We start from the raw sequence: 72089 nt of genomic DNA, 5'->3' as shown, positions 1-72089 counted from the left end.
AAAAACATGAAGGAAGAATCAAAACGCAGTCCTTGAAGTTTCACTGAAGTAAATGGAAGAAAATCTATTATAAAGGGTCACCACTTCTTACATTCTACATTGGTCCCATATAATGCAGAAGGGTAGGTTCTCATTTAGGAAATAACAGATCTTTTTACTCATGAAGTAAGTTGCCTGCAACCTTGGGGACAAGAACAGTTGAAAGAAGAGAATAAAAATCAAAAACTTTGTCTGGGGCAGACTGAAGGCTGGAGATCCACTGCTTTTTAAAGCGTTTCCAGCAGAATATTAAATTAAACAACCTGAAATGCCCAAGGTAGGGAATCAAACATAGAATGCCAAAGCGTACGCTGACCAGAACTACTTCCAGACCTGGCGGATCAAAGCAAGATTTACACAGGTCCATTTTCAGAGTTTGGCCTTGCATCTTGTCATTTGGCTAGAGGGTTAGGTAGACTTTGGGGTGCCAAAGGTCTCTCAGAAATTTTGGGTTTGTGAGGGAAGACTGAGTGATGTGGCATTATTCTTAACATGCTCCACTGCACACACCTCCGTAGCTCTGCGGTGCCAGAAGGCATCCTGGACTCATCACTTGTGCTCAAGTGATGCTACAGAGAAAGATTCCTCCCTTCCTGGGATAGGTGAGTTATGGGACTTTTTCATCCTTTACATTTCCCCTCAAGTAGTTTGATAACAGCTGGTAGATTTGTTAGACAAATATACATGAGATCTACTCATTTGTATCTGCTTTAGTAGTTTAGCAGATTACCTGCTAACAGTACTGGAAGGTAAGACTGCCACCTTTTCCCTTTTTTCTAACAGTATTGAAAAGCAGCTGAACCAGGCTGACAAAAGCAAAGGACAAATGTTGCATTTTAAACCTGTCAGTGAAAAGGCATCTGAAGTACTGCCTCTCACAGAGCATACACATGTCTGTTTTTTTCAATAACACGGCAATTTTACCTGACAGTTTCCCTCCCCACCCGCTTCACTGAAAGCAGATCTAAAGGTACCTTTGCAGAGGTAGATGGCACTTGAAAGCATATCTGCCAGAATGAAGAGCGTGGCTGGACAAACAAGCCACGACCAAGACATCATAAATCAAGCGTGTCAAATAAACAGGAGAACTACCAACATGGGCATCAAGACAGTGCAGACCCAGCAGAATGCCACTGTTAGTCTTCTTAGACAGCCTCTGCCTCTGCCTGAATGTCCAGAGGATAGAGTAGAAAATGTAAGGAGTGTTTGGTAGGTAGAAAATCCCTGGAGACCCCCAACTGCACAGACCAGCAGCTCTTTTACCTTCATACCTTGTGCTGTGCTTTTTGTCTCGTCTTCCAGCCCTACCACCCAACCAGGCAGACTGTCATAATGTTGAAGAAAGAATTCCCTGGTTCAAATAGCCCTGAAAATGGACTTTTAGTAACATAAAAACCACTCCAGCTAAGATGGCATGGTTTATAGTTATTCTCCCTTACCGAAACCTCAGGAAATTCATTATTCTCACGTGGAGCTGAAAGATAAAGTCTTTATGCCCACATTACTGCATTTTTTAAAAAATTCCTTTCCACTCCAAAATAAATTAAGTTCTGCTTAATTTAAATTCTGTGGTCTTTTCAATATTCTCACCTCATTCTTTAATTAATGGAAACCCTTTTAATATTAACCTTATTAGTGAGTGATGAAAACAAAGACTCTTGGAAACTTTATTGCCACTGTGACATTATACTCATAGAGATGCACATACTGAGAACTTCATATTCTTTTTCTGCCAATCCTTTGGTGAGGGCTAGAATCACCCACTTTTCTGCTAGAAGAGCACACCACGTGTTTACACTTACGTCCATGAGAAGGGCTGCAACCACCCAGGTTCCTGGCACTGCTCATGAGCCAAGGTCCTCATATCTGAGCTCCAGCATCCCAACCTCCCTCTGGAGCAAAGTTCAAGCACAAGCGTTAGACCTTGCAGAGAGGACATCTGAGGATTCGTAACCTCTCTGCTTTCCCTGGGGCTCAGTGACAAGGCTATAACTTGGGAGAGTGTTTTCTGATCACTGTTCTGCCTGAATCAAAGCAAGGAGTTGGGCATACAGCTGCCCAGGATACCCTCCATGCCTTCAAGTTGTTAATTCAATGTGATATACTGCTGGAGTTTTCTCTAATCCCAAGCAATAAACACTATAAAAGATGCCTGTGCTTCCTCAAGGTTCTTCTTGTCTTTCTTTGAATGTCATCAGAGAGAGCAAGGGAGGTACAAGCCAACTTTTTGCAGATATGACCATATTCAGGATAGAAAAAAAATAAATTAACAAACATTAATAACTTACATTCAAATCAGAAAGAAAATATATTTTCATAGTAATTTGAAAGAACTGACAGATTCTTATGCATAATTTGAAAGTAATTATTTTAAAACTCTCATTTAAATTATTTATGAAGATATATATATTTACATCTCAACTTCCTTATTATCAATAAGCAGGGAAAAGGTTACTCTTTCTATTAAAAGATGCTTATTTTTGGGGAAAGACTTCTGCCATTTTTGTGACATAATTTATTTCTCATAAATTCCTTTTATCTACTGTATTTCCCAAATCTGTTTGAAGTTCAGACAGCTCTAGACAGATGAAGTCACTGGTATGTATTTAAAAAAAAACACCTTTGAAATATAATCAATACTTTCTGCATGATTCAACAAGGGAGTTTCTAAAGAGAAATACAATTCCTTTGCGTTCTCCTGAATTATGCTTTTATCTGGCTTTGTGACCAGTTGCAAAGTTTGCACCTTTGACTTTGGGCAACTGAAATAATATGGCTCTTATTGCTCAATAAATCTTCTTTGTGAAATGTAAACAACAAACCTACTTTAGAAAAAAGATGCCTTTATAGGTGATGTCCAGGTTTCTGGAAACATTTAGGTCATACTTAATATTTTTGGAGGTTGTATAGGTCTTTACTATACGTTCTAACAAAGTGTTACCTCATTATCATAATGAATGGTATACCTGTTTAATGGAGCCTATCCTGTATTGCAGCATCTTGTGAAGCTTCATGTACAAATTATTAACAATGTTTCCCCTTGTATTGTACATAGAAAGTATTTTTTAATTTTGTTCTTGTAGTTATTTGTATTAAAGTGGGTTATTATTAGAAGACTTTTCAAACAGGAGGCAGTTATTTGAAGGTAATTAAAGATAACAGATTCTTGGGATGCAATCCTGCTTCAGCGGTGTCGGTGGTAAAGCTGTCAGACACTTTATGGCAGCAGGACTCAGCTGTGACAAGCTAAAGAAACTCTAGAGAAAGGGCACTCTGGACTTATATGAACAGACAGTGCAGTATATGGCCTTTTGTGTTTAAATAATGACATTACTGTCACAGTAAGAGCCTTCACAGTTATTATTTCTAAGTTCACAGAACTATGGCTTGTTGCCTACATGCACTATGTAAACATTTTTAAAAAACACTGAATCTACCCACAACAAACAGTTTGCAGCTTAGCGCTCTATATCACACTGGTTTCTTCTTCCAGTGAAGGATATCAGCCTGCATTCCTACCAACTAAGTGAAGAGTGAACACAGTGGGTTAGGACACAGGGAAGCAGGGGAGATGCTGCTTTCCTCAGTACATGGTGCTCCAAGAGAAGCTGTGTAATTTATGGCAGAGGTAACCACAGAAGTAGTGTGATTTCCTACTGGCTGACAAAACTGACTCAAGCCTTCAAAACCCCACAGTAAATCGTTTCCTCACATAAGTTTTCTGAAAAAACATTGACACACCATGATCCTCCTTCACTCAGAGAGTCTACTCATTGCTGTTGATGTCGAACTTCCTGACCCCCTTTCAGGATTGTCAGCCTCACCCCAAGCTGCGTATGCTGACTCCTCACTTGATGCTCCTGTTCTCCTCTGCCAGCATCAGTGCTCTTCTGCAGCTTCTGCTGTGTTTTCTTTAGATGCATAATTGCAATTTGTACACCTGTAATAGGGCTTTTGTGTGTTTTCTGACTTTTTGAAAGGCAGAATATACCCCTGAAGCGTTTGCACTCCTTTATTTGTGTAAGGAAACAAAACTTAAGTAGTGGGCTGCAAGCACAAATTGAGCAGATGCAGCAACCAAGCTTTCTTCTGTATTAAATCAGTAATCTTGCACTGGAAATGTTTCTCTTCATAAGCATGCTCTGATCAGAGAAAGCAGTTTGACCGCATGCACTGAGAATGTTGCTGAAGTTCTAGAATTCCTGAGTTAACATTCTAGCTTACCCTACTGCCTAGAAGAAACCATAATAATGCTTAGTTCAGGAGAAAGGGTATGCTTAAAGAATTTATGTATGTTTATGTGCTTGAAGCATTTATAGCTTTTTTCTTTGTCATTGAAAACCAAGGAGACAAAAATACTATATACATCTGTTTTATTTTTCCTGAATGTAATGTGGGTAATTATAATTAGTAAGCTTTTGCTTTTTATGTAGCAGTGTAATATACTGTTTAAAATGAGTGTTCAGATCAAATACAAAGTATGAATAAGCTGAACTGTGTCAACATACACACATACTATCACAGGCAGTTTCCAGAAATGTATTTGCCATACAAAAAATTTCCCTTTACTTCAAAAGAGTCGGGTAGTCTTCTACAGACAAGACACTGAATATTTCTCTTGTTTCTAAATGGTGTACTTTCAAGGGCATGATGCAACATAGAGCATTTGATATCTTAAAAGATGAATGTGATTACAGTATGAACCAAAATAAAAGAAAACCTATAGGTTCGTATGAGTTTGTAAATTTGGAGTTCAGCCAGTTTCATTAAAAAGATCTTTAAAGTTCATAAGCCTACACATCCTTTCAGATGAGTTAGGGATGATATGTAGTAATGCATCAGAACTCATCTTAATATTTTAACACAAAATATTACAAACAATATTATTGTTTTGCATTCATTGAAAGCCGACAAATATTTTTTGACAAAAACTAGTAAGTTTTGTCTCTTTTCAGCTGAAACCTTTATAAAAATTGTTATTAAAAATATCTATTCTCCTAAGTTATTTATAGAATACTTTTTGTAAGTGATTATTATCTTGTAAATGGTTCATAAAACATGCTATGTGTTTGACATAAAAAATCAGAGGTGTTTTGATTATGTTCTTTTGAACATGAATGAATATGATTCTTACAATTATATCTGTACTTTGCATACTCATTGTTTTGAAATCAAAACTATTCTTCACAAGTATTTATTAGTTTTTATTTTATGTCTTAGTGTTTTCTTTAAAATAAACTAGAATAACCTTCCAATAATTGTTTATGCTTAAATTAAAAAAAAAAAAAAAAAAAAAAGCTAGGAAAAATCAAGTATGTAGAATGAATTCCTGGTAAAAATCCAATGGACACAGGTTTGCTTAAACATCCCTCCCATAACTTAGATGCTACTGCAATTTCATGTGAAATGAAACCAAAGAAAATATTCATATGAGCTTTTAAGAAGTGAAAGTACTGTATTTCTTATACTTCTGTATTAGGTGACATCCAAATGGTTTAAAAGGTTGTTTCTAATGTTAATCCAAACAGTCTAGGAGTCAGCTATTGACTGTCGATTTTTCTCAAAATTTCCTCGTTTCCTCTAGGCTAGAGATATCATTAGATTAGCTTTCCATATGGTAATTTTGCTAACACATCTTCCTGGATCAAATTAAGCTTGAAAGTATGAAGGTAAACAAAGAAAGTATATACAGCCAACAAACGCACGTAAAAGGATGAACAATTTCTCACACAAATATTATGATGATATAGGCATGCAAATAGGAAAAGAATGTAAAAGGTGTTCTGTATGTGAGGCTGATTGTGAAATAATGATCAGAGAGAGAAACAGTTATGAAAGTGCAGATGAGGTATTGGTGTTTTCCCTGGTTAACATATATTTTGTAAAGAATTTCTTAAAAAATTACTTTATTCTATTAAACAAAATGGGCAACACCTTTAACATGGCTTTTTGATATATTTTAAGTAAAGAAACAAATATCTGCCCAGAAGGAGTAGTAAACACAATACAAAGAGTCTAAAAATCAAGACTCCCTTTGCACTGAGCAATCTTTATTAATTTGATATGTTTATTGATGGTGCCGAGTAAAAAAGAATCATCTCTGAACCCAATTTCTACAGATCTGACATCATGTTCAAACCAAAAGATGTTGTTCTTATACCTTTGGGACTACTCACAGCGAAGGTTTTTGTTTCAGCGCCTTTCTAATATTTATGTAGTCTATACTGTAAACATGCCAAACTCTTAGGAATAGACCACTTTGTGCATCTTAATTTTTTCAGAGAAGCAGAAAGACACATTCAAGTTCCTTTGAATGAACTGTTATTCTGTAAATTACCAACATGAATATTTGTGTAGTTCTACTTTATATTGAATTGACAAGACACCATTAAAAAAGAATCATTTTAACTCTTGAAGATGTTAATTTATAATATTTGAAGTTTTCATGAAGTTTGTACTTTATAAAATAATTTTTTATCATTCATGTTACTATAGCAATGTTGGTTTTTCTTTTTTTTATTTTTTATTTTTTTTATTTCTAACCTAGTTTTCAAAAAAAATATGAATAGCTTTATGTAATTTGGGGTACCACACATCGTTACTCTAAACAAAGGTTTTAGATGAATAAAAAAAAAGGAAGATAATTATGAATTCTGTCAAGAAGTCAGAAAATTGGAGAGCAATAGAACATTAGGGTTTTTAACTTTAGTTTCTGGGACCCAGTGAAAGGATCTGAAGAAGAAGATATTGCAGTAACATAGATTAGGACTAATTAATGGACTCAGACATAAAGAAGATCCATCAAAATGAAGTAGGAGTAGGAGCACAGACATATTAAGTTAGAAACACCCAATGTTAGAAGTGAAAGATGTGATTGTGCAAAACATCAAGTCTTTCAGGTTCAAAGCAAATCCCAAATCAAACAACCAAGACAGCATGCTACAACTGAAGACAGTTCCAAAACATCATCTGCACCAGAACACAGGCATACACATGTGAATTGGGGGTACCTCGCCAGGGGACACTGGACCCCTTCAGACCTTCCCTTCCTGCCCAGCCTCATGGCCAGAAGCCACGAGTGGACCTGGGTGTGGTTCAAGACCCAGCTGGTGGGGAGACCTTCTTCCTCATGTGGCACTGCCAAACTGAGACCCCCTGAGGTCTGGTGCTGGGACTCATGTGGACTTCATCTAGCCCATCTTCCAAAACAATGGGAGGCTGGCTGCCATGGGACCTAGAAGGGAGCAGTCTTGATTTTGGAAACTGTTCCCAACGTGCATAAGAGTCATATCCTGCTGTCCTCTGTGATAGTGTGTGATAGTTCCTAAGGTATATATTCATTTGGTGAAAGGAGCAGATTAAATAAATTTAGTGCACGTGACAGTAATGGGCTACGTTGGACAGATTAGACTATACCACAGTATAAAGCTTTTGTTGGTTTGGATGTAGGATTTACAGTCAATGAGAGGCACATTTTCCTACAGCACAAATAGGCAAACAACAAATAAATGGAGTTAATTTTGAAAATATGCTTAATACTAAATCTGAACAGTAATTTTTATAGGAGAGTCACTTCATTAGGAGCTATAAGATGTTGATAGATTTTTTCACTTGATCATGCAAGAATATTTAAATCTCAAATATATAATATATTTTGAATCAAATATCACTTCCAAGTCACATGTCAATACATCTTAACAGAAGTCTAAAAAACACCACACACTGGAACAGTGAAATTCCACTAGGTAAGCTGCAAATACCAAATTGAAACAGAGCAAGATCTTAACAATTTGTTTACACTTGGCTGAAACCTCCACTGGAGTGTTAGTGCACTTGTCAAGTAAACAAATGCTAGCTGACAGGGTTTTAAAGTAAACCTGCTTCATAATGATCACTGTCTCACCAGAGAGTAAGAATGAAGTAATTTCTTGCTTTAATTTTCTGTCAGAATATGTAAAGGATCAAATCTCTTCCATCCTTTTCAAACAAAATTTGCTTTCAATTTAAACTTATTTTTACATTACTGCATTTCTTACAGCAGTGCAGAACTTTGTTTGCTTAGAATGTAGCATATGGAAAATGCTTTGCTAATGGCACTATCTTCCTTAAACCAGTCTAGTGCAGCTGTACATTTAAAAGGCCTGAACAGTCACAGCAAAGCTAGGTTTGTGTTTAGATAATAGATTTGGTGTTAACACTTGTTTTTCAATACTAAAACCAATAATGTTACCCCAAGTTTAAGACCTGTGTGGCTGAAGTTAGAATGCTTGATCAGGAGTCAGGATTTTTACTTCAGCCTTGAAGATTTTGATCAAAACTATTGTTTATAACCAAGAATCATAGTTGTCATGAGAAAATTTCTATTTGTGAAAAGTTAGCCAACAGATCATGATAGATATGTGCTGCAATATTAAATTCTTGAGACTAACCTGAAAACTTACCAATCTTATACTAAGAACATTGGAACATTGCATGTTTCAAGCAAGATGAAGGTAACACGTATGGATCCTGATATTTGCATTTTGTAGAGAGAACTGGAATGTTGTTATTAAACTATAACATCCATCTTTGGAATGATCTTCTAAAAGTATGGAGGTTCATATGATTACCTATATTTAAAATAAAACTGAAAATTATTAAGGATTATAATAGACCGTAATTGAATAAACTGATAATACCTGGCAGATTTCATTGTGCATACATTTATATACGTGACCACATATACATACGTATGTCCATATAGATACAAAATATGATGGCCGGGGAGACTCCTACAGATCAGTTTTGCATTGGTGAGTCCAATTAGCAGCATCATTGTCTATATTCACAGCAGCTTTGGCTTTAATTTACTGATATCTCCAAATTTACTCCCTAAGATGGGGGCCATGGCTAGTGAAACTAAAAAAACAAATGAAGGTAGGCCATAATTGTATGTATGCCCCCAACAGAGTCTTTCTAATGCAGTAAGTTACCCCAGCAACCCAGTTTATGGTGTTTTCAAGTTGAGTGGTTACTCTGCGTGGTGCCTGGGGGAAGACGCTGCACAAGCAGAGAAGGTTCTCAGCGGTAGCTCTGCGTCTTTGCTTGCAAGGGGGGAGCATGGCCAGTTCCTGGTCCCTATCCATTGCTACACTTTTACCTGCTGAGGTTAGTTCAGTATTGCCTGTCGATACTTAAAATACCTTAGAGGCTTCATCTGACTAAAATGCTTGGTGAAAAGGAAAAACAAGGTTATTGTAATTTACATTTCATGCAAGTTTTGTACACAGAGAGCAGCAAAGGAACCAAGGGAAGTAAAACAAAACCAGAACAGGAAAAGTATTATGAATGTAAGTGTAAGTAGTATTACCTTTTGCCTTATGGAAGAAATCTTCAGTGACTGGCAAGAAAATCAGTGAAGCTGAAAAGTAACTGAATGTCTGTTATCTTCCAGGGTGTCAGAGGCAGTGACTTGGGATGTGCACATACCATATAGCACTTACTTAAAGCCTGGAGGATAGAAGATGGGGTATAGAATGCTAACGAGGAAAGTTTTTAAAAATATTCCACGTCAAGCAAATTTAACCCCTCCATTAAACCTTCCACATTTTCTCTGAAATTTTGCATAAAGTGTAATTACAATATTTAAGGACAGTGATTAAGTAAAAACCTGTTTCTTAGAATATAAATTTAACATAAAAAAACCCAAGAAAAATATCTACAAGATCACCTAGTCATTGAATGAAGTTAAACCATATCAACAACCATTTTTGCAAGAATGGAAAAGTGATATAATTCAGCTGAGAGGAAACAACAGGCAATGCAACACCAGAAATCATGTCAGATAAGTATCATAGAATCATAGCATCATAGAATGGTTAGAGTTGGAAGGGACCTTAAAGATCATCGAGTTCCAAGCCCCCTGCCATGGGCAGGGACACCTCCACTAAAGCAGGTTGCTCAAAGCCCCATCCAGGCTGGCCTTAAACACTTCCAGGGATGGGGCAGCCACAACTTCTCTGGGCAACCTGTTCCAGTGCCTCACCACCCTCACAGTAAAGAATTTCCTCCTAATATCTAATCTAAATCTCCCCTCTTCCAATTTAAAACCATTACCCCTTGTCCTGTCACTACATTTCCTGACAAAGACTCCCTCTCCGGCTCTCCTGTAGGCTCCCTTCAGATATTGGAAGGCTCCTATGAGGTCTCCCTGGAGCCTTCTCTTCTCCAGGCTGAACAACCCCAGCTCTCTCAGCCTGTCTTCATAGGTGAGGTGCTCCATCCCTCTGATCATCTTCGTGGCCTTCCGCTGGACCTGTTCCTACAGGTCCATGTCCTTCCTGTGTTGAGGACTCCAAAGCTGGACACAGTATTCCAAGTGGGGTCTCACGAGCGCAGAGTAGAGGGGTAGAATCACCTCCCGCGACCTGCTGGCCACACTTCTCTTGATGCAGCCCAGGATGTGGTTGGCTTTCTGGGCTGCCAGTGCACATTGCCAGCTCATGTTGAGCTTCTCATCCACCAACACCCTCAAGTCCTTCTCCTCAGGGCTGCTCTCCAGCCATTCTCCGCCCAACCTGTATTTGTGCCTGGGATTGCCACATCGCAGGTGCAGGACCCTGCACTTGGCCTGGTTGAACTTCATGCAATTTGCACAAGCCCATCTCTCAAGCCTGTCCAGGTCCCTCTGGATGGCATCCCTTCCCTTCAGCATGTTGACTGCTCCACACAGCTTGCTGTCATCGGCAAACTTGCTGAGGGTGCACTCTATCCTACTGTCCATGTCTCTGACAAAGATGTTGAACAGCACTGGTCCCAGTACCGACCCCTGAGGAACACCACTTGTCACTGGCCACCAATTGGACATTGAACCATTGACAACAACCCTTCAAGTGCGGCCATTCAGCCAGTTCCTCATCCACCGAGTGGTCCATCCATCGAAACCATGACTTTCCAATTTTGAGACCACGATGTCGTGCGGGACAGTGTCAAACGCTTTGCATAAGTCCAGGTAGATGACTGGTTGATCATGGTCAGACTTAGAGCAAGATTGATGAATGATGTTTAAGGCAAATCAGAACACCATGGTCTGAAAAAAAAAAATGAAATTCAGAGGTAAAAGCCAGGCTGAAAGCAAATATAATCTCAAGGCAGTCTAAAGCCTTTTCTCAAAACACACTGTTGTTCAGGAAATCCTCAATGCTAATGGACTGAAAATCAGGCCCAATTTGAGAAGATGGAAAACTGGCTGTTAAAGTCAGTTTTGAAAATCCTGGTCCAAACCTTTTACTGTTTTTCTGAAGTGATGACCTGAAAAGATTCCAAACACTGAAATAAAAATAAGAGATTTAGGTATTTTACACAAGCAGTTTTGCAAAATGGGATCTAGCACAGACGATAGAATTACCTGATAAGGTTCGATTATATCCACTGAAATATCATAGTAGAGACATCTGCAATTTCTATTTTTCAAGACAGCACTGACTTCCTCGTTTAAGGTTCTCTGAAGCACATTACAGTCAGTCTCTATTATATCTAACTGAAGCTGACAACTGTAGCACTAAAGATACCCACATACTATAGTCACAGGGGTTTTTGTGTGTAAGGACAATTTTCAAGCAATCAGAGTTTAACAGAACAGATGTCTGAATTTCTGTGGTATATTGAATATCATAGGTGTTATTCACTGAGGAGATCCAATTCATATCTCACCCATTTTTGCCAATTTTACTTGCAAATTGCTGTAGGCAATTTAGAGTGCCAGCCACCTCCCCTTCCAAAGGAAGATCTCTGTAAAAAGGCAGAATAATTTTCTGTTTCCTGTGCTATTATATAAAACATAACAATAACATGATAAAATGAAAGAAGCCATGTGACCAGAGATGATAGAAAAGCAAAATGAAAACACAGTTCTGCTTGAATAGAACTTAGGCCTGGAAGATCAGTTTCCAGGCAAAATACAGTGTAAAAAAAAAGTAGATATAAATGAAAACTACCATAAACAGCATAAACATATTAGTCCAACTTTCTGCAAGGACTGCTTTGAAGATTACTTTTACTAACACAACAAGCGAACTGATGCAAGCATTGCTATGGGATCACATAATGGTGTCGCATCATGTTTCATGGACTTCTCTTTCTGTACTCATAATACCATACAACTGTAAGCACAGAGGCACTGCAGTCCTACTAAGGTATCCTAATACCTGTATCCTGTAATCCTAATAAGGTATCAAACCTTGCTAGAGTCCATCTATACTGGCATCTTGCACGAGAAAATGTGCAATGTTGCTAGTAAGAGCTAAAACAATCTTTGAGCACAGTTGCATTCAGTGCTGAATTTAATCTGGTCACATTAAGATGCAGCTTTCCCAACAAAGAACGCTTTTGTGTGCATTATTACATTACCTATGCACCGTGGTTTGTATGAATAAAATCAGAAAAAGAGACAGGTTGTATACTCTCTTAAGTTCAAATCAGAAAAGAAAACCAAAATTAGCAGCAGACTTTGCCACATGCCAGCTGATGACTTCAAGCTTGAAAGAGTTTGGGAAAATTAGCAGCAGTCACCAGCTTAAACCTCTAGCAAAAATTTAATACACCCCCTCCTATCTCAAAATTGCATAAAATATCTTGTTTCAAAAGAAAATAGCTATGATACAGCATTTTCATTAACAGAGAACAAGCTTGAATTACAACATGTTCTAAAAAATTAACAAATAAGGAAAATTATCAATAGAGTCCTCATATGTTAGACAAACTTACTCCATATGAATTGCAGAAGTCTTAAATGTTCAATTAGCAATGAGTAACTCTCTAATGATTATGATATCATGCTGTAAACTAGCTAATGGGCCCTAATGAGTGAAAAAGTTCACTGGAGATATATACATACTGAGAAAATCAATGGAGACTGTGGCACCTGAATGAGTTTTGGAGTACTGCTTTCAAGAAATGTGGTACTATTAGGAGGAAATGACATTTTAAAAATAGTTATCAGGGTTTTTTTTAGCCATCTACCTGCTTTATGAACATTCTGGTCCTGCGGTGGCACCGAAAAGGAGGGGAGAAGCCACTGGGTAAGCTATAAACATGTAGGACCATGACCATGCTCACCCCGCAGAGCCATGCCAGTGGGAGGTTTTTCCCTTCCCCTGACTTTCATCCATCCCTCTGGAACAGGGCACAGATTTTCCCCTCCCGAGGGTGCTTGATGGCATTTAAGAAATCAAACCATGAAACTTGCAACAGAGTTGAGCTGGTCATGTCCAGAAGTGATCACACATTCACAGCTCCGTCCATAGGATGAAAAGGGCATTGCTACAGGATCTAATTAACACCAGTAGTCAAATCAAAAAGATTGTCTGATGACCGGTTATAACACCGTTACCCGCTTTAAATAGAAGAAATATCCATTCAGCCTCTCCAAACACCTTGAAATGGGAATACTTCAGCTTTCCCAAGGGTTGGTTTAGTTGCAGCTTGGCACAGGCCGTGTGGACAGGATGCTTGCAGACTGGTACCCAGCATTAGGCAGCCTCACCTTTTACCACTCTTCTACTCTGGAAAAAGACTCCTGCATTTTGTTCAATGGGACTTGTAAACCCTGTATTACACAGCTACTTTTAAGCATGCAGCTTGAAACAAAAGTGTGGTCACTCTGTCACCCTTATAAATTAAAGGACAGCAGAGGTAGCATATACTTGAGTTTTTATTCTTTGCTTCAGAGGAACTGAATTTCACTGAATTTCACTGAATTTTTTTAGAGTTGGAAGGGACCATATAGATCATCTAGTCCAACTCCCCTGCTGAAGCAGGATTGCTTAGAGAATGCTACTCAGGACTGCATCCAGGCGGGTCTTGAAAATCTCCAAAGAAGGGGACTTCACAACCTCCCTGGGCAGCCTGTTCCAGGGCTCTGTCACCCTCACCGTGAAGAAATTCTTTCTCATATTTGAGTGGAACCTCCTATGTTCCAACTTGTGCCCGTTGCCCCTCATCCTCTCACTGGCAGCCACTGAAAAGAGTCTGGCTCCCTCCTCCTTCAACCCACCCTTGAGATACTTATAGGCATTAATAAGGTCTCCCCTCAGCCTTCTCTTCTCCAGACTAAAGAGTCCCAGCTCTCTCAGCCTTTCTTCATAAGGGAGATGCTCCAATCCCTTAATCATATTTGTTGCCCTTCGCTGGACTCTTTCCAGTAGTTCCTTATCCCTCTTGAATTGGGGAGCCCAGAACTGGATGCAATACTCCAGTTGTGGCCTCACCAGTGCAGAGTAGAGGGGGAGAATGACTTCCCTCGACCTACTAGCCACACTCTTCCCTATGCAGCCCAGGATTCCGTTGGCCTTCCTGGCCACAAGAGCGCATTGCTTGCTCATTGTCATTTTGCTGTCTACCAGGACTCCCAGATCTTTCTCTTCGGAGCTTGGCTCCAGCAGGTCCACGCCTAACCTGTATTGGTGCCTGACATTCTTCTTGCCCAGGTGTAGCACCTTACACTTTTCCCTGTTGAACCTCATGAGGTTCTTCCTTGCCCAGCTCTCCAGCCTGTCCAGGTCTCTCTGGATGGCAGCATGGCAAATAAACTCTTGCAAATAAACACATGCCTTATTCCTCCCTCTTAAATATCTGTTCAAGATTATTTTTTGTGTTATGCTCACTATCCACCACTTTCCAAAAGTCACAACTCTCAAGAATACTGTATTTAGAAACAAGCCTTCAAAAATATTCTGAATGTCTCTCCCCGGACACAACATAATTTTCATTGAGCAGCACCCTAAGTATTAGAGAAGGGCAAACAGATGCTCACATTCTATCTTATGGTCCAAGAAAATGCTGAACCTATTGATAGATGTAGTAACAAATCCAGCTTTAAATAAGTGGAACATCCCAAATAATTGTGTTAAACTGCTTGTTTATTCTGGTAGGCAATACTAGGATTTAAACACAGAGTGCTGCTCAAACTGTAGAACACACTTCAATGCCGGGGGAAGAAAACGTCATTACTACTCAACACAAATCAAGGGAGATTATTTAATTAGAATCACTTCATCCTTTAAGCAAATAAAAAAAACTGAGTCTTTCCTTCTCCCTGCCTTCTTTCTGCCTCCCACCATCAACTCTTTGAATCATTTTGATCAAAAATGTGGTTTAAATACACATCATATGCTTTCAGAACTCCTACTTTACACTTATTGGCTGTTTCTAAGCTTTTTCTAAACAAAATAGGGGGCAATAATTTCTGACTGTAGCTTCCAGAAATAGGTTCCTTGTTAGCATTTAATCTTGCTTTCTCTTCTTTCTTATCTTCTCTACGTTCAATTATCTTGTTTTCTGCCCTGTTATTTCTTTCTCTAATCACAGCATTTTACAGCCTTGCTCTCAAGGCTATATTCTACATTGTTAAGATCTTGTTATACCTTCACATTGCAGATATAGGAGCTCTTCAGAGTAGCTGCTGTGTCTTAGCCATTACAGTAAATTCAGTGCCTACTACTTTGCACCTTTTGTCCTGTAAATGCTTTGTCTTAAAATGACAGTAATCTTCATAATTTTTTTAGTCTTTAATGTCTTATGACTAACACAATAACTAATTATTATGTCAATGCAGGTAAAGTATGTACAACAGTACAGTACCAGATATATTTTTTTACAGCTAAAGCTACATATGTATTCATGATTATCAGAAAATACTCACTGGACCTTCAAAGGAATACTACCTCAATACACAAACATAGAATTCCTCTAAGTCTTTTCATTTCTACCTGATTGTAATTATTTATTTTCCTCTTATTCTTTTGCTTTCATGCATAAGTTCTGATCAATTCTGAGTAGTTGCTTTCATAATACTCTTTTCTCTCCTTTTCTTCTCTAGAAAGGAAACAAATAATCCCAGAGGCCAAAATTTCTTTTCATGTTTTCTACATCACAGAATCAAAAAAGCCCATTGCTTTGGTATGTATGAACACCTCCGTTGTATATCTGTGTTGAAGAACATATGACAGAGTTTGTCTTGGGAAAAAAAGATGGGTCCATGTTTTGTGCAGAATTACTAAGACACTCAGTATGATTTTAACCAAAGAATGCTTTTTAATAAGCATTGCAGTAGCAGCACAGTTACTACCATGGGTTAGTACCATTATTTCCAGGCCCAGGAAATTATGCATACACTGAAGCTTATCTTCTTTAGTAATATGCAGTCCTATGTACATGACATCCAAGAACCACCTGAAAGGAATACCAAAGTCAACAAACTTACTTAAACACATTTTTAAAGTAAAAAAGAAAAGCAGGAATGAAAATATTATAATACATCAGAAGAATTCAATATTGTGGAAGTTAAGCAAAAGAAGTGTTTGGTTCATGCCCAGAGCTTTTCTTGATTAATTTTTCCCCATTGATATAGATTGAGGCTCCATAGCTCCAAATATATTTCAGGAATAATTGCAAAGAAAAGTAATAATTACAGAATTACTGTGCTATTTTTAAAAAATAAATTGTTGCGCCATTTCCCTGCAATAATTTTTTTCAAAATAGTGTATAATAACAGAAGTTAATATGGCAAAGATATTGGTTTTGTGGCTATGTGGTACACAATAGCAAATCCTAGATCTGTTTTGTAAGTGATTGGTAAAGGCTTTTGTTGCCAAGATAAAAAGTATTGCCCACATTTATATGGGCAAAAATTCTTATTCATTCAGAATAAGTCTTGAGCAGTACCTGTAAATAAATGGACAGGTGGCCTGTACCACCAGGATTAGCAGGCAGAAGATGCCCTTATTTTTCTTTATAAACACAGAGTGAACAAGACCAGTTATGCAATTTAATCATTCTCCCACTGCTACATACACCCACTCACAGGTGGATGCTTTTCAACAAGTGCGATCCAAATGGAGAGCAGATACATAGCAAGGTCAATACTGGGCAGATAAATATATTGCGAACTGGGACACTTTTGGAAAACTGAGGATGCAGATGAAGGCTGAAGGCCTTGTCCAAATGACAACACTCAATGCAAAATCTTGGTGTGAAGCTGAATTTTTGCTATGTTTTTCTAGCCGCAAGGCTAGAAACAAGAACACCAACAAGGCTACTACAAGAACACCAACATTTAAATATTTTGGTTTGCCAACTAGTTAGCTCAGAAAAAGCCATTATTTAATATCTGTTTAATCTACGTGGAGCTGACACACTGTTTCTGGTTATGCCTAATGTCACCTAGTTTATCAGGCCTTGGCTAGGCACAAGACTATAGCAGTGTTTAAGTAAAAAATCATGAAAGATCATAACTTCTTAAGTAATCTCTACAGTGAGAACCCCACCTCAAAAGTGGGTGTTGAGAGCACCTGTAGTCAGAGAGAGATCCTTTGGGGCTTCCACTAGGCCTATGATTTCTGATTTGCATCCACATTGAAAAACAAAAGTTGGGGATGACAACGGCAGTGTCCAGAAGCTAATTTCACTGCCAGGAGACAATAGAAATCTGTTCAAGAAGTCAAGGCTATCTTCTTGAGCACATGTAACAGGAGTAGATGCATATATTTCTCAGGTTTTGGTATTGGCTTTGAATTTATTTTGTTCTAATACACTGTTCCAAGAGCCTTGCCAGTGTCCCAAGGATGCTTGAAGAGTATATTGTTTCTGGGTAGCATCTTTTCTGCCACTCTTTACCTCTTCTTTTCCACAGCACCCCGAACAACTGAGGAGTACAGATCCCTTCGGGGAAATTGCTCCTCCTGCCTCCTAGGAGTGCAGGCAAAGGATGATCAATTCTTGCATTGTTTGTGCCAGGATATCTTTGAAGTTCAGTGCATTCTCACTTATATTCCATAGTATTTGGCATCAACAAATGAAAAGGTATCAGAGTATATATAAAAGAAAAAATTAATTTCAATATCTAGAGCATAGTCTAAAATTTTGCTGAAAATGCTAGCAGGGAAAAACCCAGTTTTAAAGTAAGCTTTCAAATGGAGATGAGTCTTATAAAAGAACATCAGAGAGCAGTGATATCTGCTTGCTCTTCACTCAGCCTTGTGAAAGTATTGTTTAATTATGGATCAAGTTCAGCCTTTAGCTCCTTGTCCAGTGTCGATTATTCTTTCCATTTTCTTCTGTGGGATCATGCTGAGCAGGGGTGATGTACAGATAAAATTTGATATTATTCACTCGCCTATATTCTCTAGAGAACATCAAAAACTTTAAAAGGAAGGAAGAGGAAATAAAAAAAAAACAACCCTTGGAGCGCTTTGAATTAAGAAAAAAGATAGAATAGCAAGAACTGGGTCTAAAACAATAAAGTACAACTCTTTCCAGGCAAGAGACTTGAGAAATACAGACAATGCCCATTTTTCTTAGGCACCTAAATTAAAAAAAAATGTAATTCTTTGATGAAAATACATAATCAGAACTCTAGTAATTCTGATGCTTTTACTGTTAACCCAAAGGAGTCTGTGTCTGAATAGTCAATTTTTTAGAATATTTTTTTTATGGACGGTGTAACCTAAAAGGCAGTTAGCTTTCTTGTTTATCTTAGCTTACATTTTCTGTGGTTTATTTAGCTCTAAAAGGGTTATCCGGCACAAGAAAGCAACTTTGGCATACTAGGTATTTGGAACATTGTTACTCCTTGAAGTGCTGATGGAACAAGCAAAACCAGGAGAGTATGCAATGTAAGACCAGGGCTTTTTTTAACAAAATTTCTACATGACTCAACAGCTGTTTTCTGTGGTTTCAGAGCCTTGCATTCCTTGACAATTCAAGAAATTAATGGGTCTCAATGTGGTTTATTAGGATGTCTCCTGTGCACAGCATCTTCTGGATAAAGACAGTGCAAGAGCTAAAAATGGTACTATATACTTACCTCTGAACTGCATTGATTGCCTTTACCTTACCTTCAGTGTTTATTTCCTCAGAGAGAGCATGGTTCAGCATGATTTCTTCAGATGTGTTGATTTCTTGTGAAATAAACTATTTTTGACAATGCTTTATCCCAAACATATTTTAATTACTGGAAGGGCAAGAAAAGAACAAACTAGGGACAGTTCCTGCACCTTAAACACAAGCAAGTAGTACATTTTTATAGACTTACTTGAACCAAAGCCAGTAAGGCATGATTAAGACTGTCAACTTGGCCTAAAGTGACAACAATATACTGAGAGCAACTGAATAAAAGCTGAATATAGGTCACTAAAGCTGCCAAGCAGATGTATCCAGCTGTACTTCTTGAAGAGTTCCTGTATGTCTCTGTCATTCTGGAAAGCATTGGTGAGACATGAAACCAAACAGCAACACAGATTGATCAAACACTACTCTGTACCTCTACTGGGCAACAGGAACTGTGCCTTTCCTATTGCATCTATGTGCTATTCTTTATCTCCCTGTTTGTCCCCTGCGTGGTTGTATTAAGTTGAAAACTCCTCAGAGTTTAAAAGAAAACATAACAAAAATGCCCAGCATAAGTGCAGCATCCGCTGTACAGCGTACTCATTCACAACAAAGTACTCATTAGAAAAGCAAGAATTCTTAATTACAGTGATCACCACACAGTCAGTCTGTGCTGAAAATCCCAAGGAAAGGTTTGCTGAAGGGCCAATTTTTTTAACTTTTGATGACTTATTGGCATACTATAAAGAAGCCCAGAAATCTATCCTAAACACCAGCAGCCTCTACCTCCATCTGTAGCCTGTCTGCCAAGCCACAGTGTGAACGTGGCAGATATTATTGGAGCCTGAGAGCAGAATGACTACTTCAAGACCTACATTCAGTTTCAAAAAGTGAAATTCCTGAGACATCCTTCATAGCTGTGTATTTTTTCATTAATACCACATTGTATACTTTGCAAATCACTCCAACAGAGAAAACGTTTTGCCTCACTGCAGGAGAAGAGCTATATTGTGTTTTGTTGTTAACAACAGCAACAATAATTCTGCATGTTCTTTTTTCTGTTCTGCTATCACATCAAGAAGTGTGACTACACCAGCCTAGTAAACTTTAGCCTAAAGAGGTAAATCCAGGGGCAAAATTTTCACTGCAACTTATAAATCACTCCTGTAACATCCTTATTTTGGGACATTTCTGCCAGATGTAGTTATAACCCACTTTCTCCACTTGTCTGCCACCACACATAGATTACCTGCTGTGAAATGCATATAGCTTAAATTATTGACAGCTAGGTCAGTTATCATTTCCTAGGCAAAACTCAGTCATCTCAGCAAAAGTACATGAATAGAACTAGTTCTTACTAAAAGCTTAAGTGTTTACATAAAGGTTACAGCTTTCTCTGTAAAGGTGCACTTAGTCCTCTCTTAACATTTCACAGAATGCAGCTAGTTCAACCCTTTTGCCATCCTGACATGCATCCAGTTGCTAAATTGATTGCTATTTAGTGTATGTCTATTTTGCAACCCAAAAGTGTGACTGCTGATGAGGCAGACACATTTAACTTACTTTTTAGAGGAAAGAAAAATGACAAATGTGACATCAATCCTTAACGGTGCTTCAAGGGTAATCCTGGAAATGTCATACTTGAAAGTCAAACTTCAGGCCATTAAAATTCATTTCCAGAAAGATGAAAAAAAAAAAAAAAAAAAGAATTAATGATCACTGGGATCAATGTGACATAGTAGGAAATAATCAACATTATTTTTGTAGCTGGAAGTCACAGCTAGTATAGCCACTAGATTTGTCTGAAGAAATCACCTAGGACATGTGGGTAAGCATGCGCTAGCTAACACCATGTAGTTGAACTTTCAGAAAATCTTTCAGCCTTGCTCCTGTCAAAGGCTAGTTCCAAAGGTGTGACAAGGCAGAAGACAAGGCCAAGAAACAAAAATGTATTAAAAACAGGAAATAAAATATAGAAAGAAATGGTCATTTTTATCAAAGGGGAGGATGCCACAAGATTGCCACTGAGATCTATGCATTTTACATATTTATAAATAACCAGGAAAATAAGTCAATTAAGTAGGTGATAAATCTTGCTGACAACATCGGAGGCATGAAATGGATTGCATACAAAAGAAAAAAATGTTCCAGGATCCTTTTTCTTGAAAATAATATGACCGAAGGGATACAGCTGCAGTCAATAAAATTACAAATAGAGTATGATTCCAATGAAATTATCAAGGAGCAGACTTAACAGTCATCCAAACAGGAATACATTCACTTCTAAGCTTTCCAACAAACATGGTCACGTTTGCCTGCAAAAGCAAGGTTCTTGTGTGCAGATTCAGTCAAAATTGTACAGAAATGTTCTTTAGGTGGGAAGCCAGAAAGAAAATCTAGGTTTTTATTCACCTGCTTAGATACAAGAAAGAAGGAAGCCTCAATTACCATGGCGAGCACTGCGAGGCCTCTGCTATTTCCCCCAATGGAGAGCTGTGATCCCACAGGAGTAATCCTGGCAAAGTACCCTTATGGGACCGACTGCATCAGCACTTCTCTGAAGTATTTAGCTCTGCATCCTGCCCTGTGCTATTAAAGAGCAGGGATAGATTTGTGCTTTGGGGGACTGCCTGCTAGTTGAGCTGAGACGCATTTGGCACTGTTGATTTACCCAAATAACATTTCCAGCACCAAATCCCACAGCTCAGCTTCCACCAGCTGAATTCGAAAAATGAATCAAGCCTATCAAGTCTCTCCAATAAGAATGGAAAAAGAGTAAGAAAGAGGATTAAATACCTAGTAATACCACGGAGAAATATAAACTCAGGGCTGGGGAAACTTGTTCCAGTTCATGGGAACATTTTGTATTCATATGTGGCCTTAATGTCTTTTTTTGTAGTCCAGTACTATAAAAGAACTGAATCACTCTCTTATTCAATAGATCTAAAGAAAATAAAAAAATTTTCTCTGTACACTACACATGGGCCATCTGTAAGTCATATCATCTTTTTCCTTTCCTTAATGTTGCAGACTCTACTAAAGGACTAAGAGCTCAATCTTTCCCTTTTGGCTTTCCTTAGAGCAAGCCAGCTGCCTCATGGAGCTATCAGCAGGGTTTATTTTTCCTGGCTTGGATGCAAACCTCTAGTTATTAATATGAGAGTGAGCTCTGCTAGCTGACAATTTAAGATAAAGTAAATTGGAAGTGACATAAAGGAGCGTGTGGGTGTTAATGTGCGTCACCGAGGTTCTTTTCTGACATCCTGAAAGGTCTCGTCTGTATGGCCGACACTAGCAACCTTTACCAGTGACCCTGTGCTATTAAAGGGTAGGCACTCTCATTGATTTGTAAAAGTGACAGATGCGGCATGCAGTTGTAAATTAGCCATGTGAAGTCAGTCTCCAGAGATTTCCAAGCGTGTTTTTTCCTTTGCAATGATTTGTGTTCTTCCATTTGCCAAGCGGCATGAAGTGAAGCACTTAACTCTTTTTCACCAGTCATCTTGTTGTACTTCACTTTTTTTCTGATATTTTTTCCCCTTCTCCCACTCTCCCTAAGCTATCATGATTCATAGAGCTAAATGTCTACTCAATTGTTTTTTAAGATGTTTTTCATTTTCTCATCATAGTATTTCTGAAGAAGGTTAGCAAAGTCATATCAGGATAAGCTGAAATCTCTTTCAAACACTTAAGCCCTAGCTTTTATTTACAAATGTGTATATATATGTATATATGCATAAATATGTTCATTAATTATTCATATAACAGAATGTCTGTTCTGGTGAAAACTCAAGCATAAACTTTGTTAACAACTGAACTGTAGCCGCTGCTCACACACACCGCAGATGCAGATTGCATGAGTTTCCAAGTGTCTACATCTCTTACACAGAAACTCAACTCTAACAGAATTGCACAACCTGAGACAGGGCCAAGTCATCTTATACAACAACAATCGCATAATGCAAAGGATGATAACAGGAAATAAATGTTATTTTCTATGCTCAATCACATGATTTGCTTCAATCTTCTAACAGGTATCTATAGTGATCGCATGAAATTAAGACTTATGGGTGACCTGGAAACACCACAAGGTTCATCCCCACCAGGCAGGCACTGGTTAGAGCATCCAATCTGCTTCTCCGTTTAGTCTGCTTGAGAATTTCTTTCCATGAAAATTCAATCATGCCTTTGTAATGCTGATTTTAGATATGCACTTGCATTGTAATTTATCTGTTACAATAAATCAGAATTCCATTTATGTAAAGATTTGCTAGATAGTCAACCTTCTAATAATTAAATTTAGGGCTTCTAAACACTTATCACAAAAAGTATCTATGCACCACTGCTACAAAACCAAACCCAAAGCAAAACAGAAACATGTCAAGACAAATTATTCTATGGACTAAATGTCACCAGCTGTCAAAAGCACCATGACAAAATGTGCAGGTTAAAAGGTCATGACCCCATAAAACTACTACTCCAGCTCCGTATCCTAAATCACTTCCAATTATGTATGGTAAGTTCTTTCAATTTTGAGGTAGAAAATACTTTTTCTGAGAACTTGAAGCTGGGCATTCAGCATGGATCGAGAGGTGAAAGGTTCAGAGTTTTAGCCACTAAGCCACCAAATCTCCGTCCTCTCCTCTATTGTCTTTCCTTTTGAAGTTATTTGCAACAGTTATTTCTAGTGAGTATTCACTCCACAAGGAGGGCTTGTGCAGCAGTCATGGTAGACTCTCTGAAACTGTATTCCAGGCTCTTTAGGTTTCTAACAGTTCATAACTCTGACATTCTTCTTTCCAGCTTTAGCCAAGTGCACATAATCACCCCTTTAAGATAGTGGTGTTTGAGACTGGGATGCTGGTCCCTAAAGTTGACTTTGAGGAGATGGGAAAAAAGCACTTATTAAATTTGCAAACCTTTTTCCATGCAACTGCTATGTGATCACTATGATCACTATTAAATCTTAGTGCACTGAGATCGCCCCAACACCTGCCCAGATCACCTCAGCGCTCTCACATGCAACTCCATCACAGACACTGCTGGGGCAAGCTCACTTCCTGAGAGAAAGAGGAAAGATTGCAGAAATGACAGGACCCTTTAGTGTTAAAATTTAGTACCTAGCTACACTAGCATAATCTTCACAGTAGAAACCACTGTCTCATCAAGCTGCCAAATCTCAGGTCACAGTGTTAATGATTTATGTGTTCAGAACTGCTCTTTGGGGTGGTTTCACGAGGCTGGGTTAACACTATAAGGTGCTGGAAAGGGTTTAAGGTTTTTCAGTGGTGGAGTTTTTTTTCCTACTAGCCTCTAAATGTTTTATAATTGTTCATTTTAAACCTATTTCCTGGTCAATCATTCTCAAGCTACTCATTCCCACCCTTTAGTAAAGTCCAAAACTGAGTGTTACTATGGAAACTGCTACAGATGTAACAGCTGCAATTCACAAGAAAGAAAAAGAGGAAAATGGATCAAGAAGTGTCACTTGCATTATGCAAAATTTCATAGCTATGCATGAATTGCATGCTGTGAATAAGGTCCTTTGTGAACCCAAAAAGTTAGGAAGGTCACCCTAGCATTAGAGGAAATGATTCCTAAGTCGGTAAATGAATCGCTTTCAAAATTCCTATGTGAAAATGAACTATTTATAATCTCTCTTTCTAAAGTCCATCTGCCTTTTCATACAAGAAAAATATATTTCTTTTTTTCTCTTTTAAGTGTTCTTAGCTTGTAACCTGATTTTGCGCTCTTTTTCTCTCTTTTTTTTTTTTTTAAATGATACTCAACAGAAAAGTTAATCCTAGATTTCTTTAGGTCTTAAGCTGCTTTAAACACAATAGACATGCCAGCAGTGTTTGCTACAAAGTTGTCAGTTATGTCTTTTATTTGCATATTTGAAGGTATTTTCCCCTGCTCTCTTGAACACATCTGTGTATTCAGCAAAAGAAAGCAGAGCTATGAAAACTCAAAAGAATAGAAATACTGTAGTAAACAAAAGCTGTGCAGGCATGTACCCAGCCTGTTTCTCTTATCAGCTACAATATTTTTACACCCCCATAAATTCCACTCACTGCAGGCAGGTTTCTGCAGACGTGGCCTGGAGAGCCTTAGAGAGAGGAGGGAGAATCAGGCCTTTTGTTTAGTGCTCAGCCGCCATCAATTATTTAGGAGCAAAATTATGTGACATTTTTCTTTCAATTATTCTGTTTAACAAGGCTTGGGAGTTAATACTGACCAGAAGATGTTTTATCTGAGATATGCTGTAAAATACTCTGCTCTCTGTAGAATAGAACTCCCTTGGCTCTCAATTAATGACTGCAGCCATGCAGCTGCACTGAACTGTCTAATCTCACTTGACTGGAGCTGAAAGCACCTCTGTGTTTTTTAAAAGATTTTTTGCTCTTCTCTAAGTATATTGAAAAGAACTGTTTGTGCTGGACACACAGTAATAAAAATTTGTCAAATCTGTCAGAAGACTTGGCTCCTGAATACAATTCTTCAAAGGGAGAAGTGTGTAAAAAACAGAAGGCATGCTGCTTTATTATTACTGTGGGGACTGTGTGATCTTGTGCCTGACAAAGATCTGTTTAAGATGTATGAGCGGTGCTGTGAGTCTGTATCCAACACCATCCTTATTGTTTTTCATCCAGCAGTTTAGTCTTCAGCCTGGAAACTCAGTCTTGCCTTTTGCCCTTGACTTCACAGTTCTGCACAAGTGACTAAGTACATTCCCAAACTGTGCATTTTACACACTCTGAACAGTAAGCAACCATTTAAATATTATGACATCCACTGAAGCATGCATCAGATGTAAAGAGGAAATGCTTAACAAGTATATTTTTAACAAAGTCTTATTTCCACATGAAGCTCTGCCTGGCATCACAGCTTCTGAAAAACTGTAATGACTCACTCACTGGAAAATTCAGTGCAAATGCAAATACGGTTTCTGGATTTGACAACCACCTGCCCCCTTTACAGCTCCATTATTTGACATGTGCTAACTTGATCATAAATCGTAGGGCTCCTTTGAGAAATAAGTTCATTCCTTCCCTTCAAAACTTATTTCTTGCTTTTGTGTCCAACTATTGTTTTCTTTTCACATGTGCAAATATCATCCCTATACATCTCTGACTGGTTTTGTTGTATTTTTTTCACCCCCAGGAGTAGCAAAATGTGTAGCATAAGAGTTGCAAAGCTGTCCACTTGCATGTCATTGCCTATTGTTCACTTACATTCTACCACCGACTTCAGTTCAGCACTGAAAAATCATTTCTGACACCAGCCAGCCTAGTAATTCTAGAAGCTACAATTTCAGGGAAGCCTTAAAATCTGTGAAGAAAATATGTGTGCCACACTGTTCAACCCATCTATTTTTTGGAAATGTAGTCCAGACAATTCAAAAAGGCTTCAGAAAATCTCTAATCTGTATTACTTAGCTTTTTTTCTATTCTTTCATCACTTGGAATCCTTAATAGCCAGAGTAATTACTTTAAAATGCTGCTTTACTTTTGAGCCATGATACTTTACACGTATTGGTTAAATCCCAAATTAAGTGACAAAATTGAGGAACTAGAGGGATTAATGTGATTCAGCAAAGCCAGAGAAACTTCATTCCATACAAATTTGGTGTTCCCTCATCTGACTAGTTCAAAGTTATTTAGAGCATGAACTACAACACAAGGAGTTGAGATTGCAGGAAGAGCTATTTGCTCTAAAGGACTGATTCATACCGGATTTGGAGTTTCCCATGTTAGCAATTTGTGCGTACTGTTTGCTCCAATTCATCACGGACTGCATCCCACCTCCTGCACTTCAAGCAGAGGCACTTATGTGCATGCAAACATGTTGAATTTTTGTAGTCACTTAAAGCTGCCTGTTGCCACAGACAACTGAATTGCACTTTGCAACCATGTCCTGTAAAGGTGCAGCACAGAGCATGCAGCCAAGGGAGGATACAGCCAGGAGGACAGCTTTCAGCCACGTTTTTGCTTGTCCAGGAACTGGAGAGGTCCTAAGCATATCTACAATAGCCCTAGGAGCATGTCTCCCTTCTAACAGACTATACATACCATGATCTAGTGCTGCCTAGCAAAGGCAGCAGGGACCTTTCTGTTCTCTGCCTGACTCTGAGGAAGCCCTTTTTATTAGAGCTTGCCTGCCACAAGGAACTCCTTTACAATCCAGAAAGAGGGGGTTTAGGATCCTTTCATGGTATGCTGGCCCTTTCATCCATAAGAAAAGTGAACAATGTGGAATGAGGATATTGTTTAGGAATTGCAGTATCCCTCTCCCATACAATCCAAAGCAAAAATTCTCATCTCGGAAACGAGTAAGAAATCGGCTCTTTCAAGACTTATATCTGGAAAGTAAAATCCTTAGAAATGAAAGCCAGGCTCCGTTTCCTCTTTCTCAAATGAAATCACAGTACATCCCTATCTTTCTCCAACCCAAGGAATTTATCAGCAGCTCGCAGTGTGGCAGATGATCTATCAGCAGACAAGGCTCTGTGAAATCATCTCACTCCCTTCACAAATATGTAATACATTATGACTGTTTTAGACTATCAGGAACACTGTTTCCTTTCTTTAAGAAAGATTTATTTATTTTTTTTTTCAGTGCTGTAGCAAATTAGAAACACATAGGAGCATTTCAACAGCCAGCTGGTCTAGATAATGATCTTTCCTTTACTTTTATTGATATCTTCCTTCAAGAGACAAATATAAAATGTGGCCACAATTCCTCTTAAATGTCTGATCAGAACTGCAGAGCATGACATTTCACAAAGAAGTGGCTTTTCAAACATTCATATGATTCAATGTGAAAAATTTCCATTATCCCAGAGGAATTTTATGGAAGAATGAAATCTCAGGCACATGAAATCACCAAAAATGGAATGGAAATTTTTCGCCCAGTAAATTTTCCACATAAAAATATCCCCTCTCTTTTAAAAGTGTCTATTAAAAGCAAAATGTAATAAAACCAGAAATAAACCACGTGTAATAGTCATAGTTTAGGAATTTAGCATACCTTATATTTATGAATTGTTGAGCTATTTTATTTTGTCATAAATGGTGAATAATTGATTTATCTCCATGCTTCCAGTAATTTGTTCCACATTCTGTGTACTTGCTATTTTATTTCCTTTTCAAAGAAAAGCCAGCAAGGAATTGATTGACATACATTGGCTATGGCTATGAACAGTTTTCTCCAGGATGGATTTCGGAGACCACACACTTTTTCGTTTTGAAAGGCTGTGCTTCTATTAGAAAAATAACATACATTACTCTACATGCGCATTTTTTCATTAAGAACATTCTTTTCTGTATCATTACCATTTATTGGTGAAATGCACTCTACATCACCTGCAAAATTTGATTAATTTCACATATATAACAAGAAATGCTTATACTGTTTCACATGGTATGACAGCCAGGAAAAATGGAGGTTTGCTCGGTGAGCCCAGCTGAGTTACATTGTCATATTCAACCTGTGAAATACACCTCAAAATGGAAAACAATGGCTATTTATTTTAATGATGCTGACTTTAGGATGGCCTTACTGTTTATTAATCTCTTGTTCTCCTTCATATCAAGGATAAACTGCAAATGTTATTGAAAGTTGTTATTGAAACTGTATCACTATCAAAACCACCCAAATAATTTCCATCTACACAAAATAAAGATGAGTTGCAAGGCCTGTATACATATCCAGTAAATGGAATATGTAACTTATCAGAAATAATCGCAAAAAGGTTTAGAGTATCCAGGAAAAATAGAATACAAAACTAAGAGCAATGCTTTGATTTTCAACTGGTCTATGCTTTACAGTACCAAGAACTCTTTGGTCATTCTCTAGACTTTATCTGAGTAAATTAAACTTCATAAATAAATATAGATAAAAAAATAAAATTAAAAGGCAGCATATGTAGCCTTTCTTATACAAATAAGGAAGTCAAGTGAGTGAGCAGAATGACATTCAACTGGGAAACATGGTAACATATGACACGACCCATAAGTAGGAAAGAGCATAAGTAGGAAACAACAAACTGGAGAAATCTGATGACTATTGAGAAATGGAGATGAACTGTGGAAGAGAAACCAAACAACAAAATAACATATGAAGCCATGATTACAGAATTAAAATTTAGCAGCAAAAGTTGAGACATATGTGATCTCTGATATTACTTGGTGCCTTCCTTAGCCATAGGAAGTACAAGTTTTCTAAAGAGAATAACTCAGTGACTGTCCAGATATTAAAAAAGGCAACGTCCCATGAAAACAGCTGATCATGTGACAGAGACACTCCAGCAAATGTCTGTCTTCAAAGGAAACAAAATACAGATTTGGAGGGCATGATTTTTAAAGGCAATAATCTGGCAATAATCTAGCTCTTTCAACCACAAGGCAACCTGTTACTATGTCTGGTTTAGATTGCAGTGTTGTCTTCAAAATAACAATATTGGTTAAAAAATTGAGATAATGTAGATGTTGAAAGCTGCCTTGAATGGGTGGAATGTTTAGAGGAACAAATCATAACACAGATTAAAAATTCCCTTGAAGAAATATTCATTTTTTTTTCTTGCTGCAAAGTAGTGCACAGTTTTAGTATGTATGTCTTCCTGATGTTAAAATTTAATAATTTAACAGAAGCGTGTATTTTCTTCTTTTATTGACAAGAAGCTTAATTTAGCCATTGGAAACTTATTTCCAAAGCAAAATCAGTACTATAACCTCAGCAGAGTCAGTTTTGAAACACTTCCTAAGTACCAAACCACTGAATGTTGATCTATTTCATCATTGCTTCACATACAGAACTTAAACTGAATTCCAGATAGGAATTACCAGTCATTTGTAATGAAAGAAATCCAATAGGAGAACCCAGGAATTATGAACATCATAGTTTTTTTATAAATGGAATGTGTTTCTTACAGCTGCATCTATTTGACTGGAAGAGATCACAGCCACAGAAGTGTAACTACATAGTTCCCTTATGGATAAAAAACCCAAAACACTATCTGCTCGTGTGCAATGTGACGAAGCCTTTTATCCATACTTGTCAGGCATCATGATTCATGACAGACAGCAGAAAGGATGCATGTGTGCTGTGTTATTGTGGGCTGAGAACAGATTACAGTATTTAGAAAGCTTTTATGTCCAGTCACATACTGGTGACACTATATATCAATGCCAGGTTTAGGACATCAGAGGTGCTCTTCTGGACTCAGGGAGAAAACTCTAGAGATGAAAAGCTGTTACTATAAGTGCAACAATTATGAAAGTGACAGGTAATCTGCACTTGGTCCCCATCCACCCAAAAGAACATGAAGGGTTCATCCCAGAAGTTTTATATTTCCATTAAGAAGGGAATAGACAGATTCTCTGCAAAATACAGTATGATACCAAAGGGCCCAGTCTGGCAGCTCTGAATTTTTTTCCCTACTGTATTCACAGAGCTTCAGCACCTTGACCATGCATAATGCTGGACACACCAGAGCAGGGACACAGCCACCTGGCTGCAAGGCAACAGGGCAGCATACATCAGCCCACCTTGTGCTGCTGAAGCTGGTGGCAGGTGGTCCAGATATCCCAGAACCTTTCAGAAAGGCTCCAGTGAACTCAAAATCATGTCTGTTTTGAGCATCCTTTGAACACAATCTTTTTCACATTTTCATTACATATTACTAAGATTCAGCATTTTTCAGCATCACAAAACAGACCCAGGATCTGAATGTAACCAGCACAACCCAAGCCATTGAATTCCTGACATAAGAAGGACCCTTGCTAGAAATGCCTAAAGAAGAGAGAGGCAACATGCCTCTCTGTAAGGCAAGACACGATCTCTGAGAATCACAGAATCACTGAGTCTAGCAGGGACTTCTGGATTTCATCTGGTCCAATCTCCCTGCTCAAGCAGGGCCACCTAGAGCTGTTTGCCCAGTACTATGTCCAGACAGCTTTTGCATATCTCCAAGATGTAAGACTCCACAATTTCTCTTGACAACATGTATCAGTGCCCAGTCACCCTCACAGAAAAAAAGCATTTCCTGATGATACTGACCAGGTTCTTTTAGATATTCCATACATGGAATGTGTAATATTTAGTATCAAATTTACTTACTTGAAGATACTTGATTTTACATGGGATTTCTGATTTAGCAGCGTGATACAAAATATATTACATAACCAATGTAATACCAATGTACAATGTACAATACCAATGTAAGTTACACTTAGCAAAATATATGTAGCAATTGCAATAAAGTTTAACAACCATGACAATGTGATTCCCATTACCAGTCTCTCTAATATGCTCACCATCATGACACTGGGCATCCCCAAATTCCAGGAAGGCATCTGTTGGTTGAAGCCATCTCAACCCTATTGCTCTCTAAGAAATTCTTTCATTAATTGTTCAGCTTTATACTCTATGTTGGGACAAGACACTTATTGACTCCCCCCATGCTGTCCTGTCGAATTCAGGGAGACATTCACACTCCTTGAATGAACTGAGAGATAAACATTTCCACCACCAGCTCATCACATGGCGATAGCTGTTAATCTGAAAAAGGCCACCGTCAGGTCCCCTTGGTGGTGAGATAAAGTCAGCTGCTTTGCAACATGTGTGGTCAGCCCCTGGCTTCATTCTTCCCTGAGCTTCACAGGCACATTACCCTGGCCCGTCTCCTCTGAGCCTACTTCCATGGCAGAAGCTTGTTGGTCAGTCACAGTGGCAAAACACCAAAAGTAAGCAGATGAGGGAGGGCACCCCTGTGAACACCTTTGTGCTGTGGACACCCACTCTTCCCTCAGGAGACCTTGGTACTGTGTGGGACATGGGATGCTCTGATGTGAGGAGCAAGTGGGGATGCTGATGTCAATTTATGTGTTAAATGTTAGTAAAGCTTAATTTATTTCTTTCCTTGCTCTAATGTCTTTTTTTAAGGGTTCTTAATCTATGACAACACAGACACCATCATTAATTCACCAAATGGACTGAAACTGGTGGCTTTGGACAATTCTCTAGAGTTTGTTTGGAAAGGTGAGGGATGCAAAGTCATCAGCTTCACCAGTTGCCTCCTCCAAAGAAATGCAATGGACTGTGTTGGTTTTCTGATCATCATTGCATGCTTGGAAATCCTCTTCTTTCTTGATGGGTGCTAGAGCAGCATCAGAAGGTCCTCTTTTGTCCCATCCTGGAGGGACAGGAGAAGGGGAGTCTGTCAACTCAAGGAACTCATCAGGAGCAGAAGCAGAATGATAGTTCTCCTGGAGACAACTCCTTTGGAAACTTTCTTGTCAGGGTTAGATCAAAGTGTTGCCTAGCTGTAGGCATTTCGTGGAACAACCGGGCTTGGTTCTGCCAGACAGCAAGGGCCAATGAACTGGCACCAGCTGGCTGGCTGCATGTGCTGAAGAAAAGTTCTCAAATGTCACCGTGCACCTGTACTGTATGGTGGTGACGTCAAAGCCTGGCACCTGTGTCCTGGCATGCTGCAGCAGCAAGAGAAAATGCTGCTGAACAGCAATTGTTTCTTGTCGTTTCCAGAGCTGCAGGTGTTTGGACTCAAGAGTTGAGCAGTAAATACAACTGTCTTGAAATGTTGTAGACAATTCCAGGGCAGTGCTGTGTCCCATTGGCTTGTAGGACCTGGCAACCAGGGAGGAAGAGGGAAGGCTGCAGTATTATGCATCAAAGTGCCCCATTGTGGAGGTTATGCAGCTGGGCACCTCTCCCACACGCAGAAGTGTCCTTGCCCTCTTTGCTGTAGTAGTGGTTTTGGAGCTCCCACTTGAGAGCCTGCTTGAGCAAGAGCTGTGATGGGCAGGGTTGGGTCTGCAGCCAGTGTCCAGCCTGCTGGGTTTGTGGGGTGGCTCCTCCTCTGAACATTGCTTGGCCTTGGCCGTGTGGTGCCCTGAATAGCCTTCTGGCCTCCTGCATTTCCCTCTGGGTTTTCCAGCTCTGTGGAAATGCATTTCCCAAGCAGTGCAGGTGAAGGGAGATTAAAATCTCTGCCCAGTTCCTCCCCACTTTTTCTCTAGCTTAAGAAGGACTCTGATTTCAGTAGCACTCTTTCTGTCCTGGACAGTCCCTGTACCCAAGTGATGCCCAGGCATTTCAGCAGTCTCTCCATGGCTGCTCTGTAGGAGCAACTGGGAGTAAAGCACTAAGTGCATTTTGTGAATGACACAAACGGTACATATGTAGCCACCCCTGTTTCTTTGAATGGATTCCCATGCTTTCATTTGGTATTAACTATTCAGAAAGCAAATGAACCAAATCAATATTTTTCTGTCAACCTTCTAAGACAGTACTCTCTCTACTGATTTGAGTATTTTTTCTGTAAATGACAGGTTTGACATAGAACCAGTGGGAATCAGCACTTCTGTTCCCTTCAGCATTTGGATCAGGCCCAGGGAGGATTATGAAAGCCTGGCCTAAGTATGAGGACAATACAGAGGAGGACAATAAGCCTTGGGAGTCTGGGGGCAGAGCTAAGTAATAGGAGCTTGGGAAGAGCAAGGAGCATCTCCTCCAAGTGCAGGAGCATCCCTGAAGACCTGGCCAGTCAGAGTCAAGTTGGAAATCAGCTGGCCTTTGCTGTTAGCCTGCAGTGCTGTTCAACTCAATAGCTTGGGAAAGAAGGGCTGTGTCTGTTGGGTGAGGAAATGTGGGTGGCCAGGCCAAGAGGAGACAGCTAAGCACAGGTTTGTAGCAGCTACAGCAAGAGTAACTAGTACAAGACCTGTTTAAAAATAATAGGTACTACAAAAAACTAGTACAAGCAACATGCCTGGTGTATTGGTTTTACTAAATTTCATCATGCAAACATGACCACACAAAAGCAATGCTGAGGCACAAGGCTTTGGTCCAGGAGAACATGTCTTCTCCAATACATCTCTCCTGTGGTGGCTCACCTTACAAAAAAGTCATCCTTTGTGTATTTCCTTATCAGAGCAGAACTTAGCAAATACCATGAACATGTTAGAAACTTCTGTATTTTCAACCCACTCTGTAACCAGCCTCCCAGACTGCATCATTGTTTCTAGTTCTTTCCAATTTTCAGCTATGTTTTCTAGCCCTCTTCCAGCACTTCTGTCCCTACTAAGTATGAAACCTGAAAATAAGCTGCTAGAGTTTTATTGTTAAGGTTAGTGAAATGCTGTAAATGTCACCCTTACAGTAAAAAAGTGTTTCCTGATGTTTAAAAGAAACCTCCCGTGTTTCAGTCTGTGCTCATTACCTCTGGTCCTGGGACTAGGCACCACCAAAAAAAAGCCTGGCTCTGTCCTCTTGGCACCCACCCTGCAGGTAGGTATGTACACTGATGAGATGCCCCAAGATGAACCAAGCCAGGTCTCTCAGCCTTTCCCCATAGGAGAGATTATGCTGTGTCTTCATTATCTTTGTGGCCCTTCACTGTACTCTCTCCAGTATGTCCATGGCTCTCTTGAACTTAGGAGTCCAGCACTGGACACAGCACTCCAGGTGTGGTCTCACCAGTGCTGAGTAGAGGGGAAGGATCACCTCCCTCTACTTGCTGGCAATATTTAGTTTAATGCAGCTCAGGATATCATTCACCTTCTTTGCAGCAAGGAGGCATTGCCAGCCCATGTTCAACTTGGTGTCCACCAGGGCGCCCAGGGCATTTTCTGCAAGGCTGCTTTCCAGCTGGGATGGCCCCACAGCATGTAGTGGTACCTGGGGTTGTTCCTCCCCATGTGCAGGATATTATGCTTCTCCTTGTTGAATTTCATGAGGTTACCATCAGACCCTTTCTTCATCCTTTTTTCCTGGTATTAAGTCCTAGTACTATGACATTTTTAAATTGAATTGAAATTTTTGGTTTTTTGATTTTTTTGAACTGAAATTTTTGATTTTTGTTAAACTCAGTCTCTCAGCTTGATATAGACAGTACAACAATAAGTATAGCACAGCTTTGGTTTTGAAAGACCAAAACCATATTATGGTTTGTCTTTGTAGGATTTTTATTATAATTAATTGTGTAGAATATTTTGCCTCACTTTCATTAGTCATGACATTTTATTTAAGCACTATAATAACTTTTAAACAAACACCATGATACTGTTAATACACAGCAAACAAATAGTTGCTTTTCCTAAGAACTCCCTTTCTCACCTCTCCAGACTCCACAAATCTACATTTCTAACATTAATATTTTTCTCACCTAGAGAAGTCACCAAGTTGATGTGAGAACCTTTTAAGCATTTCAAAGGCATCCTCCATCTATATCTTTGCCAGCACAGTACAAGGGCTTATTTTCGATTTGCAGTTGCGCTGGGGAAGTGTTTTGATTCCTGATTTAGACCCTGGTCTCCCAGAGGTTCCAGGGTTTCTGGCTGAAAGATAAAGCTTCATGCTTTATGTTTCCTTGCAGCAGAGCAGTAAAACACACCACACACTGTGCTCCAGTCTGTAGGTTTTTGAAAATAAGTAAGTCCAGTACTTTATTTCGTGGGCCTTCTGACACTTGAACACTGTTTCCTGAGGGAACAAGTCAAGCTGTATACATTTTCAGCTTCTCTTTGTTGCACAAACTATGTGGCACTCTCAGGGAATACTTGCAGTGGTTTGAGGTAATGGACTGGAGTGTCTATATAGAAATATCTTAATATTTGGCACCTGGTATTACAGGCTGCAGCATAAAGCCATGTTTGCATTCAAACAAATCCTGCGTTCTCTGGCCTAACCTACCCAACACTGGGTGCAGGATTAAATAAAGCGCCGCAAATTAGGAACCACTATTTGTTCTTTCCTGTGTAAAGTCAATGGCAAATGAACATGAATCTGAAACAATATTTTAACCTTAATAACCCTTTGACACTCTGCTGTATCTTGAACTCATTGTTTCAAATAACGGGCTATAGCTTATCCCATGTGGGAGGCACGAAGCCAGCACAGGCAGTTCCAAGCAGACCAGCCTTCTCAGTGTTCATCTGGGAACTTTATCCAAGCACTGACCCACCTGAAATTACATGTATATTAGGCGTCACTTAATAAAATGCATAATATCGAAATTATCATCACACATCCTTTGCCATCTTTGAAAATCTACAGTGATGACACAATACAAGCAAGTCTAAGAATACTAGTTTAAAATTACAGATTTATGGGTGCAAGCACAGAAGCATTAACCTCGCTCTTCTCTTTAGACCTAGAGAAGGTCTATATTTTATGTGTCTTTGCTTCCCCCACCCCTACCACATGGTTAGTAGGTTCACTGAAATATGCTTTCTTTCCTTTTTCCCTTTGCTTTTCAGAGGCCTGCTAGATTCTCTTTTTTTGTGTGTTAGTTCAGGCTATAACCCTTGCGGTCTGAGTTTATCTTGGCTGTAAAACGCAACAGTAATTTATATGCTCCCTTACTCGGCACTCCTCTGAGGCACTGCCAGCTGTCTAGCCAACAGTTTAAAGAAAGAGCTGTAATGAGCACAAGTGTGCAGGGGGTAAGGGGAAGGCACACGCAGCATACAGCCATGTTCCTGTTTCCTTAGCTGGTGGTGGTTACGTTTAAATGGCATTACAACAAGCTGTCAGCATGGCGAGATTCTCTGCACAGGCACTGCACACCTCCTCCCGTGGATTTCTCATTCCTCTCTTTCATTCTTTAGTAAAGAATAGATTTAAAGGATGAGAGAAAGCCTGGAGCAGCTGTTATGTGATACAGAACGTGAGTTATGAGTGTAAAACCTTGCTCCCTCCCGCCTTTTTCCCCTTTATCAAGAGTAAGCTCTTTGAGCAGGCAGACAAAGCCTGATGGTGATCTTGATGTACTTGACACAGGCTTTGATTTTAGCTTGCCTGAGCTCCAGTTTTTGATGTAATACAGTTGTGAGTTTTATTTCTTCCGTAGCTGTGCAGTACGCTTATTTAAACTTTACCATCACTGTAGTGTTAAAAAAAAAAAACAACCACAAAGAAGAAAAAAAAAAGTTATTTTGCCTGTAAGTCACTTCTGTCAAGTACTTTTTCCCTGCTGTTGTGTCTAAAATATTATCATATGTATATGTAAAGCAAAAAATTACATGTTCACACAGTCCCCTATCCTTCAAACAGCCTCGATACTTTCCCTAATGTCCACTAAAAAATAGTAGCTTAGACTCTGATCTCAGTGAGGCTAGTGTGAATCCAGAAAAAAATCCCACGTCATCCCGCTAGGATCAGTGGAATTCATTTAGTGTTACACAGATGCAACAGATGAAAACCTGGCTTGGTGAAAGCTTCCCACTTATATGGCAAAATACTTTCTTTTCCTATAAACTTTCTACAGAATCAAACCATCCAATTTTTAACTGGAGGCTTTGGTCTCTTCAACATACCAGCAGAAAAATATGGCTTTGATTGTTACGATATTCCTAAATAAACTGAGAGTTATGATCTGATAAAAGACACTTTCAGTGCAGAAATCCAGCTCTCCCTCAACTCCCACCAATATTGCACAACCCCTAATTGGCCTTGAGCTGCAGTTTCCCTATGCAGTACAGCAGGACAAAAACTAAGACTTCTTAGAAAAAGCAAAGTCCTGGAAAATGATGAAATCACCTTAATCATGGCAGAGTACAAGGTTCAGGTCAATTCTTTCTTATGTGATGCTTTTAATTATTGGTCTCATGCACAAGGTGCCTTGAAAAGGGAAACTTCCTCTCAGTCGCCACACTTAACCTGTCCAAATCCATGATATATAAAGTGTTTTGGAGTATCTGAACCCAGAATAATGAGCAACTAATCTAGGCTGATCTAAGCTTCATTAATCAGAGGAATTATATGTAGATAACCCCCAAGTCCATATATATTTTGAAGCACAATTTAGAGTGAGATCCCATCTGTAAGGTCTTGACTCCTATGCTGTTTATTTTAATAAATCCTGGCTAAGTAGTTAAATGTAATAAAGCCCTCCCTCAAGGTGCAATTTTCACTATGATTCAATAAAAATAAACCTACAAATGCACGATCTCTTCTTTCATGGAGCCCATGAACAGGTTTGTTTAATCATAAAACAAAGTGTCCTAGAGGGTTCAGAAATATAGGCAGGAAGTAAGAAAATGAGATTCAATGTGAAAAAGGCAAGTTAGTGTGTCTGAGGGAAAATAAATTGAAACAGATATTCAGCAGGAGGGAGGCACTTGCAAAACAGTGAAGGTAAAAGAGCTCAATAAAAATAATAAGCTCAATAAGACTAATAGGAAACTCAAAATTAGCAAAGAATTTGTAACAGAAAAGTGGTGGCAAAAGAGACCAATACACTTTCTGAAACTGTATGAAAAAGCCATCATTTCTCATATGCAAGAGGTGACGGTCCGGTGTATAGCAGTGGTGTGACTGAACTCAAACATCAATATTCATTTCTTGGCAACTCTGATAAAACAGAAAGTTGCTAACATGTCAGAGAAAGTTCAGAGAACTTCCATAAATAAAGGATTGAGCAGCATGATTAAAAACACAGGTCCTGAGCTTTCTTCTACGGAAATCAATTTCAGCATTTCCACAGACTTAAAATGCAGCAAGATCAGCTAAATACCAATTAATGGCTGCTATGATTAACTGCAGGATGCAGGCACCAGGGAGACATCAGAATTACCCAGGTCAAGGACTGACTATAAGTGATCCTCTGAGCCCCTCTTCCTCTTTATCATATAGAGAAGGAAACAAGCTCTGATCTACAGGAGACTACATGGTGGTCTGCAGTATGGAGACAGACAGGGTTCTTGGTCCAAGAAGGTATAACTGTGAGTCAGAAGATGGAAGAAAGCCAACATAAATGTAGATTGAATATCAGAAAAAACATCCCTGCTCTGAAATCTAAGTCTAGCCTCCCCAAAGACTTAGAAGAAAGTACCACCATCTGTTGGATCATTTAAAACAAAAGAGTATAACACACTCCAAAATACATATTTTAGCAATTTAGATGATGGTTCTATCCCTACATGTCTCACACTAGACTTGTTTATATTGCACCCTAATGCAGTTGCGTGGGACAAGCAGTGACTGTGAACTCTCTGTTTTGGCTGTAACTGTCTAACAGCCGGCCTTGGACTTCGAAGGACCAAGTAAATTCCCCCACAGTTCTACTCAGTAAAACCACTGGGCCCCCTTCATAATCCTTCTTTCCATGGGCTCATCCGGAGACGTCACTTACAGTAAGCTATCAGTGTCTCCTTCCCAAACTGGCATGAATGGGAGAAATTAACCAAGCCCTCTCTTCTGAGTCAACTAATAGGTATGCCTTATTCAACCGTATAACATGTGAGAAATTTCATATAAAAGAATGACAGACCATATTTTGGACTCAGGAGTATGTGCGTCCTGGATAGGCTAAAAGAGTCTAGACTTCCACAAGCTGCTAGAAACAATCACATACTCTGAGGTTAATGTAGATATTTGCATTTCATCTGAAACCACTTTAAGTTGCTCCTTGATTTATGGGAAGATACCTGTGTGAAAATGAATAAAAATGTCTTTCCTTCCATCTTTCCTACAGTTAAGGTTTTTTTTACTTAATATAATCCCTTTCTTCCTTGTCACCAGAAAGCACAAACAACAGGACAACATAGCACTTAGTAAAGCAGTGCACAAAAGGAGGAGCCATGGGATTAAAAGGTTGCTGTGCAGATACAGAAGCTTCATTTCCTACCTCCTTTCTAAAAACTGAACAAGCAAAGATAGGACTGAACTTCAAAAAAAAAGAATGACAATTACTTTTTTTCATCAGGTTCATCGTCTAGTTTTTCCCTCTGTATCTATCCTCAGATCCCATTGATTTCTCAAACTTGGTATCTTTCCGGGTTTTCTTGGGCTCTTTGGATTCAGTGCCAAAGAAATAATGACAAAATTGCTGGAAACCCTTCTGACTACTTTAGATGGATTCAGAGATACCTCAAGCTTTGCTCCATCCTCACAGATTTTGCCTGCCTGGTTTACAATGAAGAAATAACATAAATGATAACTCTAAGTGCCAACAGCCTGTTATCCAAAAATCCAACATTATTCCAGGAAAATCATACATTATATTTGTTCTCCTCTTTTACATGTTTTCATCTTTTTAATCAGGGATGAGTAGTTAAAATAAGCATTTCTTATACCTTTGTTGGGATGACCATAATTCATAGAACAAGAACATGGCAGTTCTAGCAATGGCAAGAAATTTCTTTTTTTTTTTTTCATGTTCTTGGCAAATACAAGGCATAAATCACTGTCTTCCTTGGGAAGATCTTGTTAATATTTTGAAGATTTTTATTTAGTCAATTAAGAATTTCTAACTTTCAGATACTAATTATGCATTGCAAGAGTTTTACATACCTACTTTTTTATAATGAATACTCTTTACAAATATTCCGCATATTAAGAAGGAAAAGGAAAATCCACTGAGAAAGCTCTTTTTGATTTTTTTGATCACCAACCTGATTAGAAGGTTGCTGGTTTTGATTTTTTTTTTTTAATGGAAACTGATATATAAAGATGGCAGCCAGCAAAGAAAGTAATGACACATACGGCCTTTGAAAGAAAGCCCCTTTCATGCCCTACAAGTACATAGTCAAAATGAATAATTGGATGAAGAGCAGATGTCAAAACTAGAAACACCAAAGTCATGGCAGCAGGCAGGGAACAAAAGAGGTAGAGGTAATTTTAAAAGCATCAGCCACTTTTCAGATGGTCACCTGCTAAGTAAGCTCCTGTCCCCTGATAGTTGAGACAATCCACACAAAGACTCCTGACAGGTTTCTGAAACAAAAACCAACAAAAGATGCAGAACTGCTATTAGCCATCCCTGATTGGAAGCAGATTGTGGCCCTGCTCTCCTCTTTTCTCCCCTCCTGTTGGATTTTGCATCATCTGCTGTGAGTCAGCCCTTCTTGACTCCTTCTCTTCAGGACAACTTTCATGAACACTGGGAGACTTGTGCTTTTTCCCAGTACTCTGTCTGCTGCACTGAGAGCAGTTTTCAGTCCTTTTCGAATCCCTACAGGTTTTTTTTCAGTGGAGGCTGGGACCCTTGCATGGCAAGTTTAAGCTACTGCCAGCAGGCCTGCTTTTCACATTTACCTTTGGTGCAATTCTATGCCTATCAATGCCTGCGGATTAAAGGTTGAAAACCGCTACAAAGATGCGTTTCAGACTCCTGTGCTCTCAACAGAGCACCCACCTCCCACCAGATTGACACAAATGTTTGGTTCAAAAATTTGGAAGCCAGCAAACACTGGAGTTGAGCCTGGCTACTCAGTTACGGCTCCGGAGGCAAACAAAAGGAAGGAAGTGAACAAATCAGGGGGAGGGAGAGACAGATTAAGTTACCAGAGTCTCTGACCCTGAAGGCTCAAGAATTAAAGTCAGAGAAAGCAGAGGCACTAGTTAGTTGGAAATTCCTTTGAATTCCTTTAATCCCTTAGGTCAATTTAAAGGGAAATGATCTGACCGTTCTGCATCTGCTAGTGATTGAAGGCAAATAAGGAGCATTGTGTGATTTCCAGTTCAAGAAGTATATAGTACACACAGCCTTTATGAAAGCAAATACAGCAAATCTCAATTGACCTAGGCTGACTAATAAACCCTGAGATGCCTCTAACATATGGGAAGCTGATGCTGGTACAGACTCCCCAGAATAAAAAAAAAAAAAAAAAAAAAAAGAGAGAGAGACAAAGAAAAGAAAAAACCCCAAACCCTCCAAGTCTCTAAAGTGAAGGAGGGAAAAAAAGCGAAATAATTTATTGCAAGGAACGTTTTTGGCTGAAACACTGTAGTCCCCAAATCATCCTCAATATTTAGTCTGCTATTATGTAGACAGAAAAAGCAGCCTAAAATCACACCCTACTGGGCCTCTCAGATTAAGCCTTCTGCTACATGTCTGTAACTGGAAACAGTCTTCCAAGGCTTGTTTATGTAATGACACCATACAATAAGAGCCTGGCTACAGAGGAGAGCTTTATTGGGCCTTCTAATAAATATTATTAGTGTGTAGCACTGGAAATGATCCCATTTGGGCTTGTAATGTGCAGTGATTAAGGGCTAGACCATGTCTGTAAAGCAATAGCTTGTCCATGGGTGTCAATTAACACAAAGGCATACTTTCCAGAGACGCCACTCGACAGCCCATCCTCTCCAGACTTGCTATCCATTTCGTTACCATTCCTTGTACATCCCCACAGGCGCCAGGCGTGGCAACCCCACAGTGATGAAACTCCTTCTTCCCACTGCCGAGTCTGAGGAGTTTTATTTCCTAGGGCCTGGGGCTCAGGAAATCTCCAACTGAGATTAATCTCTATTGAAAGGGTAAGAGGAAAGACTTTTCTTGCCTCCTCACTATCTAAATCTGTATTAACACATGGAAAATAAAATGCATAGCTACAAACCAGCAAACACCACAGAGCAAGGATCAGCCAGTTGCTGCAATACACATGTGATCCTTAGAAATTATTTTTTAAACTTGATACATAATATTAAACCACGCTCATTTCACAAAAGATTTGACTCCTCCAGGTTGCCAGTTTTAGCTTAGTCCCCTGCAAACTTCTGAAATACACCAGGTCTGACTGCAAAACGTCTGCTCCCCTCTCCTTCCTGACAGTCTCCTTGTTATTAACTACCTTTTCAGCCTAAGAAAATTGGCAGTCCTTTTCCCCTGACTGTATTTAGTTACAAAAGACTCTTCCTTCCACATTTACATATGTGCACTTCGCTCTTCTGTACCACATTAAGGAACATCATCATTCAAATGCATGAACTCTGCATGCTGACTGAGGCTGGACAGAGTTTGGTTGTGTTGCACAGCAGGAGAAATTTTAAAAACATTTACATTTTAGTTAAATAATAATAACTTTTTCTGTTTTTTATTTGTATGGCTCTTACAAAGTTTAATAATTTGAAGAAAAGGAATTTTATAACAGAGTTGTTCTGTAACAAGATTGCCTGGCCCCCTCTCCTAAATACATAATTTCTAATTCTTTAAGCCAAGTGTTGAATTCTTAAGAACTCCTTTAGTTACTCCTGGGATAGATTTCTCCATTTCTTTCTTGCAAGTTGAATGATTTTGGCAAGAGAGTATCAGAAATAATAACACTAATAATAGGAAAAGGATTTGTAATGTTAATTTTAAATGTTGCATTCCAAAACCTGCTGAATTATTTTTCCTGGGATTCCAAAAGCTGTACTAGTTCTTGGCAATGCTCAAAACTATCCCCTTACTCCTTCATGTTGCTCATGTTTCCTGCAAATCTGCTGACAACATCTTTCCAAACTGTTCCAAAGGAAACAATATAGCATGTCTGCAAAGTTAAGCCTCTTTTAAAACTGGCTTATAAGTATACAGCTTGATAATGTTCAGGAAGATAGCATTCTGAAACCATGTTGAAGCATAGGAATTCACATTCAAAGGGAAAAAGCAACATAGAGCTCCACAAAAATAACAGGAAAAAAGTGTAATTTGCAATCAGACATTTCTGAGTGCAAATAATGCTCCATAACAAGATGCTATCTTGTTGTTGAGGTCACAGGCATATTGTAACTTTCAGAAAAAAAAAAAAAAAAAAAAAAGCCAACTTTCTGTACTAGAAGAATCTTAATCTTAAGCTTTTTTCTTCAACAAGCAAAATTCACCTCTTTGCAAAGGACCTGAATAAATGTGTTTATTTGAAGGTCAATTAGTGTAATATACTGGTCATATCACTTACAAGAGGTAACTTACCAACATGGGACTAAAAATTTAAAGGTATTCTTAATACAGACTTATGTCTAGAAATGTAAGGAAATGTGTTTTCAGGAAGTACTTACTGAAAGGAGTGTGAATATGTGAAGAAAAAATAAAGCTTGAAATATCCCACTGTTTTGGTGCTCTCTCTCTCTCTCTCTCTCTTTCTCTTTGTACTTAGAAACACTGAACATGGGGTCAGCAATGAGCCAGCTCCTGCAGGTGCATGAAATCAGAAACTAAGTATGTGGAGGGCAAGAGGAAAAATAGAAAGAGGAAAGAAAACAATAATTATGGCAGCATACCAAATTCCTCTCTCACGAGCAGATGGACACAGAGGAGGATGTGTTTTGCAACTGGACATTCTTTAGATGACAATGGGAAAAATCTGAAATTACAACAAAGCTCAGTACAAGCCAAGCAAAGCAAGAACAATGGAAGAGCTGTTACAGGCAGCAAAGACTGCAATATGCATCTTTGTTATTTTTGTTGGTTGATAATAAAATGGAGCGACACGTGAAAAATTCAAAAAGCTCACAAATAGTTTAACTATTGCCAAAAGTCAATCCTGAAGGATATCTTTAAAACAAAAACAAAAAAACAGGATCAAGAGCCTGAAAAAAATGTCTGAATAAACTTGTGGCATGACTGACTTGGAGTTCCAAAGCTACTCTTCACCTATATTTTGTGATTGAAGTAGTCATTAGAAATCATAGGAAATGGTTAAGGAGGAAACATGACTATCTAGGCTTAGTTTATTTGTAACATTGGCCATCTGACCTAGCAAGGTTCTAACTTGTAAATCCTCTTCTTTATCTTTTTAATTCTATTCTGGATTTTAAAATTTTCCCACTAAACTGAAGACCTCTGCATTGTTGCTTTTGTGCATCATCTCTGTTACGGCAAACCAATTTGAAAATTCTGAGATTTTTGTAAAGGGAATGTTTTCCCATTGTTGATTATTTGTGTGTCTGCTCCTTGCAGCTTTCACATTTTATCTACATGTTTCCTGAACAGGGTGTAGCTGGACAAAATACCTGCTATATACCCTTTTTATTCATAAAATGCATTTGCAAGCTCTGTTTCCCACAAACGGCTAATCGTCATTTTCATAGTCAGTATCAATTATATTTTTAGATGTTTGAACTACATATGTAAGCTGATGTTCATCTTCCAAGGAGCACAGGTAATTTAATCAATTTATAATATTCATCCTCTTCTGCCAAACAGTTGTGTCAACTGCATATTTTAACAGTCATACTTGGGAAACATCTTCCTGGTCATAAATAAAACAGTGAAAAAAGAAGAAAAATTAAATAATACTGTGCCATGATCAAAAATCTGTTCCAAAAAACTGGAGTAAGAATTTCCTCATTTTTGTATTACTTTCCTTTAACTAATTATTCATTCTTTACCAAAGATTCTATTATTTTATTTGGTAGACACAGCATCAAAAGCACTTTTAAAAACATTGATTTAACATTAGCTTCCTTCCAGATCTGTGGACTATCCCGTGTTTCAAAAAATATAGAAAACCACTGTTAATGGATCAGAGAGGTCACCAGCTAGCTTCTTTAGAGAAATCTTGTTTTGAATACTTAAAAACTCTTCAAATAATTTCAACATGAAAATTTAGCTGTTTCATATCCTTCAGAGTTACTCATAGAATGGGCAAAAGTATCATCTACTACCACCAGACATATAATATCTCGTTGCAATATAAGAACATTTATTGAACACTTCCTCTGCTTTACTACTGACAATCCCATCATTTCTATGTGAGAGTGAATAAATTCATTTTTTAGGCTTCATTTTGATCCTTATAGTCTTAAAACACAGTTTGATTTTATTTCAACTTTTGTTCCAATAGTTTTGTTATAATTCCCTCTGCTAGTATCTGTGTATTTTCATTACTTTTTATATGTTGTTTGAATATTCAATGATCAATTCTAACTGATATTTTTACTTACATCCTCTTAGTTTCTAGCTTAAATGGTCTTCCTCTTTGTTTCAATGCCAAAAAAGTAGTTTGGGAGCACGTAGCATGGTATTTCTGTAACAGGATCAAGTTATCAACCATAGTTTTCATCTTTAAGACACACAGATATTTTATTTAAAAAAAATAATACTGGCATTCAGTCATCATTTTGTTTGCACAACAGAAATGCAGCAACATTTAAACAAGTACTATTTTTAAAAATCCATTATGTCGATCTGCTAAGCTGAAGACTAAGTTTCCATGTGTTGAATGCAATTATTTTTAGGTTAGCAAATTGTCATTAATAACTTTTAGACCTTTTGGGGATGCTTCTATTCTGGCCACATGAGAGACCCTCGATGTCAATCAGACTGAATTTTTCATCCCAGTAATGCCAGTTGATTTCTTCTTTCCATATCTAGATAAACAACTCAAAGGCTGCCATCTTGTTCTTGAGTACAATTTGATGGCTTGTTGCATACTTCCTGGTATCTGCTCTCCAGTGCTCTGTCACAACTTTGCTCCATAGCTATTCAGCATCACCTATCACAAAGTAAGCAATGCTATTTCTGACATATCTGCTGGCTTTCCCTTCTTGCCAGTCCAGTTAATGCAGCCAGAGCCCCTGGTCCCTGCCCTGCAGACCTTTCCACCATGCTTCAGAAACAACAGGATGAACGTTTTTTGAGAACATGTAGGTTATTCAGAATTCAGCTACTACAGTCACTCTTTTTCAGTTTCATTTCTTCCTAGTTTCATGTTTTCTTGACCTAGAACAATTGTTTTCTCTTTCAACAAACATGGAGGATCATACAGCCTTCTTCCCACAGAATACCCTAAAAATCGAACACTTCTATTTCACATCTTATATCCTATCTCTTCTTCATTTCCTTTGACATCTGAACATGAAAGATCTCAGTTATAATAACTTGGACTTCTGCATCCTTTAGTATCATACTTTGTTTCTAATTTGTAATTTTATTAAGAAGGAATTAAGCCAGAATTAATATCTGGCTCAAGACTAAATTATCCATTTTGTTTAACATTTTAAGCTATGTGAAATGAAAAATACCATAATAACTCTTTTAATTAAAAAATTTATTCTAGTATTTAAAAGAAAAATATTGGCACTTCTGAAATAAATTATTTCATTTGGAAAATGTCACAGAATTGTCTAAACCTTAAATTAAGAAGTCTTCCTCTTCATCCAGGAGTCTTCTTAAATTAATTCAACCTTGATAATTAACTAATTAAGTATTCTATCCCTACTCCCTGACATTATTATTACCACTGGAGAAAGACTCATATGCATTCTAATTCTGTATACTTAATACCAAAGAAAAATATTGGCAAAAATAAGTAGTTAAAAATCCACAGCAACAGATGCCTTACAACTTAGAGACACTTACAGCTAGATAGATTTTTTTCTGAAACCTACAGCCAAATAAATGTTGATGGCCAGCAAGCAGTAAGGACAGAATTTGCAGAAGTCAGCATTGTAACCAAGTATACTGGGATCATGGCTGTGAAAAGAATGTGTTCTCAGCCATGGGATAGCATGGCCATTCCCATATTTGCTTGCTACAGCCAGGAAATAGAAAAGAAATTGATTAAAAATAAGCAAAAAAATGCTAAAAGTAAGTACAATATTATCCTTGGGACACACCATGACTTTTCTGTTTTGACTTCACACCTGATGCTCATCTCTACAAATGAAAATTACGTGATTATCAAGTTTTACAAATCTCCCTGATGCACAGCTGTGTTACTTACCATAGCACTGATCACCATCACATCTTGACATCTCATGACGTGAACAAGCCAGGTACCACGTATTGGCAGTGAGGAACTACTGAGGAACAACTACTAGAAAACAGACTGTCTTAGCTCTTTAATGAAGGGCTCTTACCTCAACAATGCATGAACTTATCCAGACTGAAAAAGAATACCTTACAATAGTGTTTGCATGTAAAAAAGATTTTGCAGTGTGCGCAAGGACAGATAATGATTTGCACAAAGACTAATGACAAATTCTTAGAGGGTCCCTCCAAAATGGTTATTCAATAGCATATGTTATTAAAGTGCATGTGGTACAACAAAGGTCCTGAATGCTAACAATACTGCCAAGAATGCCTCTAAACAGATCAAAAGTGACAATGAGGCTCAGAGCCTCACTCAGAGGTGAAGGAGTCAGAGGCTCAGATGGTATTTTCATTAATCCTTCCATCAAGGGTCAAAGGATCAGACCAGGACAGATTCATCCTGCAGATGAAAGTAGGACTGCACAGATGGTTCACCAGGAGGGCTTTAGTATCTTTGACTGGGAAGATGCTCCATAAGCCATTGGTGGAGGGTGGTTTCTATGTCATGAAAAGGGTTTACACATCTTTGCATGACATTCACTAGTTTTACAGAACAGACTCTTCTACTGTGACGGACTGGGAACAAGAAAGTGCAACAGTATGGGTAAAGTTATTCATAGCAGCATCAAAGAAATGAAATAAGTTCAGTGAACCATCTCACCATTATATGTTAATGATTTCTGGGCACTGACACAGGAAGACCGGGAAACAATCAAGAAGAGACTTAAGTATAAATTGAAGATGAAAGCTATGATTTAACTGACCTAAGAAACATTTGTTAGGAAGAGTCATGTGATTAGAAGAAAAGACACAGAAAATGTTGATATGTGTCTTAAAAAGCAAGTCCTAGCTTTGAGGGGACACAGACCTTCTGACAGTTTCTGATAATGATTAAGACAGGACACAGGAGCTCAACAATCAACATGTTCAGAGGAATGAACTGTAGGATTTCAAAAAAGGCAGAGAAATTATACCTATATGAAATTATGAAAGAAATAATGAAAGAAAAGTTTACAGGTTATCTGAAAAATTAAAGACTTCTAATCATGTAGTCAAGACGTGTTTCACCCTTCTGGCTTCTCAGGGAAGCAGCATCATCTAGGATCTTCAAAAAATCACAGAAGACAGAAAAGGCACCAGTAAACTGGCAAAGGCATATCTGGGTAATCTGGAAAGAAAAGGAAGTTATGGAAAATTTTAGTGGAGATAAGTAGCTTCAGTTCTGAAGAAAAATGTTGAACGAACCAGATGTTTTGCCAACATCATCAGAAAATACCACCCCACCTCCCCCCTGCCCCCCCAAAAAAGGAAAAAAAATAAAAAAGACAAGAAAAAGAGATGAACAACAGTCAGCAAAGATTTGTCAGGAACAAATTATGTCAAACCAATCTAATTTCTTTCTGTGACAGCATAACATACCTTATGGGTAAAGCAGAAGCAGAAAATGTCATCTTTTTAATTAAGTAAGGCCTTTGACTCTGTCTCATATAACATGCTCATAAGCAAGCTAGCAAAACATGTAGAGATGAAATTGCTTAAGGTGGATGCAAAAATTATTAGAAAACTGTCTTCAGACAGCAGTTGTGCTCTGTCTTAAAGAAGGAATTTACCAAAGCTGTAATATATTCTGCCCTGTAACATCAACATTTTTATTAATTCTCTATATCAGAAAACATACTTATTAAATTTACCATATACTAAACAAGGTGGTAGGGGATGCAACATTCTTAAGGGAAGGATTGACATTTGAAAGAATCCTTACAAACTGAATGAAAGAAAAAGAGACAGAGGAATGCAAAAAAGCAAGGAAGCTTTAGATGGGTTAAGTGGAAAGAGTCAGCTGAATAAAGTAGGAACGAAAAGCCTCCTGGGCAGCAGTCCTACTGGCTAGTCTGGACGCTATAGTGAAATCATAAGGTGAACTTCAGTCAATAAAGTTTAAAAAAAAGCCAACCATAATTTGGGGATACATGACAGGATTATAATTTATAACTACAGAATTTATCTCTCACCTTCTACCTCTACAGCATTACTAATACTTAGTGTAACATGATCAATTTTAGGCAACACAGATTCACAGAATAATTTAGGCTGGAGAGGACTTCCCAAAGTCATCTAGTCATACACTCTATTGAAAGCAACACTAGCTTCCTAGCTAGGTCAGATTACTTAAGATCTCGATCAGATGAATTTTGAAAATCTCAAGGATGGAGGTTTCACAGCCTTTCAGAGCCCCTGTTTCAGTGCTTGACCTTCTCACTCCTGATATTCAGTTACAATTTCCATTGTTGCAACCTGGGACCATTGCCTCACATCCTTTTACTGGGCACCTTAGAAGAATTTGGCTCTCTCTTCTCTACACAGTGTTAGGTTTTTGAAGAAAACAACTACTTCCCTCCAGCCTTCTCCAAGCCAAACAAACCCAGCTCCCTCAGCCTCCCCTTACAAGGATGTGTATATGTTTGGGGTGGGGAGGGAGGGGGTCGTGGAGGTGGAAGCAAGCAAATCTACAAAAAGACCTTAAAGGAAAAATGTTAAAAAGTCTAGAGGAGAGCAACTGAGAATAATCAGATGTCTAGAAAACATGACCTGTGGGGAAAGATTACAAGAATTGGCATTGCTTAGCTCAAAGAAGATAAAACTGATAGGAGAACATGGTAGCAGTGTTCAAATACATAAAAAAGAGGTACAGAAAGGGAGATGAGAATGCCTTGTTCTCCACATCAATGGCAGTTAGAACAAGAGGCAATGGACTTAAATTGCATAAGGGAGCATAAGATTAGATTAGGAAAAATGTCCTAAGGGTAAGGAAGGTGAAGTACTAGAACAGATTGCCTGGGGAGATTGTCAAATATTCATCACTGGAGAGTTTTTGAAACAGATTGGTATAGTTTGTCCTGACATGGGGCACAGAACAGACTAGTATTCAAGTCCTATTTTCCGTGCTTTTGTGTACACAGCTGAATGAAGAACAGTTTTGTAGCCCAGAAATATGGCAACTGAACAAGAATAAAGGATCCTCAACCTGATAAAAAGCATTAATCAAAGCAAGTGTGTGCTGGCTTCAAGGCAGGGACTAGAAATAATTTGAGAGGAAATAAAACATCAAGGTTTACTTTCTATCTTTATAAAAAAAGGCAGTACATTTATGATAAAGGCCTCACTTCCATCATTCTGTCAGAAGTGGCAGATACTATAGGAGGAGCTGCATCTGCTTCCTCAATGCACTGATGCCATTAAGATGAAATGAGTGTACAGGAGACTATCATATATATGTGTGTGTGTATATCAGAGAGAGATTTCACTGAGAACAGAAACTCTCTCATAAAAGATGCCAAATCCATTCTGGAGTAGAAGTCTGTAACTGGAATGCTACAGACTCTCTATGGGGCCAAACATGATCAAAGACATCAGCCAGCCAGGGAGCATTTAAGATTCATGTGGGAGACTGAAAAAAGCAGAAATTCAGTCACCCCACCCTGCCATGACACCACACCAACTGAAGTGAAAAAATCCCCTGTAGCCGTAAGAGTTAAATTTACTGGGATTCTATTAAAGCCTTAGGAGGATTTAATAGACCAGTATATCACTTGCACATGTGGCAGACGAGCAAGACTTACATCTACTTCCAGGACAACCTACCAGAAATACTGCAAATGGCAGCAACAGAAGGAATAACAAGACCAAAAACAATGGTAGAGGGAGAGGGAGTGAAAGAGAGACAGAGAGATACATGACTAGAACTACAATCCAGATACCTTAACAAACTTAACAAACTACTTCCTTCTGAACACTGAGAAGCTGAGAAGACAATGGCTTGTGCTGAGCCGATCACTCCTGGTTAGACATATGTATTCCAGCACACCGTCATCTGCGTTTGTCCAGTGCAAACATATGGCAGAAACTGGTGCTACAGTGAACACTTCTCAATTTGCAGAGAATTAGTCACAATGTTGGGGAAGAAAAAGGACAATAAAAACCAGAGGTATAAGAACAGCCCCCTAAAACATCACCACCTCAGCAGAACCAGAGGCAAGGCAATCTCCTGCCATGATAGGAGTTTTACTTGCCTCACCTGCAATGTTCATTGAATGCTTTACTCAATATATCAATGTACATTACAATAGTCTCCCCAGGTCCCAACGAAAATATCTTCTTTCTCAGAAAGGATTACTTAGCAACATACTTTTATAAAATGCAGGCTAAAATATGCATGGGTATCTTTCATCACACGTGCATATGTTGGATAAGATTCAACACATGTTTAACAGACACCCAGAGATGGCCTCTACTTGAACTGTAAGGACTCTGAGGTGTCCCCTGCTCACCAGTCATTGCTGAGAGGTGAGGCGCCTGAGACTTCACACCAAATCTGTGCCCTGTGCAAGCACTGTTTAGAGGTAAAGTTTTCAAAGTTTGTCAAGGCGATAACATCCACTAGGTAAAATTCAATGTGTTTTCACAAATTTTATCTGTCAGAAGTATAAGAGTTGTTGTATAGAAATAAGCAGCCATTCAAATTTTTGTCTTCATGAACTAACATTAGGCAAGTATAAACACCTAATTTCAAGGTAACTGCAGTTTCCCTTTGTTAGGTAGCTTCAACTGAAGTCTGAGTGAAAAACAAGAAGCTGCTTTTCCTTTCATCAGAGTCCCTTGAGACAAGGCATTACAAAAAGCATTTTTAAATTTCTTAAAAACCTGAGAATTGTGCATTTAAACACATGTATTTGGGTTAGAACAAGACATAGACATACAACATCTATTTAAAGCACAGTTAAAAAAAAAAAAGTATGAACACCAGAACTTGGTACATATTTGAATAGCTTCAGCTAGTCAAATCTTCATAACATGAGTACTGTGTCAGCAACTGCTTTATTTATTTTTTAAGAAAATATGTTTGTATTTTTTCAAGTTTTGGGAAAAAGCAAAACAATTTTAGTTGCTTAATGATCATTATGTTGTCTCACATTGGTCACACAGTGATATAACATGTTTTTAAAGTCCTGTTATATGCTTAAATGTAAGGCTTCATTGCTGTCTTCCCCCATTGCCCTCCCCCTTCTACATCTGGTAAATATGACCTTTCCAATCCACTGAATCCTACAATTCTTACAGTCTTAGTTTCTAATATGGCTTACCTGAGTACAAAAATAGGACTATCCTTAGGTTCCTGGACAGGAGCCTAAAATCCTGTCTTGAGTTTCAATTAAGCCTCTGTTTTCTTGTCCACATTCTCCTGATGCCATGGTTTCCATGTTGCATTTCAGAGTCTATAAGGGTGGGTTTTCCCAGCCCAATTGGAAAAAAATGCTTTGGAACTGTTCTGTATTTAAACTGGTACATAAAAACAGCATAGGAAATTATCTAGTTAATGTACTCAGTCATCTTAGACCTTTAAAGTAGGTTTCTTTTTAAAATTTTAATAAATATACTTACTTTTTTTCGTTTATAATTAGACTTAAAATGATGCCAAAATATATCTTTTATTGATTTGACTTAAAAACTTAATTAAACGACAATGATTTTTACTTTCCCTTTGCCCCCTAATTTTAACAAATGTGTTAGAGAAGCTGGGAAAAAAAAAAAAAAAAGGTCAAAGTAAAATACTGTGAAAACACAAATAGGGTAAATAAATTGATATACCTGTTCTGAATGACCAATGTGAGGAGAAAAGTTAGATACCATGGACAGCAAGAAATAGAGTAGACAGAGGTGGTGTGTGTAAGACAACAATGGTTAAAATGAAGAAGTTATGCAGTGACTTCTGGTTAGTGGAGTGGAACCACATTAGCAGTCAATCAGGCAGCACAGCATTAAGAAGACATTGATCAAAGGACCATGAAGGTGTTGCATGCCAGTGTACTCATTCTACATATGGGCTGATGTGAGACCATCTGGTGGTTCACATTCTCGGTTGAGTTACATTGCACCTTGTTAACAGTGTATCCATTCCGTTTTATTTTCCTCAGCAAAACCCTGGAAAAGAGACATGAAAGCATGATATTCATTTGTAGGGGAAAAAATAAGAACCAGAGCATAACAAAAGATACTCTTAAAATAAATTTTAATTAGACTATCTGTATAATAAATATAATGGAAAGGATACAGCCCTTTGAAAACAACTTGTGTTTACAACAAATAAAACTCCGATCACTTCTACATTAAGAAACTGAAGAGCTTATCAATGAAAACAAATGTTGCAGTGATCTCTGTTAACTAACTGAACTGCTAGTAGGCCAGGTATTCCTTTGGATACCTATATGCCAAGATTATGAGCTCTTCTGCAGTAAAGGTGCATTAAAAGCCATGTATTTTACATACAGATTGCAAAGGTTAATGTTCTGTTTAAGCAGACGTGTAACAATGTGTTTTTGAGAGAAGATACTTGCATTTGACAGTAATCAGTTAAGATTTATGGCCAGTGGCTTTTGTTGCTACTATAAAGAGTCGTCTCAGTATCAAGAAACTGTAAAGAGTAGAGGTAGCTTGCAACATACTGTTTTTTTTTTCAACTGTAGAACTTTAGCTAATGATAATGAAAAAAATGTGCCAGATTTTGGTGATGTTTATTCCTGTATAAATTTGGAAAGATGCTCAGTCTATGTTTTCAATACCAGAAGTGACTCATCAATGGTACAATACATTTAAGCTCCAATTAATTTGCATAAAATAAACATTTAAGAGTTATTAACAGGATGAAATATTTTGATGTTCATAGATTAGTATTAATTCATGAAATCCTTAAAAGACTTTCTAAGACTGAGCATTTGTTTTCAAGAACTATTATTTTTTCAGTCATAATGAAGACCATGCAAGGTTTTTGAATGCATTTCCCTTTTGTTTTGTATTACCTTGTAGCACCCAGAGTACAAGAAAATTAACTCAAGTTAGCCAAAAATAGTAAGGGAAAAAAAAGTATCTTTCCCTTAAAAAAACCCCAAATCACTGAACAAAGGCTTCCTGCAGCTTCCCAGCAGAAGGACCCTCACTGTAGGACCTCTATGGCTTTTGGCACGAGTCTGGCCTCATTCATTTTCAAGAGCCAGTAAGATAATGACTTCGTTCTTATGGAAATAAGCTCATTGCTGGTAATATGCTCTGACTCCTGTTCACTTTACAGAATACATCTCAAATTTAAAAAAGGTTTTAATTATAAGGAGGAAAAAAAAAAAGATCACAAATTATCAACTGTTTAATCATATTTTTGATCTAGTGACATCATATAAAAATGGAGTTATAAAGCATGCCTCAGATGTGGAAATCAAACTGATTGCTAAAAGCTTTTGGTATTAGGATGCTTGATTCAGGTATCTTGTGCCACTATATAGGATTTTTTAATTCCTGTTTTACACTACCATTTTCAGCTCATGTGAGCATTTCCATGTAACTTTTCTTTCTTTATAGGGAGAGAGAGTTGATTTCTGGATTTCATCTACACTAAATTCAAAGGTGTAAAGACCCTTTTCTCTTTGTTCTAAACAGCCCACAAGAGGCTATCCTCACCAAATGAGAGGTGGCTGGAGAAGTCCCTTTCAGCTCAATCTTTCTGATTAGTTTCACCTGAGATGGGTCTGTGAATGACATTGCAAAGTGAGTGTCAGCACAAGTGCTAGGGAATCCCATGCTGGCAGTTTACAGAGAGTGAGAGGAGAATAAAAGATTCGGTATCTAGTTGGCATCACCTTACCTTATCTAGTTAGTTATACACTATCTTGCCATTTTTTTAATTATCTAACAGTATTCTAGCTCTGTTCTGTTGGCTTTTTTCCTAGTACTCTAGAAAATTTATTGGCAATAATATTAATTAAAGATATAGTCAATGAATTAGATTAATCATTTTTCAGAGGACCAAGAATAAACCTATTAGTCACCTAAATAGGCCTCCAACTTGAATAACACGTGATCTTTGTGCAAAATGTAACTCTTCTGTCCCAGTCTGGGGAATGGATCCACGTATCACACTAGGTCATTTTAGTACAAAACCAGATGTCATCCTGTGGAGATAACAAAAAAATTAATCAGAGCTAGACAACAAGGTCCCGATTCATTTGGAAATACACACGTAACGAGCTCAGAATATCTATTTAAAGTATTTTGAGTTAAAACTATTGAATTTTGCCTGAAGGCACAGGACTAAATTCAAGCCCAGTATAATTCCTTGAAAACCAAGTTACATCGCACAGAATTAGTTTCACACATTGCTTTTCATTTGAACTGTGAAAGACTTTGTTGTACACACATTTTTTCTTTCCTTAAATAACCTTTTTCTTTTTTTTCATAGACACTTCAGTCTTGGTGTGACAGTTGTCCGGGAACAGTCAACTGCAGTAGCAAGGTTCATCAACAAGATATAAAATACTTTGGCCTTGTTCCACCAGCACTGCAAACTGGGCTGTGACAGCTACAAAGGATCAGCTGGTGGGATGCTTCATCTCTCTGAAATGCTGAGATTTTCATCCTGATGGGAGTCTTCCATTGGCTGGTTGGTTCTGCTTTTCTCTCAAGTAATGACGGATGGTGAATGGGGAAATTGTATGAGAAGAGAGAGGGAAATCCCAGCGTTACACTACCAGGATCTGTAAAATGCTCACCTAGGAAACTACAAGACTGCAGAGTCTGTCAAGGGTTCAGGGAATAAAAAGTAATTTGATTACAGGTGCTCAAGTAGCATTCATTTTATTCTTATTAGCTGAGAAATGTCTCTAGGGATTGCATGCTAATCTTCTCAAAAGCAGATAAATGGCTCTATTAAAAGCAATGTAGTTTGTTCATAGCTCTGTAGCATCAGACCATTTTATGAACCCAGGGAAACTGTAAATAGAAAACAAGAGAGAGGAAACATCTCCTTCAAACCTCGTATAGATGACTGAATTTGTCTTTGGTGATTTGTAATCCTGAAAGGAAGTTTATACATAGAAAGAATATTGAGGAATTGTGGCAATACGTTTCCCTTTATTTGCTGTAAGAGTCAGACATATTGAAAAATGCAATATGAAGCATCTTTATTTTTTAAGATTAAAGGGAATTAAAAACTTGAGCCTATACTTTATTGCTTGATTTATGCTCTCCAAAACTAAAAAAAACAACAACAACAAAACAAACAACAAAAAAAGCTAGAATGCTAATTCAAAACTCAAAATGTCTATAAATAAAAAAAAAAATATATTACTTTGTAGTTCCACATTGTGAATTGCATAATTTAGATTCTCTAGTCCACCAAACTAACTTTTTTCAGGTTTTTTTAGTAAAAATATTTTCGAAAGAAACTTAGGAAAACTATAGGCAGAGTTCTGTAACAATGTGCAGCTTACAAACACCATATGCTGCATAGCAGTAGACAAACACAACATATTTTGAGTAAAGAGCACTGACTCTTCAGTAGATTTGCACACAAGGATTGTTTTGAACTCAGATAACAAGGCATAAGACTCTGGTCAATCTAGTGCCTTTAGACATGTGTGTGCAACTTCCTTGAAAGTTAATGAAAAAAAAGCACAGACATCTAAAGCTAAAACTGGGTTTTAAAGACCAGATGTAAACCTTACTGAACTCAGTGGAAGTCTTGACTTAAATGAGCTTTGGGTCATTGCCATGAGTTTACTTTGTAAATGTTTCTCCAAACAACATTCAGGGTACAAAACAAGCATTTCCATACTATTTTTTATAATAAACAATTACAAAGGTAAACTGAGAAGACATCATTATTGAGATGGAAGAAACTTTGCCCAGAATTTGCTTTCCTTTAAGGAAAATACAGGTTTGGTTCTGCAGAAAATGTCAATTAATTAGCTTCAAATACCAGTTATACACAAAACACTACCTGATGGCTGAAGAAACTGAGCCAAGAGTGTAGATCGAGGAGAGATCTGTTGAAGCTGTTGTTTTACAGACTCACAAAATGGTTAAGTGGAGAAATGCCAAAACCACAAAGCTGCAATCAGGCTATGAACTTCTCTGAAGTTCAAGGTCACTTCAGCCAGGAGGTTCAGTTAAGCCCAGCCCTGCCAAGTAGCTCATTTGTTTCTCACACAACATTTGGAGATCTAGTCCAAGCAATTTGATGAGCAATTTAGGGACCTAATCATAAGCACAATGCTCATTGGCCCAGCACAGCTCGAGCACAGTGACCAAAAGTCTGTAGCTACCCCCACACATCTTGTGTGTCTGTGGATGGTTGAGATTACATGTGTCAGCACAGCTGCATATTCTTATTTTAAATACTTCCCTGTCTGCTGCCAGTGACTGTAAATTTAATGAGAACACCTGCTGCCCTCTTGCCTAGTTAATTCACAGTGATCTGCCTGAACTAAAGGAAATTTCAAAAAAGCCTCTGTTCTTCAGTAATAAATTACCAGTCTATATCATGGCCTAAAGGGCCTTTGATTCATGTAATATTACACTTACACTAAGCTCTGCTGGCAGCAGGGACATTTAGTTTCCCTAAGTAGACTGGGGGGAAGGGGAAGGAGGCAGGAGGGAAGGGAGAGGAAAGGAAGGGAAGTGGCTGATGATATTAAATAAAACAAGAAGATCAATTGCCTGAATATTGACAGCTGAGGGAGGTCTTTGTCCTTGACCTCTTACCCTGAGGCATTTATTAACTATGGGTAGAAGCCCTGGCAACTAAAAATTCACAATCTATTGACAAGCTGCAAGTGTGGGGCATTGTAAAATCTTTTTCTCAAACAAAAACGTAATGACTTCTTTTTTCCCGAATTTCAGATTTAGTGCACTTTTATCAGTAAAATGTCATTCTAGTTAGATAGTAACATTGTAAACTGAAAGCAGTAATGCCTACACCAATTATCATTTTATGCATTTCCTTAAAACAGAAACAATAAATCAGGAAGCTTCTGAGAAAATAATTCTGGAATAAAGAATTTATTGGGGTGGAGGAAGAAAGGCAGGCAGCTGAAGTGAATATAAAATAAAGAACATTGCAAAGGGGAATAGATCAATTATATTCCCCTGGAAAATCCTGTGGTGCAAATGAAAAGTTACAGCCACATTAAAAAAACCCTGAAACACAAAGCATAAGCAGTATCCAAAAAAGATTTATGTGAAAGTAGAAACTGTGGAAACACAAAGCATTACAAATAGAATATTGTGTATCCCACAGTTTCTGATTCCCTCAGAATTTGTCTTTGAGGGAGTGGGAGGTTCTGACTTCCACAATTTGAATGACTAATATATGTCAGATGCATAAGGCATTTTGTTACATAACTGGTAGGTAAATTAGCTCCTGTACTCTTCACTCCCACCAAGTAGTATCTCCACACCTGGTAACTAACATGGATCCATGTGCATATGCCTTAACTTTAAACATATGCAGAAGGATTTTCAGGACTGACTGGAGCCCAACTGAGTGATCTGAAACAAACACTGAGTATGGAACTACACTGGGTACAGAAAGGTAGTAGAAACAGAGTCAAATTAAAATAAATATGTGTAAAAGGAAGCAGTAGGAATATAATTCAATGACTTGCTTTTAATTACCTCAAGCTCATATTTTATGCACTACAAACAACTATCATAAAAAATAAAGCCAAAGAAGTATTTTATCCCTTGAACAAATTGTTAATCCTAAATTAATCATATAGTTAGATGATATTACGCTGTATGCAGCTTGGAAGAGATCTGAACATAAACTTCATGCCTGTTTCTGCATCTGTTATCAAGCACCTTTCTGTAATAGTAAGGTTTAAAAAGTTTTCCTGAATAAAAGTCAAATTTCTCACTATCACAATTACATCACAAGAATTGGCAACCCTACAACTTTTTTACCTTCTGCTGTTCATAGGTGTTTACATTATTATGATGTAGGAATAAAACTTTACCAGTCTGGGCTGGTAACATGCCAAATCTACTTTGCACTCAGAACACAGAGGTGCAAATGTCCATAGCAGAACATCGTCTCACTTTTCATAGCACTCAAACATCTCATTCTCTTGACACAGAATGGCATGTTGTGTGCATACACAGAATAAAGTGCACATAAATATTGTGAGATTTTCAATCTACTCTAAACCATGCCCTGCCCTAGTTCTAAACTTAAGACCCTGACTTTTTTTTTTTTAAGAGGTCTGGCACTTTTCTTTTTAATAAGGCTTGCTGCAGGATTAGCTGTCTTTACAAACCAGAACTGAGAGGCCATTGCACATAGCCATGGGAGGGTGAGAGAGTTTAGACATGTCCTATCATCACCACCCAGAAGAGCGTAATGAAATTACAGGAGTGTACATGTAATGGGTAATTAGAAAGTGCAGTTAATGTAATCCAGCACCCACAGATACTATCATGCACAGCATTATAAGTAGATGAGGGTCCAGATGTTAAAAACTTTCCTTTTAGTTCAAGTAAAAGACTGAAAACCCTCTCTTACTTGTTTCAGGTACCAGTAGCAGCTTGAGTGTCCTTGCACCCTTTTTCATGAGCAAGTGAACTGTCACACACATTTCTCAATCAACATGACACCAGATCCCTTTCCTTTGTATTGCACTCATATGCTTGCTGATTTTAATGGGATCATTTCTGAAGTAAACTAAGAATGCAAGTATCAATACTGGGCTCATAGACAGTAAAACGTGACTACGAACACAAATAATGATGTTATCCGCATTGATAGTTGCACGCATTCATTCACCTATAAGAACCGTGTGTGAAGAACAAACACCCAGACACACAGAGATAGAATATTAGGTAGATCAGATCTTAGCGCAGACACCAGCTTCCACAAAACATGTGGCAAAGCTTGATAAAAAGTGCTCTGCCCTCTTCTTGTTACACCAGTCCCTCTTATTACATCACATCAGTTCAGCATCTTGTTTTATAATCATTCTTGTAGTATAGATGCAGCATACCATGTCTGTGTTCTTTTATTTGGCTCAGTGATACTGAGTTAAGTGAAGCGTATCTGTGCAGGAGATGATGATTTTAATGAGGCCATCTCAAGACTTCTTCCCTTTTTGTCCAAACTGGCTTCCTTTGGCACATTGCCCTATGCACAACTGAATCCCTGTCTGGAAGGCAGTCCACATGCACCACAGTGACAAACATCTCTCCAGAGTGAATGTCCTACTGTAAGACTCCAGCACTGTTTATGAGGATGATGTAACACAGGGAATGTTATGGAAAGAGTGAACATTTAAAGAAATTTAAATCTCTCTGTGCTGTCACTGCTGTTCCCCTATTGTGTTCATCATACAACGTAGACTTTACATAGTAGTATTTTCAAAAGCACTAAACCTCTGGCATTTTTCCTTTTAAATACAACATATTGGAATACCTGTCACAAAGTCATCGACCCCAGCCTAATCTGCTTTCAGTACACAGACAGTCCTTTCTCATTGTTACTAGGTGACTAAATTTTATGTATACAGTTTTTCTTCTTGAATGAATAAAGTCCCAAAAGACTAGGTAGACACACTGTAATTCCACCCAGATAACAGATTGTAGACTTTATAGCTTGGTTTCTGCATGGTGCAAAGTCACACAGTGCACATAAAATTGGGCTGAAATCTTGAGAGATTCTCAAGAGAGATCTAGTCTGGCTGACTCCATTAGATAAACTCCCTTTAAATATGTAATAAACTAATTCAGATCACATAAAAAAGTGATCTGAACCCATTAAAATTTTGCCTTAACTGCTGGATGAAGTCTAATTCCTGTGCTTCCCAGTTTTAGGTTTCTATGATTTTATACACACTCTCCTAAAATGTTTCACTAGGAACTTGACTGACATTCAGTCCTTTCCTACAGTACTCAAAAACAGTGGTAGCTGCATTGCATTTACACAACTGCCATCATTGTCTCAAACTGGAACTCTGGAAACCATTAATTAAGTAATCAAATTAGAAACTAGAAACCAAGAATTAGTCACATTCCTAAACAGTAAGCCAATTAATAGGAGCTTAATACAAAGAAACAAAAGAATACTAAGACAAATGAAATACAAAAGCAAAACACTAATTAAGAAAACAGATTGTATCAACATCAGCATGTATTTACTACACGTGGAAACACACAAAGGATATCCTTGTTGCAATATGTTGCAAAGGTTACCTCCCTTTCAGAGGAAAAATAAAAGATCAGCTGCCCTTCCACAATATTCCTCTTCTACTGACATGTTAAGTACAAACCTCACTTCCCAGTGGTTTCGAGAAGTACAAGATATCCCTCTGTAAATGAATGAAAAGAACCAGCTTTCCAGATCACTCAATTAAAGTGAAAAAATATCTCAAAACAAGGAAATGAGGTGAAAGAGATCAACCTCAAAAGTTTCAGTGTGTGAAGTCAGTCTTTAGAGGCCTAAAACTGAGTTAACATTTTTTGCCGTTCTGGGTTTCCATATGAAACCAACAATCATACGCACATACACTCACACACATACACGCACGAATTCCGTTTCTCTTTCTAATGGAAGCCACTCTTTTATGATATATTTTCTGTTTACATCACAAGGATTGATGTATATAGCAGTTGTGCTCTGTAGCACCAGACAGGTTCCAATTTAATTTTTCAAGCTACTTCACAGACACACAGGGGTAAAACTCTCGATCTGAAAAGAAAATCCTATAGTCAAAACAAAATTGGTCATACCTCCTTTCCCCTTGAACTGCTACTGGCATCTCTCCAAAGCATACATTCCCAGTCTGAAAATTTATGGTGTAAGTTGCTATGTAAATTTCATGTAAATTGTTGCAGTGCGTACTTCCTGCGTTTGTGGACTCTTAGAGATGTAAGCAACACTCAGACACCCTGAAGAAGTTAATAGCTGAAGGGCTCCTCAGCAGGTCAGGGAAAAGGGATATGGCATAGTTCTCTATCAAGAAAATATTGAATCTACTGGACAATCAAAATTCCTCCTGATCCATCTAGTTCATCATACAAGACTTTATTCCATGTCCTAATATTTTCTGCCAGAATCAGAATGCGCATACATTACAATTATTTTTTTTAATTTAAAAGACAATTTATAAATTTAAGAAAAATAAACTTAAAAACATAAAAAAAAAAAAAAATTGCCCTTTAAATTTTTCCCACTTCAATTTTTAAGGTAATTTCCTCAGACTAGATTTTTGACCTAAAACAAAAGTTGCCTATTAAATGTGTCAGAATAGCCAACTGGGGGGGGGGGGTTGCTGTTAATTTTTCATCCCTTGAACTAATCACCAAATAATTTGGAACAGATTCTGCCAGTTACATGATCTGATCAAACAGACTTCCGTGGGAAAAAATGATAGATGGCTGCTTGCATCAGCAATCAAAGATCTTTGACTTCTTCTAGTTACCGAAGAATACCCTTCCAGAAGGTGGCTACATTTTTTACGGACTTTGATTAATGGTTTGGGGTGAAGTAAAGGCACTTTTGTAGGGCTTAGCTTACAAAGACTATCAAGTACTTCAGCTTTAAAAATAAAGCCCCTTTTCAGATTACTAAAATTGCTTCCTCAAAGGCCACTGTTAGCCTCTGAAAAATGTATCTGGTGCTGCTAAGATGTTTTGACACTAAACAAAGAATTTCTACAATTTTTTTCCACCTACAGTGTATGTGAGAACACTAGCATTGCTAACCTTGGACTGCAGTTACAGCTTTTATTCATGTCTCTTTGGCATTCCAAAAGTGTACGTCTACAACAGAAAATCCTACACCACAACTCTTCCAAGAGCATACCATCCTGACTGAAAGTTTTTTAAACAGACCCAGTGGTACCACGTAGAATAATTGGAATCCAAAGCATGTTTTCACAGTGTTATATGAAAACATTTAGCTTGTGTAATGAACAACAATAGAAGCAGCAATCAAAGAAAATCATGATTGTCAACAATGAGAAATAATGTCTCTTAGCAACCAAGTTTCAATTACTCTTTGTTTGCTAACAAGCACCAAGATATTTAAGGCTGGTAGCTTTATTCCAGTAAGTAATGCACTATCAAAGACCATGATAAAGAGCTCCTGTTTTAACTGGTTCTAGTTTCCAATCAAACATCTAGCAATTAATTTTATTAGTGTTTTAGAACTAATTTACTTTGAATAAGCTGTAACTATGATTTGTTATTGTCATGCAGTAAACGGAATTGTAATGTGTAATAATTATTTGTTTAAATAATAGAATCATTGGCATACAGATGATAATCCAAGCAAGAAAAAAAATATTACCATTAATAATAAGATTAAACAAAATTGTATCCAAGAATAGATCCCAGGAGAACCCTTCAGCTATTTTAGGTGAAGTAGAAATAATACTACTAATTAAGACAGAACACTGACTGTCATAAAGAGAGCTGCAAACACTGCTTCCTAGTGAAACAATGAGACTTCATCTGATTGATAAAAATGACCTGACTTCAATCCACTGTGCCTGTGGCTGTTGCCAAGTTTCTGAAAACAGTTACGATAATTAGATGTCCTGCCTATTTTCTTATGCCTGCCGAACATTCAAGCAGGTGCTCTTCCTGCTGATAGAGTGGCTGGAATGAGACACAGGTAGCACAGCGCTGAAAGCAGCCAGTCCATTTACTCCATCTACTATGCCTATGTGTGTTAAGGAAAGGAAAGGGGTCTCAGTCTCCCTTTTCTTCCTCAGCAGCACAAGTTTTTTCATTCAGAAGTCAAATATTTGAGCAGCACTATGTAAGGAATCAGAAGAACAGCAGAAGTCAGAGTGGGAAGGAGTGGTAGTATTGGATGGAGTGTGCAGGTTGAAACATCTGCCATCCCCAGCTGGTAATACCGGCGTGCAGCTCCCATTCTGGAGGAGGCACAGGCCCTAAACAGTTCAGTGCTTCCCAATAAAAGCCATGTTGACAGAGGAAGTACATGGTACAGTGTGAGTGCTGGTGAGGGCAAAGGACAAGCCCTGACATCCCACGTGGCAGAGGCCATCATACCAAGGACACCCCAAGGCAGCTATTCCCTGTGGGTGCTGTAATGTCCATATTCCTGCTACTGGCCAACAGTTTTCTCCTCCTTGCTCCCAGCCCCCAAAATGGGTTATTCTTTTTTTCAGTTCTTCAAATATATCTGTTTTTTAGAGCTTTTTTTTCTGTAACCTGAAGACCTAATAATTTCTTTTGTCAATGTTTTCGCACAGCACCGGGGCCCATGGCTTCACTGGAACCATCAGACATTACAAGGCCTGTACTAACAAAGTGGAAGAATTGGTAACGCTGAAATTCAGCTTCTGTAGCTTGCATTTTGCTACTACAAGAGCAGATTAGACCTTATTCTACCCTAGAATACCATAATTTAAGATGGTGTCTGTCAAAAATTATTTGGATTGCAAACTCTTCTTGTCCCGAATGTATAAAGACGTGTCTGTTTCAGAGTTTTTCTTCTTCAATAAGAAAAAAATAAGTAAAGTGATAATACTTTGTGTATTGATTGATTTCTTCTTAGATTTTATTAAACGTGCCCTTCAAAATTAGATTAAAAATACATTAAATGAATTTAGGTAGCTGCATGCCTGGGCAACCTACAGCACAAGATGCCTTTGTGGTTTTTCCAACATATGACAGAGAAATCCATTATACAGTTAGTGGTAGTATACATCTCTTTTAATTACTCTGTTCACATGCCTTGGTCAATCTGGAGTTAACTATTCTAACATGTTCATTTAATTCTGTGTTTGAGAGGAAGTTAAGAAGGTTCTTTAATAGCACCAATTAAAGAGGTTGTTTGGCCCCCAGGACTGTGGCGGGACTGAAATGCCTTCAGTACAGGCTGTCTAAAGCAGATAGCTAGAGAATAGTATTTTATGAGTAATGCTGACTCAGAAAATCCATACTGAACAGTGATAGTACCATGGACCTATTGTTCTTATAAGCTATTTGCCGTAGCAAGCCAAAATTTTGTGTTTTCATGGGAGATTTTCCTACACAAAACCTGAGGAAACAGTAAGATATCTGACCATGTTATGAACCAAACCAAGGACTGACTAGACACCATGCATTTCCAATCCACTCTCTGCCACCTTCAGATATGTTCGAATTCATGATGTAAAGACAGGCATTTGCTGTTTCTCATGTAGAGAAGCTATCACGTAATTCTTTCCAGGTTTGTAAGGAAAGACTGCTTCCCCCCTCCTCAGCAGAAATTACACTGATCTAACGTTTAGCTCTCAGACTAGTCAGTTCTGTATTAGTACAATCTCATACCTCAGATCTGCAGCTTGTGGCCCAGACTAATACTCTTTAAAAAAGCACAAAGGCTGCTTTTCAGTTTAATGGGATTTTGGATCAGATGCTGAAGCACTAAGAATCCCCACTATCCAAATCACACTGATCATCCTCTGCTCTTCCTGCTGACTCCTGCTGCATTATTTTTGCTTTAACCCACCTTCAATGTCTTTCAGCTGTTCTCTCAGTGCTACAGGGGGTCTTGAACTTTTGACAATGAATGAGATGTGCCAAGCTAGGGGTAATTACTTTATTGACGTCACTTCAGCTTTCAACCCACTTTTAACCAAGCCTCTACTTCTTGAAACAGTAGGTCATTTGTAGCACATTATGCAAATGTTAAAGCTAATCTTTTGCATAATACATAAGAGCTCAGTTTGTGCATTAACTAATTTATCTGACTACACAGGAGCTATGAACACTGATTTTTATTAAGCTCTTCATTAAGTCAAAATGTAGCTGAAGTGTGTGCACATACATATATATTTATATAGTTGCAAAATGAAATTACTTCAAAGGTAGAAACAATCTCTTGATACATGGTCTTTGTCAATTCCACTCGTAAACGAGGACTCCTTTCACAAGAGATAAGCATAATCTGAAAGAAAATGGATTCTCCCTTTGCAATACATAGATGAATGAATGAAGACATGCGTATCCTTTCAAGAGGTTCTGAAATTATATTTGTATAAGATGCAAACAATGTATATAGATTGTCAGGTATTGTACATCCCTTCCCCCGATTAAGTCACTGCAAATTGGATTAAATCTCATCCATCTCACCTGTTGGGTTATTTTAGCATGGGAGAAGTAGAGAAAATTATGAGGGACTTCTTTTTATTTAAATTTTATTTATTTGGATTTCTAGAAAAAACAATTTATTATTTCAATGTAGAACATACACGAATAGCAAAAATAAGTTATGATTTCTAGGTGCCGTATTGTCAACAAATGCAGATATCACACTACACATGACTCTGCATTCATAGTTATTTCATTTTTGGATAGCTGCTCTATTGGTCCTGACAGGGAGAGTGTTGCATGTTTAGGAACAAGTGACATACATAACAGCCAACATAAGTAGATGCGGGACTGTGCTGCATTGTTCTGCACTGTGCTACGCATACTGTGTGGCCTTCAGCTCTGTGCTGTGCTGAAGCATAAACTTAACCAGTGCTTTGCATGAGAGAACCCTGTAGGCAGCTCCCACTGGGTACTGTTGATTGTGCAACCTGCATAGCCTTGCCTTTATCTAAAAGTGCAGCAAGAAGTTCTCATGACAACTTCCTTCAGGAATAGAGTTGTTTTCTTGTGAGGAAATCTTATGACCAAAAGGGGGAGTTTCTTTCCACAGACAGGATGTGCTCTGCACAGGGTGCTCTGCAAAAATCTGTCCTGACTCCAACTGATGCTTCATGAATGCAGGGTGCCCAGCAACTGAACGGATGTAAGATTTCCTGGGTAGATACATTCCTCTTCTTATTAAAGTAGTTATCTTGCTTAGCCATTTGTTGTTGGGTCTTTCTTATTGAGATCCAGAAAGAGTCCTGCACTGGCTCTCTCTCACCCTGCTGCCCCGACCATCCAGTCCAGAACAACTACTGTTGGAGAAGATCTGCCACTACGTTACAAACTGGTTGCAGGATACAGTTTACCAAGGCCATGTGCTAAAACCCCCCAGATAATTGAAGATACTGATTCCAGATATGATCAAAGCCAGCTATCACTCTAAATCATAGTTACAACTAAAAAAAAATAAATATTAGGGAACACATCCAAAAAAAAAATTGCAGCAACTGCTTTCCCATTCGGTTGAGTCACCTCCCCCTTCATATGAAATACATTCACATTTTCCCTATTTGTGTCTTTCTGTACAAGTACAGAGAGATGAATAACTACCTTCAGTCTCCCATTAAGATGTATATTGACATTGCAGTCATTTTGCCAAGAGCCTAAAAGGTCAACATGCTTTGAGAGAGGTAATAAGTGATGCTCCCTCCTTATATTCAACAGCAGTATCTAACAGCCTGCAACAGATGGGGAAAGAGGAGAGGGATGTCAGCTATCCTCCTGACTCCTGTGAGTTCTTAGATGCAGTTCATTAAAATTAATGACCAATCACCACGTGTTATGTATAAGAACAGATCACTATTCCATTATCCAGGTAAACAGAAAACATTACGTTACTATTATGATAGTCTGTGCACAAATGGCTCTGGGATTTAGCCACATTATGCTAATTTGGTACTTTTTTGGTACACATTTAGCACATTTAGCTACTTTATGGCAGAATATTTATTAAATTATTAAAATTTACAGGTTGATAGCACACTCAAACAATTTATTGTAGCTGTAAAACATTTTAAAGTTTTGAAAACACAATAAAGTTGATTTAATAATCCCCTAATCTTATACACAACTTCCTCTAGACTTTTCTTCAATTACGCCTCATAACTTGTAATTTATTGTATATTATAGAAACACTAAAAAATAACACTTCATGAGAATTTCATCAGATTCATTTGTTTCCTTGAGTTAACTAGGAAACATAACAAATCCACACATGACCTCTGAACTCTGAGCACAGGGCCTCAAATTCAGTCCACCATCAAGAAAATCCATCTGCCAAAAATAACAACTGAATGTTTTATTTAGCTTGAGCCAAGAAGTTTGCCCTAATGACTACAGTAGGGAAAAACACCACACAAAACCACAACAAACGAAACCAAACCCCAAAACTGTACAATTCAGTTCTTTAAAAACACCATTGAAGTTCAAGGAGTAAAAAAACTTCTCCCTTTCTCTGAGGTTTGTTTAGTAAGGATGTGTCTCTGGAAGTAGAAATAGACAACTGTAGTAAAATCTAAATGCAAATCATTTGTATTCTATGAATGAGAGAGATCACTCCAGTGTCAGCAACTACTAAATCACTTCAGGCAAACAGATCATTAAAAATATTGCTGATTTGTGGTGGATTTATTTGTGGAATTGTTTTGGGATTTGTTTTACTCTGCATTTACCACAGCATCTAAAGTGCTCCAGCAGAAGCCATGGTGAGTTTTTCAAGGTTCAGAATACACAGAATGTAACACCCCACTTCAGCAGAGCTCAACTAGTCAGGAAATTCTCATAAATTAGTCATCCCCCAAAGGACCCTGTTAGGCCAAATGATTCTTAACAGTGATGACCACTGCCTGATAGTTAATAGTGTTCCTGATGAGTCTTGATGCTCTCATACGATTTCACAGTATTTAAGCCACCATACACTCGCTTACATTCATGCTGGATCTGTCGTTTTCATTAGAAATGTTTTCCCCCCCATCTTATGTGTGACAATATATAACACCATATGATATAATTCACCAACTCCTGCTTCTTGTATCTAACTTGCTCTTTGTAGTAGTTACTAGCCATTTCTAGAGGACGGAAAAACACTAGTTTAATCGTCAGTGCTTCTGCTTCATATGCTGATTATAATTAACCTTGTTGACCTCACTGACAGGGAATGTTTTAAACATCCTACTCCAGCAGAAATTATGGGATAACCTTGTTGTACATATACCTATTCCCAACAAGACTAGACAGCGTGGTAATTTTGCCAGTGGGCAGAAAGAGATGATTAATAGTCATACAATAGTGCTCTTAGTTGCACTATTTCAAGTCCGTGGTAAACTGAAAAATGCTTCAGCATCATACATGGGCAGGCCACCTCGTACAGTAGTATGATGTATCATGCACTTCACTTAACTAGTGCCTACAATTTATAAATAAAGCTTGGCTCCAACGAGGCAGAAAAAGAGAAAACTTGAAAGTTTGACAGTTTCAAGCACATTTTAAAAATTAAATATGAAAAATAAAAATCAGTATAGAACAATATGTTTCTAAAGCGGGGCAGTCCTTTTTTCTACCAGATCAGCTAATTTAATTTCTGTATTACCTAACCAGTATTAATTAGAACTTTTTTTGTTTCAAACCCTATTCCTGCTGAAGTCAACAAGATTCAGCTTTAACAGGGCCAGCAGGATTTTACTCAGAGAAATGCATATGTATTTTTCTCACAACACAAATCTTATTGCCACACAATAACACAAGGTAAATAAGTGACTGAGCACAAAGACTCCTGTTGTCTGCAGTATATTTGTTATTACAAATATTTCAAAGTTTCTTTTGTCAATATTGAAGACAGATCTCCATTTTTGAATTTTACAGCCATGCTTTTTCTAATTTATGGGTGATGTTTTACCCACCATGCCCTTACCTTCCTCACAGGATCAGAATAAACAACCTGTCTCCTTTAAAAACAGCATGAGGATGGAACCCAATCCAAGATTTCACCATGAATCCTACAGCATATAGGTAGTCTTATTACAAAAGCCTGATTTTTCCTTATAATTGAAGTTATTCTGTGTCTTGCTGTTTTGTTTCATGCCCAGTGGGGCATAATCCAGAATCAAGCAAAGCCAATAGATACTTTCACATTTACTTCTATTTTTTCAATAAAATCCTTTAAGGTACTTGGCTTTCTCTAGAAAGTCCTTCTTTGAGGAAGAGTGGGGAAAATGCATATCTCCTTTCTACCTACACAAGTTCATACACACTTCTCTATCACATAGACACATACAGCTTAATTTTAATTTTAACAGCTACAGAAAATATCTTGTCCAACAATTTATTTTGATTCATCTTACATCAAAGAAAACATTAACTCACTCTTTCACAGACAGAAACAAAAAAAAAAAAAGAAAAATGTGCACACATACATGGATTTGGAAGCCGTTAATATGCAAACTCAAAATTATACAGGTTTTTGGGATAGTTGAAACATTACCACTGTGAACAAGCAGTGCTACTAAGGTTGCACAGTAATCCCTCTACATGGTTTGTTGTCTGCTACCTATAGCTTTAATATTCTTCAAATAAGTGTTGGCTTCTGTTGTGTCTTTCCCCCCTCATATCAGAACACCATTTCTGTAAATTGTAATATTCCACAGGATCTGTTCTCTTGAGTAATATATTTTTGCTGCTGTATATATCCCCAACAGCAATCTGCAGAAACTATGGCTATATCTACATGAGTATAGAGCAGCCAAACAGCTCTGTTGGGCTGCAGTTGGTGCCAAAAATCTGAGACCTACACAACATGTATTTCAGGATTTGTTTGTATGCTTGTTTCTATGTTTTTGTTTTGTTTGGTTGGTTTTTTTTCTTTTGGGGAATATTTATCATGGGCTGTGCTTTTGGTGCATGAGGTGCCCTTTCCAAGTGTATTCCATTTCAGTTTCATCTAAAACAAATCCACACAGAGCATGCTAAGACTGCTGTGTGCTATCAACCAAAGCACAGTAAGTAGAGACAACTTGGTGATCTGCTTCAAAAGCACACACCTGATCAAAACTAAAAGCTTGTGTAGGCACCTCCAGTGTTTCCCCAAAGGAATATTGAACCTGTCGTCTCTGATTTGCAAGGTCGTTTTAGTGAACATTGCTGAATTGCCATTAGTCATCTATTTATAAAGTCTTCCTTTGTAGACTATGTTCCTTTTTAAGAAATAGCATTTACCTTTTGGGAGCTTATACATGGTATAAAAGCTGCCACAGGTTTTTTTTTTTCTTATATGAAATACCACCCCAGGTTCTTATACTCTCTCAAAGATTTTTTAAGTAATGGATCTATCCAGTTGTTCTTTAAGCTTTTGTGTTAGGGCAAAACTAAGTTATCATGGGAAATGAGTTTGGGGATGGATGAGCTCTTTCAGGTCTTTTCTACTCTCTGTTAAGAGATTTCCCTGGAACACGTCATACCTACAGAAATTGTAGAATAAGTATAGTATAACATATATAAGGTCATATAATTAAAGATTAAATCATAATACATAGGAAAAAGGAAACCCTATTTATAGCAATTTTTCTTTAACATAGTAGCATACTTGCAATCTTAATGTTCTTGTGGTAGTACACACTTGCAGATATATTTTGAAGGATGTATATGGCTATATTCCCATTTTCCTCCATTTTCCATACAAACATACCAAAAATACTTTTCTACAATGAATACCAGATATACTATGTTTCAGAGCTCCTACACACAATAAGACCTGCTTTTATAATAACTCCTTTAGCATTTTTTCATGGTTAAAAAGAAAATGGCTTTGAGTTCATGAATATGAAGAACTCTCATTGTCACCTGTATTCATAGAGGCTGAAAATATTTTGAGGCAATAAAAATGCCCAGTATAACCTGTGTTTTGGATGGCAGTATGATAAAGCTGGAGCTTACCCAGGACCACAGGGGACTCTGGAAGAGATCAGCCCTCAGTATCCAGTCGAGGCTGCAGAGCCCATCACTCTGCACATTCCTCTGCAGACGTTACATCTTAACCTGCACAAGCACTGGAACATTTCTGAGAGGTTTTGGGTTGGCTTTGGCTGATGTGCAAGGATAAAGAGGCAATGGACGTTGGAGGCAA

Source organism: Numenius arquata, chromosome Z (assembly GCF_964106895.1).
Source record: "Numenius arquata chromosome Z, bNumArq3.hap1.1, whole genome shotgun sequence".
In the NCBI taxonomy this organism is placed as follows: domain Eukaryota; kingdom Metazoa; phylum Chordata; class Aves; order Charadriiformes; family Scolopacidae; genus Numenius; species Numenius arquata.
This window is presented reverse-complemented; position numbering follows the sequence as displayed.